The sequence below is a fragment of the Phoxinus phoxinus genome, assembly GCF_949152265.1.
Source record: "Phoxinus phoxinus genome assembly, chromosome: 4".
Lineage (NCBI taxonomy): Eukaryota > Metazoa > Chordata > Actinopteri > Cypriniformes > Leuciscidae > Phoxinus > Phoxinus phoxinus.
The window spans coordinates 21,761,122-21,822,074 of NC_136879.1; the positions used below are offsets into that span (position 1 = coordinate 21,761,122).

Genomic DNA, 60,953 nt, shown 5'->3' on the forward strand with positions numbered 1-60,953 from the left:
GATGTCAACTGGACTATATAAGAATATAATATATGGATAACTGTGTGTGTCCATGCAAAGAATGTAAGATATGTGACCCAATTTATGGAGGTGCCTAAACAAGTTGTTTGTGGATCAGTAACTCTTGAACTCCTCAATACTCTGTGGTATTCCAGGGAGGTATGTAGAGTCAGGACCCTCAGTGGGGTTGTAGCTCTTAACTCCAGTGTAGAGCAAACAAGATGGAGGAAAGGAAACCCTCAGGCAAACTGTATCAAACACACTCAGTACACACAGACACATCTTTAAACACTGTGCGCTTAGCACATATTGTAAACCTGTAAACAGGGAAGTTGCAGTAATGGACAGTGAAGAGCTTGTTTCCCACGAGTCTCTCCAACAACCCCAACAGGAAGACACTGTTGTTCAGTAGAACAACACAATCTTTTACATTTGTAAATGGAGAGTAAATGAAGACTTTTGCAGCCTTCCTCAAATATTTCAAGACCAAATGGTCTGAGATCTTCTGACCAAATACATTTTCTAGCTTTGTACTGTTTGTCAACAATTGTCTCGTATGTGTCTATTTTCATTTCTTCTAAGCAATTTGAGGAGAAAAATCTGAAACAATGTTGAGACTTAAATCAATGAATACTAGTTGATATTTAATATATCGGTAGCACTTCAGTTTAGGGTCCAATTCTTTATAGTTGCTTATTAGCATGCATATTACTAGAATATTGGCTGTTTATTAGTACTTATAAAGCACATTAATGCCTTTTTCTGCATTGAACATATTCCACATCCCTTAATCCTACCCATACCTAAACTTAACAACTACCTTAATAACTGTTAATAAGCAGCAATTGGGAGTTATTTATTGAGGCAAAAGTCATAGTTAATAGTTAACAGTAGTCTCTGTTCTATTAAAGAGCGATTCAATTGTCCTCTAATATCTAAATAAATACCTCTAAGGCACAGGTGTGTGTTTATAATGTTCATACATTTGATGAAAACATAGTTAGGCACTTTTTTTATTTTCAAATTATTATGAATAATATTCACACTGCTCTGCCTATAAAACATCAGCAGCTGTCAAAATGATCAAAGAACACTATAAAAGTACCATAAAAATAGTCTACGCACATCTTTTATGATACATTTGTAGTGACTGTTCCTTAGTTTGACAGCTCCTGGTCACTATTCACTTTTATTATAAAGAACAGCTTGAACATTATCGAACATCTAATTTTTTTGTTCCACGGAAGACAGTAAGTCCTACAGGTTTGGAACAACATGAGGGTACACTACTCCTTTAACTTTCTTATTCGATGAATAGTATTCCCCGCTTTCTCTCTCTCAGAACTGAGATGTGACCAGTGGCCTTTAAACACAGCAAATCAGTCCAACAGGAAAGGGCAGACGAGCTACAGCGTGTCCTGGGCCACAGTTGAAAGAGAGCACTGTAAAAAGATTCTTCCACATGCACATATACACAGTCTCAGAGTCAAGTGAGCTTAATGGGTTTACCAGTCCAACATGGAAAAGACATTTTTCATCACAGTCATTTCACCGTCGTACTGTTTAGCCATCAGCCTTCTGTGTTACGGACATGCAGAAGAAAACTTTAATTTTAGAAACTCTGAGAAAGCATTTTAGGAGCACAAACCTCCATCTCAGCACAAAACCGCAGCAGGAAAGCTGATCACACACACACATCACTGACTAAACTTAAATCTTTACTGTTAAGACACAAAAGACACAAACACGAAATCTCATTCACATACTACTGTGTGTGAGGCTTCTTCAATGCTCAAAGGCATATTTACTCTGCTGATTTCAATTGAAGTCAAACTCTTTGCTGTTAAACACCAGATCTGGTAAACCATGTTTACCACCAGAACCCATACACTCTCATTCGACACCTCACAGTGTGAAAAACTCACATGTGCTGTCAAAACAAACCATGAGAGGCAGAAACAAGTGAGAATCTAACAAACCACAGTGACGTTTGCCTGAGAAAACTCACTTTAGTGCACACACAGGTGGTGGAAACAGAGAGAGTGGGGGGAGAAACACCAGGGAAACAAGCTTCAAAGACACCAGTTGACCTCGACTTAGAAACATAAAACACTCTAATGTACAGATGCATCAGCACAAACTCATTATGCATAAACGCAAACCGCTTGACCCATGCAGCAGACCTAAAACAGATCAATGAAAATATGACCACAGAACCTATTCTTGAACATTCAAAAGATAAATAAGCCACTATTCATGCGCTGAAACTTCAACCCCTTCAAAAGTCATGAAAGACTCACCGTATTGGCAGCGCGTTCCCTCAAAGCCTTCTGGACACTGACATAGCTCATCACTGGTCTCAGAGCACATCCCACCGTTAAAGCAGGTACCAGAAGAACACACTCCTGTAGATAACACACACTGTTCAGATACTCTGTATCCATAACACACACACACACACACATACAGTGTTATGATACTCACTATGAAGACAGCCTCTCTCTTCCCCTCTCTGCATCCATCCTGGGCAGCACCTGTAGACTGTTTGCATCTCCATACTATACACCTGCCTATACACTGTATAATAGCCTGTCCTGAGATACACATACAGAGGGAGAAATAGATGCAGAAATAGAGTTAACGGGTTCATTATGTGTAGAGGCTGATATAGGCCTAATGCGGCATAGTATAATAAATAAATTGTTTGACGATGACAAATGAGACATAGGCCTATAACATTGCTAAAATAAAAGGGGATTTTTTTTAACATTTCCAAAATATTTATTGTTCATTCTGTTCTCCGGACATAACGCAATAACAGGAAGAGCCATCAAATTATACAGCTGCTACTCTAAAACGCATTGTGTACTCTAAAACCGATTTGTGAACGAGTCGTTGGTTTGAATCGAGTCTTTTCAATTCATCTTTTTTTGAGCCAGTTCACAAGACCCTTCTAAACGATTCACAGTGCGAGCGGTTCTCTAGTCCAGTGGTTTTAAATCTTTTAGATGCAAAATATGATCATTCTCGTGACCCCCGGCTCTAGAGCTGACGAAGAGTGTGAAAAGATTAGGTCTGCTTTCAGAGGAGCAATTATGACTCCTATTAAATCACCATGTGCAAATCACTTAACATCAGATTTACAGAAGAGCTTTCATATCAGTGTACTTAAGTCAATGGAAAGCATCTGCTATGGTAATTGGCAAATTTGGTTCTACTGAAAGCAAATGTCTTATAGTCACTATTATAGTCTTATAGACTTAAAGGGATACATCAGCATTTAGCATTAAGCTTTGTATCAGTATAAAACCTGTAGTATTTTCAAATTACCGTGCTTCCCTCCCTCATATCCCCCTGAGATGAGAGACATATGCCGTCGGTGTATGAATAGGTGAATGTGAGGCAAAATGTAAAGCGCTTTGGTGGCCATTGGGTCTGTGAAAGCGCTATAAATGCAATCCATTTACCATTTTACCATTTATGTATTTTTTGTCTGTAAAAAATCCTCCGATGACGCAAAAATCTTAATTTTCCCGGACATGTCCGGCCGTCGAGATTGTCCAAAATGTCCGTGTAAATGAAGTCGCCATTCATTTACACGCACACCTTTTGTTTCAATTTAACTGAATTCATTTCGATTGGTGAATCTGAATGTAGTGTTTACATGAACGCTAAACAAGTGATCGGTTAATGTGCATTTTAACATTGCTAAGAAAATTCCCGCTCCTCCGTGAGAGATACGAGATCAGTAATCACGCCACCGGCCTCGCGTCGTTCTCCCGCGGCCCTCAGTCTCCTCCTGCTCGCCACAGTAAACATAATGAATGGCGACTGTAGAATGCAAAAGCCGAATCCCGGACATTTTGGGCGGTCTCGAAATCCCGGGCAGACTCGTCACGGAGACTCACTAGTAGCCTAGCCTTGTTGTTTAACTGCGCTCTCTTACCGTTAGGCGTGGCCTCGTAGGGCAGTGAAGCAAGTGCATTCTGGGAGTTGTTGTCTTTCATCCACATGAGCCACAAATACATTTTCTGGCTTCTCTCAGTCTAAGACTCCAAATTAAAAAATATTTATACTATATAAATGACCCATTTTAAATACACATTCATCTTTACAGAGGTGAAGTTTCCCTTTAAGACATTATTTTCTGGGGAAATATAATAAGAGGAAATGATTTAAAGGATGATGATTGAGAGATGTGGGAAAATGTAAATAGTTGTTGTTGGAGTGTGTCTCACCTCCTCTCGTAGCCCATGCACCAGTGCTGAGAGGAACAGCCCTGCCGCCACACCTTCACCATACGGGTAAACGCCTGAACACACGGTTGCCTCACTCCCAGCATAGACATCTCCTGCTCCTCACACACATTCGGCCTGAGAAACAGTGAAAACGTTTATCAACTATACTTCAATACATATTTATACTTTTATCTAACCCTATAAAACCCTATAAATGAACCTCAGCGTGTTACATTATGCGTAACACTAGAACTAATCTCATTGGTTCTTGCTGAAGCTCAAACGTGATGCATAACAACACGAGAATGAACTCATTGTTAACTATTTTCTTGTATTATTACAGTACATTACAGACAGCATGGTTCCCAGCAAGTTACTGTACTTTGATTTATAATTGTACTGTAATTGAATTTAGCACTGTAAACTACTTTTATTGTATTTTATTGTGGTCATTTGGTCTGCTTCTGTTATCATTTATTATTTGGTGTTGTACTGTAATATATTGGTACATTACTGCTAAATATTACTTTCATTTTCATAATATTTACTATTAATGATAATATAATTATAATTTATTTATTTTCATTTTATGTTAACCCTGTGTAGTTATTGTTTTCTAATATTAGTTGTTTGCTGCAGCATGATCTTTTTGCAATCTCATTGCAATGACAATAAAGCTCTATTCTATTTTATTATATTCTAATTATATAATAAAAGTATATACAGTATATAGATCTATAGGTAGTAATATTATAATCTTACTGTACTTCAGAATAACATTGCAAATCAAAAGACAATCCAAACTATGTTATTGGATGACTTTGAGGGACACAGGTACTGCAACCTGGAGAAGATCGGACTCTTCACTGAAAAAAGACATGACACACAAAAAACCTTAGCCTGAAAGATGAGCAGACGTCTGCATTGATGAATGTTTATATGTGAATAATTGCCAACATCTGTTCAGCATATACAGTGATTTAGTCCCTTCAGAAAGTTTGGACTAAACCGCTTAATTCATATGGATTAGTTTTTATGATCTCTTTATGAACTTTTTGAAGCACCAAAGTGAGAGTTGCGTGGACTGTCAATGGAGGGATAGAAATCTCTCAGATTTCATTAAAAATAACGAAAGTCTTCAACGACATAAGGGTGTGTAAATTATGACATTTTTTTCATTTTTGTGTGAACTATTCCTTTAGAGTGAATCAATTGCATATAGGGGGCACTTATGAGCCACAAATCCACAATAAGTGTCTCATTTTGGACTTTCAACATCAAAGCCCTTCTTTTAGTGGTGTCATAATTAGCAATTTCATCATAAATGCTCACAGAAGAACATATATGTGGGTTAGCATGTGTGCACCATAGTGCTGACAGTAAACAGCATGCGGATACCAATATTTACGTGTTCCTCACTAAATACTGGGATAACCACATATTCAGGACGGTGGACCACATGGTATAGTTTTGTCTGTAAAAAAAACCTGTATATTGGGTGAGGGGTGGTTTAATTGCTTTAAACAAAGGAAAATGTGGCTTGCTCTTATAATTTATAAATGTATTATTTGATCACAAGGCTGTACAAAATCTATAATGTATCTATACATAATCTATAATTAAGCTCTGTTAACGCTGACACTATGATCCATTGAGGAAATTGATCCAATAAATTTGCTTATAGATCTTGTAGAAAAAGCTCATTTTGGGATGTTGACACAACCCAAACTAAAACCATAAAAAAATAAAATCATTAGGCCTACTTGAAATAACATAAAATAAAATAAAATAAAATCATTAGACCTACTTGAAATAACATAAAAATAAAATAAAATAAAATAAAATGACAAAAACAAACAACAAAATTACTCAAACTTAAACTTAAATTAAAGCGAAAACAGAAAACATGAATATAAAATCTAATTCAAAATATGAACATATTTCCAATATACTAAAATAACATGGGTGGTTATTGTTAGTAAAACTAAAACTAATAAAATTGGTTTTCTTTAACTGAAATAAAGCTTAAATAAAATAAAATATAAATGAAAATGAATTATATAAACTTAAAAAAAATATATATATTTTTTTAGAAATTGTTGCCTTGGCAACTAACTGAAATAAAATAAGTTGAAGTTTAAGTTCTAAAATAACAACAAAAACAAAAAAGTTGGAAAAATAAGAAAATTTTTAATATTTTTGAAAACTAATACATAACAAAATTACTCGAATTTTTTGAATAAAAAAGAATATAGGCTACTTTTATTTATGAACAGATTTTTCAATTGAGTGAGTGCACCTAAATATTTCCAAGGGGAGGATTTGTCAGATTTAGACCATTTTTAGGGATAATTTTGGCACTAAACTACAGCTAAGAACATACACACAAACTCAGCTTTCATTCACTTCTCCTTATACTGTCAGAAGCTGTTCGTTGATTTATATATCTCACTGTTGTCCAAAGGTTAGAGCCCCTCATCCACAGCTCAGAATATGGAATATCGCTGAGAATGCATTTCAACTTCATAAATACATCAGGACTATTGATTTGTTTGAATCCGTCTGTGACAGTCTGGCTCTTAAATTCTTTATTTTAGTTTCACAGAGCGAGTGTGGTGAGTCTGGGCTCTGCCTCAGAGGGTCATGTTCCCTTCAGGTTGTTTCCTATGACCATCTGGGCCTAATAAAGCACATCCTGGGTCAATTATGGGGCTCTCAGATAAACTGCACAGTCACACGCCGGATCTGCCCTGGAGTCAGTGTGTCAGTCAAACACTCACTGGCCTCAGTCACGCTTTACATATTTCCTCCAAATTTCAAATTTGAGTCAAGTCTATTTGTAACTGTTTCAAAGCAAGTTGTTTAGGTGAATGTATACATTGAAAATATGGTAATCAAGTCTTTACAGAATAAATTAAATAATTTAATGATGTTTGGATAACATTTCTAATTTTAAATGGAATCTGGCGCTTTTGGCGACATCTAAAGGTCATCAGAAATAACACATTAATTACCAGTGTCACGTCCCAAATTATTGAGCTATTAAAACAAATAGCTTGCGGTAAGAAACCAAACTGATTACCGTAATTATTATTATTGTTAATAGTAATTTAAGGCATTACCAATGCGACACCTAAGCGACAAAAAGAGATCAGGACACTGAGATAAACTTTTTTCATAAGCGATTCAATTTTCTTAAAAACACAGGTGAACCATTTACCTGTTGAGCCATGATGATAGGTCGCATTCAAGTAGCACTTTATATATTAATCACAAAATATAGGCTATTTTTAAACGTTTTTAAGTATTTTTAAGTGCATATTCTAGGCTAAATTAACATTTAAAATGTCAAGACTGTTTAATAGGCTATGAATGTAGGTATACAATAATGAAAGGTAAAATGCAATGTTTGTTATTCGTATTAATGTTATTAAAGTTGAATGGTAATGTTGAAGACAAATGTTTTCTTTTAATAGCCTATTCTGAGACAAAACGTTTGTTTTAACATAGCATATGTTCGGGTTTAGTTTTAGATAATAATTTTCCGTTTTCAAATGCGAAAAAAAAAAAAAAAAACTTGATGTGACATAATAGGCTGTGTGTGTTCAACAATATAAGGTGACTCACATGTCGGGCTGCAGGTCCAGTGATGCTGCGCCGTTCAGAGACACGAGCACACCGCAGCAGAGCAGAGCCACGGAGATGCACATCGTTTACTACAGCATATCCACATGCAGCACACACTCTTCAGGTTCCAGGGTCCCGCCGTCCACTTTAAAGGGTCCGATCACTTCATTATACACGAGGAGGCTAGAGCTGATATCTTTGTGAAAGCGCTAAACGTTTTCTCCTTGCAAACTGAAATAACCGAGCATCCTAGAGTCCTGAGCTGGTGTCCTCAACCGGGAGCACACTGAGACAGACTGGACAATCGCTCAGCGCTCTTCCCACCACACACACACACACACGCGCGCGTAACCGTTAGGGGCCATGGAAATACATGCACCGCTCAAAACATATTTAGCGGTTGTTTCTCAAGTTCCGTGTGATGTGTGTAGGGTAAGTTAGGCTACACTACAAAAATAATTAGGATAGGCTACTAGTTAGGTTACTAATTAGGCTACATCTTTAAAAATTAGATTAATATAGGCTACTCTCTAAAAAATTAGGCTATACTTGGCTACTTATTCAGTGTTGGGGAAAGTTAAAAGTAATGCTCCTTAAAAAAGGAACTTATACTTTTAATGGAAAGTAGGCTAATTACGTTATACTTTTGCGTTAGGATATTTTTCTCACATGGGCTTGCTGGTTTGATTTTTAATAACAAATAAACAAAAGGTGTTTTTTGCCAATGTAAGGCTCTTTCGCACCAAAAGTTAAATGAATGAACTTTCTGCGGGATTGCAGAAGAATAGGACGCAGGAGAAGAAAGTACCACAATCTTATTTTAATGTTTTTCTTATTTCAATCTTAGATGTTGATTGTTTGCCTATCTTTTTTTGCTTATGCTCAAGGTCAAAAGCAAAGACATTGGTTAATAAAGTGAGATTACATTATGTAAGTGTGTGTAATTTAACATAGGCTATTTAATTATTGCAGATTTGTGTAATATCTTAGTTTGCATTTCATGGTTTTAGGTGAATAGCCTACTGAATGTTTCTGTGCAAATGTGATGAGTAAATGCTTATATTTAATCTAATAACCATAACAACGCCTCTGCACTTCTCTCAACTTCAACTTCAATTTCTCTCAACATGGGGATAGGAGAGCTGTCAGTCAATGGGGAAACAAAGTTACTCAGATAGCCTATTTGTTGTAAATTTTAAAATAAATGCGTTACTTTACAAGTTACTTGAAAAAGTAATTGATTACGTTACTTGCGTCACTTGTAATGCATCACTGCTTATTACTACTTCCAAATCCTCTATTTCCAAACCCCTTGACCAGTTAAACAGTTCAAGGATAGGCATGCAACTGCTCTTTTCTTCTTTCAAATAAATAAAATAAAATTGCATAAATTATTATTGAACTGACCAAAGTATTTAAAGGGCAAAGGTTACATTAAAAACATACATTTTATCATTAAAAGTTAACTTTTATGTTAAATCCACTATTGTTTAATATAAAATTGTTCTGTAGGCCTACTATTTAATGAAATTACATCAGAATAGGCTAAAATTGTATTAAATTGTAAAAAATAAATCAGAGTAATCCCTTACTTTAGGCGACATTTTCAAGGAAAAAGTAATTAAACATTAATTTCCATTAATGAGTAGCTACAATTTAGCATTTGTAATATTTAACAGAATACAAATTAGGTTTTATTATTCTGCTAAATGTTAACAACATTTTGTGTGTAGTATTTTCTAATATAATACAAATATAATGTTATTTAAAAGTGAACTGACAGACTATGACAATGAACAATGTTTACCCCGAAGATAAGCTAAACCCCGTGACTTTTAAAAGAAGTCCCAACAGAGGGACTCTTAATTTGAAAAGCGCGTCTACGCTCTCTCCTCAGTACTTCCGCTTCACGCAGCGGCTGTGCGGGTCTGGTCTGGGCTGAGCTGGTCTGTGCTGTACTAGTGCGGGATGATTATCTTTTTCTAAAAACCCTCAGAATAAGCTGATTTTACGATAGCATTCTACTTTTACGTGTCTAATCCGTCGGTGGATCTGATCTCGGTGAAGGTATGAGTCTAAATGAGTTGTGATGTGATTTCTGATCATGCTTAACGTTAGCCCTTTATCAGCTGTCATTGATGTACGTTAACTACTTTAGGGCCCTGATGTACTCATCATTTATTGATTACACTAACAGTTTTTTTTCTTGGCCCAAATGTGACACAATAAAGTATTTAACCTTGTTATTATGTATTTTCTGTTTGGTTTGATCGGATCCACCCAAACATTCAAAACAAAATATTACAGCAGGTGTTTTTACTGTAGTAACGTGACAGCTGCTCTCAAATGAAATGAAACCAAAAACGTCCATATTGACGTTGTTTTTGTTTGGATAATTTTCTGAAACATAATCTATTTAAATTCATTCAGTAGGTATGCTTACTAAGAGGTTAAAGTGTGGAGCAATGTGTGTTCATTGGCATTTCTCTTCCTGAAATAGTTGATCTCGTGATCAAACCACAACACACTGATGATGACAGTACTTTACTTTCTGTGCTTCAGTTCAGCCTGAGGGTCTGGGGATGATAGTGGCTGGATTGTTTATTTATCTGTATTAAATAAATGAAGTAATATTATATTTAGTTGCATTATAAGCAAACTTGCAGTCTCATGAGCTCTCTTTGTATTAGAGGTAAAGGTCACAGAGGCCAGGTTGGTTGGACAACCTGTGATTCCGGTTTTGTTGTATGATATTTGGATGCATGATTTTCAGGATGCTTTGAATGTATTTTTTCTCATAAAAATACAAAAAATGTAAAAACAATACTGAACCATGAAAATGTACTGTAATTTTTTAAAGATAAATATGAATTATACCTTAATCATTCGTGTTAATTCATAGTGCATTCACTAATGTTAAGAGATACATCTTTAAAATGTAAAAGTGTTTTAGTAAATGTTCAAATTTACAATAAACAATACTTTTATTAACCTTAGTTAACGTTACAAATGGACTCTTATTGTAAAGTGTTACCATTTCATATAAATCCAAAACCAATTGTTCTGGCAATCTTTGTTTTATTTATCTATATTTACAATTTCGTTTTTTATGTATACCTCCAGTAAGATCATATTTGATTCTTACAGGATTCCAATAGGAGTTCTGTTCACATTCCTTTGGAATCTTGTTTGACTCTGTGATTGACATGCTGTGTAATTTCCTCACTGTATGTCATCAGAGCTGACCTGGTATTTTCTCTTCACACCCATCCTCCTCTCTCCCTGTAGATGAGTGGAGCGGCGTTCCCCTCTCCCACAGCCGAGATGGCGGAGATGAACCGGATCCACTATGAGCTGGAATACACAGAGGGCATCAGTCAGAGAATGCGCATTCCTGAGCAGCTCAAAGTGGCTCCGTTTAGCTCAGAAGAGCACGAACTCCCAGAGCGGGACACGCGCCGCACGGCAATGATGCACGTTCCCGAGAGAATCGTAGTGGCAGGTACGAGATGGAAAGCACAAAATATCTTCTTTTGTGTTTCGCTGTCTTACAGATTTGGCACGAAATGAGGGTGAATTTCTCTTTTAGGCCGTTTGTTTCACATGAATTATCCACACACACACACCAATTTTCAGAGTGGACGAATATCTGATCGGTCGCTCATCTTTCTATGTAGGAGACAGTGATGACATGCAATATCCCAGAGACCTGGACATCATCCAGTCCACCCCGTTGGAGTCAACACTGTCCCTCAGGACGCCGCCTCGGGTCCTCACGCTCAACGAACGGCCCTTCGACTTCCACGAAATGGAGCAGGCAATCTCTGCAAGTCAGCCTAGCGAAGAAGTAAGTGGGACAGACTTAATTTAGCAAGATGTGGGCTGTGTAGATGCGAGTATTAATGAACGCCACTAAAAAAAGGACGGCTTGGGTTTAGTAAAATGAGGAGGAACACCTGTCCACTTCCTCTTCTTCACACAGGTGCGCACGCAAACCAAGGCGCGTAGAGAGCGCACGGTCAGCGAGAACATAGGTGTGCAACACAATGGCCAGCTCGCCAGAAACGACTCCACGTGAGTGCAAAGCCACGAATACACACACACACACACACACATATGTACTTTCGTTTCACCTCTGCCCTGTCAACATGGCCCTCTCACTCCATTATATGTGTTTTCCTCCTCCCTGGTGTCTCTCTTTCTCCCTTCATGATGCTGACTCAAAGGGGGTGAGTTAGAACCATGCATGTATATTGTTTAGTTTCAAGCCTTTTTAGTTTGGCTTTTGTGCTTTTTTTTGCAGGTCAGAGCATGTTATTGCATGTGCAGGTGTGGCCCGATCACACCTGTCGGTCATGGTTAAAACCAATTTGATCGCAATATAAAACAGCTTGTGATGCGGTATTGGTCAACGGTCAGTGTAGTTTGAGTTGCTTTGTCAGTCAGTTTTCCTCATGCCATGACTGCCTGACAGCTCTATTCTACTCTATTGTACTCTAATGAATGGCCACTCCTTGCATTGTGGAGCTGTTCACACTGAGGGTTTGTACTTAAAAAAACTAACAGATCAGTCATTCTCCTTCAACCAAACAATTGTTGGCTTGTTTTGACATGATGTTTTCTGATTGGCTGATCTGTCAATAAAAGTACTCAAACCCACAAATGACCAGCACCTCTTTTTCTTTTTTTCTCTAGACCCCAATAAAATGAAGACAAGTATGGCTTCCGCTACTAATCTAAATGTGTCATGCCCATCAGCCAAACTGTCTTTTATCAAACTTTACTCTAAATTTAGACTAAAAAGGACATTTTAACATAATCATAATATAATATTTGTTTGTATTTAAATGTACACTTCCATTTAAAAGTTTAGGGTCAGTATGATTATTTTTTTTATTGCTATTTAGCAGGAATGGATTAAATTGATCAGAAGTGACAGTGAATGCATTTATAATGTTGAAAGATTTCTGTTTTAAAAAATGCTGTTCTTTTGAACCTACTATTCATGAAGAGTCCTGAAACCAACGCATCACGGTTCCCACCAAAAATAATAAGCACCACAACTGTTTTTTTTTTTACAACATTGATAATAATAATAATAAGAAATGTTCTTCTTCAAATCAGCATCTTAGAATGATTTCTGAAGGATCGTGTGACACTGAAGACTGGAGTAATGATGATGAAAATTCAGCTTTGCCATCACAGAAATAAAACATTTTAATATATATAGAAAACAGTTATTATAAATTGTAATACTATTTTACTGAATTTTTGATCAAATAAATGAATGCAGCCTTGGTGAGCACAAGAGACTTCTAAAATCTTACTGACCCCAAACTTTTAAACGCTAGTGTATTTCAATATTTAATAATATTGACTAATAACAAGTGGCAATACACAAAATCAGCAATAAACGTAATAACCCTGTTACATCAGTAATCACACGAAATCTATCAAGACCATGTCCAGTTCTTATTTCACCTTAAAATCAAAAGAAGGATATAAGAAATTATATTAAGCTTTAAAAAACAAAGAAACTTTATAAAATATATTTTAATATAAAAGAATACGGTACAATACAATAATAAAATGTATATTATATATATTTATTAAATGAAACTGTATTTTAATATAACCCTTATTCTATAAGGATTATAACATAACTATATATATATATTATATATATATATATATATATATATATATATAAATGCATACATTATAACATATGTACAAATGCGCTTAAAGGGTTAGTTCACCCCAAAATGAAAATTGTCATTAATTACTGACCCTCATGTCGTTCCAAACCCGTAAGTCCTTCGTTCATCTTCAGAACACAAATTAAGTTATTTTTGATGAAATCCGTAAAGGTTTCTGAACCACCTATAGGCAGCAACGCCATTGCAACTTTCAAAGCCCAGAAAGGTAGTAAAGACAAACATAGTTAAAATAGTCCATGAGACTACAGTGGTTTAATCTTATAATGTTATGAAGCGACGAGAATACTTTTTGTGTGCAAAAAACAACAACAAAATAACGACTTTATTCAACAATTTCTTCTCTTGTTCACGTTGTAAACACAGTGCAACACTTCCGGGTTCTACTCAGTATTGGCCGGCACCTGTGTCAGCACCACACGCATAACGCTACAGTCTATGCGGGGTTAGAAAGCTCTCGAATTTCATCAAAAATATCTTCATCTGTGTTCCGAAGATGAACGAAGGTCTTACGGGTTTGGAATGAGTAATTAATGACAGAATTTTTAATTTTTGGGAGAACTATCCCTTCAGCAATAACAACAATAAAACATTTTGATCCCTCCATAGCCATTGCTTTATAAAAAATGGGGCCAGTGTCCTGGACATTTTTTCATAAGATTCACCTATCAAATACCTGCGCTATACGTTTGATGTGCACTATTTTTAAGGCAGACTGCTGTTAGGATCTCCGAGGTGAAGTTGTGTCTGTTCGGATCAGTGTCGATGGATTCTATCATCGTTAGCCTGATGTATATCTGCGCTCGAGGCTTGTGGTTGTGATGCTCGGACACCGCTTTGTGTGTTGGTGTTGTTCAAACGAAGAGAGTTTGCTTGTTTCAGCTTGTTGAAGTGTTTGTATTGGGGTTGTAGGTTTATTTTTATATGGTGAGGCTGTTGCCCATCTATTGTGACATCTCTCCATTTCTCCCGGGCCAATGAAATGTAGTCTTTGTTTTCATTATCCGACTTCTGTTTCTTTCTACTTTTATTTCCTTGTTTGACATTCACTCACTCTCTCTCTCTCTCTCTTCTATCTTCTACTTTTCCTCTCTTGTTCTTTCGTTCCGTCTCTCTCTCTCTCTGTGGTGCGGTCAGTATGACTCCCTCCCCCTCTGCTGCATTGCGCACTATGGCTCCCCTCGGTGGTGCCGAGGATGGGTTTAACCTCTTCAGCGCCCACGGTGTCCTTTCCTTCATCCAGTCAACCACACGCCGGGCCTACCAGCAGGTCCTGGAGGTCCTGGACGAGAACCAGCGCAGGTGACCTTTGACATCAGACCCCTGAATCTTCCCTGAACGGCTCATTTAGATGTTGTTTCTAAACAAGTGTGTTAGATTAAGCCAGGAACAAAGTCCTCTACGACTTTTAGACATTCTTCTGTCATTCTGATGACAAATTGATTAGGTGAGGAAATGCACTAAGCGTATTTGCACTGGCAGTCAAACACTCCTCCTTAAAATGTAATGCTTTCAACCACAAACCACAGAACCCCACATATTTTAGTTTTAGGAGGTAGTTTGTTAGATGACAGCTTTGTCGCTGTATTGTTTGCTGTTGGATGTGGACACGCTGCTTCCCTCTTCCTTTGCCTCTTTGTTTGGCGTTTTATTTCTTGCTCTTTTCTTTGAATCCTTTCCTTTTTCCTGAGCTTTAAGATTTCAGTTAAATTTACACATAAGTTTGTGGCATTGGTGTATAGTTTTTAAAGAAATGTTCGGGTCCATTTAAAGTGAAGTTCTTTTGAAAGCATTTGTGGCATAATTATCACAGAAATGTATATATATTTTTCAGTCTTCAGTGTCAGAAATCCTTCAGAAATCATTCTATTCTATTATGATGATTTGATGCTCAAGAAAACAGTTGTGCTGCTTAATATTTTAGTTTTTCAGGATTATTTGATTAATTACATGTTTTAAAAAACAACATTTATTTGAAATATATATATTTTTATTATTATAAATACTGTCACTTTTTTGATTAATTTAATTTGTCCTTGCTGAATAGGTATTCATTCATTTCAAAAACTGACCCAAATATGTATTAATTCTGTTTTTATTATTAATATTATTATTATTTATTTTATTTTATTTTACTTGGGAACAGGTCCAAGAAAATGTCTCTGGTAATTGAAATTATGCCACAAACCCTGTGAAATGATACAGCCTAACTTATATTGAATCCGGAACATTCCTTTTTTGATTTTGATTTCCATGGATACCTGCACAGGTGTGGTATCTGTGAGCTCATTTCCTGTGCTTGGCTTCTGATTTAGAATGGCACTAACTTCAACTCCACTGAACTAAACTCAACTGTAGGTTTATGTAAAACCAGCATAACAGAAGTCACTGCTCTGTTTTCCTTCAGAAAATTAAAAGAAAAAAAGGATTTCTGTGTTTACATCTGTGCAGTTGGCTGCTTTATCATGAAATCATGATTTCTTTTGCAAGGTTTATTTGATTATAAAGTGAAATGTTGACAGGGTCTGTGACACAAAGACCCCCTGCAACATGTACATATAAAACATTAGCGAAAGCGCATCTGCGTGTTATTAAAGTTGTCTGTCTGTCTTCTTTCGTCCTTTCCCTCTTTCACTTTCTCCGTATCCGCTTCTCAGCAAGCCATCTCTCAGAGGGGGTTCAACCATCTCTAACCCCCAGCATGACAACAGGTATCTCTTTTCTCTTCCTCTCTTTTCTTCCCTGTCATCTGGTTTATTCTCTGGCTTTGCTTTTCTCTCTATCCTCTCAATACAATCTCAATGTCTCATGAAATGAATACTGTGTCTGACAGGTATGCGCTGGCCACGCTGGACTCTACTCTAGAGGGAGGAGCAGATGACATGGCCGTTGTCGACGCCACCTCTCTACGCAGACAGGTATTATTCTGCTGTTAAAACAACTCTATGTGCTTGATAGTGTGCAGTTCCTAAGAAAAAAATTTGGTAACACTTTACAATAAGGTTCATTTATTAAACATTAGTTAATGTATTAACTAACATGAACTAACAATGAGCAATACATTTTTTACAGTATTTATTCATCTTTGTTAATGTTAGTTATTATAAATAAAGCTGTTCATTGTTTGTTCATGTTAGTTCACAGTGCATTAACTCATGTTAACAAGATTTTAATAAAGTATTAGTAAATGTTGAAATTAACATTAACAAAGATGAATAAATGCTGTATAAGTGCAGTTCATTATTAGTTAATGTTAACTAATGTAGTTAACTAATATTAACTAATGAACCTTATTGTAAAGTATTAGCAAAAAATTTTATGCACTACCGTTAAAAAAAAATCTCTTGCACTCACCAAGACTGCATTTAATACAGGAAATTTGTAGTATTGTGAAATATTATTACAAATTTAAATAGCTTTCTATTTTAAAATATTTTTATATGTAATTTATTCCTGTGATCAAAGCTGTATTTTCAGCATCATTACTCCAGTCTTCAGTGTCACATGATCTTTCAGAAATCACTCTAATATGATGATTTGCTGCTCAAGAAACATTTACTATTATTATTATTATCATGGTTGAAAACAGTTGTGCTGCTTGATATTTTTGTGGAAACCATGATGCATTTTTTTCAGGATTGTTTTATGACCAGAAATTTCAAAAGAACATAATTTATTTGAATTCTAGAAATGTCTTTTACGGTCACTTTGGATTTTCAATATACAGTATTGTGTACTCTCCAGAATAAATTAATTCTTAAATTAATTATTTTTTTAAATTCTCTGTCAAATTTGAAATTGGAATACATAAAAACAAGTTGACTGGTTTCAAGGAGTTTTCGTGGTTGTAATTAAAATAGTAACAAAACCTTTCCTCGTGGGTCAATTAAACCCCCATAGGAATGAATGGGAAATGGGAGAAATGTTTTTTTTTATTTTTTTTTAATAAATCTAGCACAATCCAGAATACACACACACACACACACACACACACAAATTCCCATTAAAATTAATGGGGGCATATAATGGGCCCCATTAGTTTTTTTTATCCAAATAAAAATCAATCAGTGACAATGCAGACAGATTACGTGTCATTTTAATGCTTCGGGTCATTTTGACCCGCGATGGAAGGATATGTAATTCATACGCGATGAGAAAATAATACATCTTACTGCCCCCAAACTTTTAAACAGTGGTGTGTGTAATTGACCAATACTTAACCTCAAAGATGGGAGGGGTTAAATAATTTCTTTGATTTTGTGTCATTCCAGATTGTCAAGTTGAATCGGCGTTTGCAGCTCATAGAGGAGGAGAACAAAGAGAGAGCCAAGCGAGAAATGATCATGTATTCCATTACTGTAGCGTTCTGGCTCATCAACAGCTGGGTTTGGTTCCGCCGCTAAAGCAGCATGGACTCCACAATGTGGGACGGGCAAAACAAAAACCCTGCCCTGCTTCAATGTGTCAAAATTCAGCCAAATTTTTTAATGGCTAAAATGTTTTATTTTCTTCACGGCAAAAGTGGTAAAGTCAAGGATGGCTTTTTGTGTTTTAGTTTGTCAGTCTATTTTTATTTTATTATTATAAATATGTATTTATACACTTTTTTTTTTTTTTTTTTTTTTTTTTTTTTACAATGGCTTTTTCTTTGTTTTGTATGTTTTTAATTCCTTTTTTTGTTGTTGTTTTGTTTTTTTGCATAGCCAAGCTTGAAATAGATGTATATATATATTACTTCACGTGTCTTTGAGCTTTGGCAGTAATTATATTTTCCATAGGTTTACTATATAGGACTGCATTTACCAAAAGCATCGCAAGCCTAAGTTCATTGTAGAGCAATTGCCACCAATGGTCTCTACGATGAATTTACGCTTACGATGCTTTTGGGAAACACAGCCCAGATGAGTACAATATTATGTAAACTTTTACAAAGACCAATGGAATCGAACACGCTGATAAATCATAGACAAGAGAAATGCATCAAAATAAATAGTATTAATTATGGACTGTTGTGATCTAGGTACATATGTATGTTACCGTGCATCAACATAGAAACCATACTTGTGAGTGTGAGTTAAGTCCTTGTCATTATTTATGTAAAACTGCCCATATGCTACTGATGGCATTTCTGCTACAACCTTTTCTGCAGGATATTACTGAATGATACAGATTCAGTTTCCCTCTCACAGAGCCATAAACATTGAATTACAAATGCTTTTATTTGAATAAATGACAACAGTAGTGAACTACACTCTGCCCTGCCTGATTTTAATCTACTGGATTTGTTTCTGTTTCATTTCTTAAGATAAAGTATAAGCACATGTCGGTCTTAAGCATGACCGGTTAAAGTAAAAAGGTTTTCCAAACAAAGCTGTAAATATGAATTTATCAGTTATTTTTGTATTTATTTTTATACCATTATAGTATTTATTAATTCTTTGAATATGCTTTTATTTTTATATTTTATTTTTCATTTTAAATTAAGTTTATTTTATTTGTTTTATTCATTTTAAATTAAGTGCATTTATCATTTATTTTTATTCTATAAAGCTTTAATACATGTTTATTTTAGTTTTTGTCTCATATTTATATTTTATATTATTTCAGCTTCAGTTCAATAATTAAACCCAAATTTTAATAGTAATAGTTTTGGTTAACATTAACAACACTGGAACTTAGAAAGTGCTGTGGTTATTCATGCCTTTAAATACCATGGTACTGCCACAGTACTTTTTAACCAAGACAATTGGCGTATTGATGATTATAAAAAGGTAAATAATGATTTAAAAAAATAAGTATAATAAACTGCATTCAGAAAAGAGAAAAGCACTTGAATTACAATCTTCTCTACTCTACTTTTGTCCTAAGAATTTTGCACTTACCTGTGAAAGTGAGAAAAAAAACTTTAGTACACAACTTTTCCAAAAGAAATCACCCGGATTCATTTTAATCACTCTCTTGGCTTGTTCATTTATGGAGGTCACTTAGCCTAAGTAAAACACAACCCCGGTGCTCTCTCCGGGCAGGTAGGGGCGCTGTGGACAGTTTCCCTCCCGCTTTCCGTCGCTCTTTCGCGGACAGCGGAGTGTCATCAGGTCGCGGCTGTCATGGCGGCGTGCAGGGCGCTCGTGAGTCGCGCTGTATTACCTCTTCATTATCATCATGTGTCCAGAGGAGTGATGCTAACACACGTCAGGGAGAAAAAGAGATGGATGAAGGCTTACACATTCATTATGGAGAGGAAGAGAAAAATGGAGGGACCTCCACCTCCAAAGCCGCGGTCAGTAGAACATCTCAAGGCCACTTGTGATACTCTGGCTGTGGGTGACTCAAATCATACTCCGCTCCTGCCTAGGCTGTATAGTTAGGCGCTTTAGGACGTATCTGTGATGTCCAAAAGACAGTGATAGGCAGACAGCGAAGTAGGTTGTAAGACACAGCCAGTTATTTAACTATAAATATCAAGATAAGCACATGTATTAATGAGTATAGAAGAGGGATATTGTTAATGATATTTAGTATCTTGTCTTCTCATTTTATTGGTTTCCATTGTGACCATTGGACTGCAGATGAATTCTCCGTGCAGTTATTTTATCTTTTTTGGGGCTGACAGCACATTTTGCATGATTTCCCATCAATTAAACAAAGGATTTCTGAATGTCTTAATGTAGTAGACTGCAGTCATGACAATACATTACTGATAGTTATATAATTTATTTTTACATTTTAATATTAGAGACCTAGAGTATGTTTTTTTTTTGTTGAAAAAATAAAATTGATGCCAGACTGTACATTGGCATTGATAAATCTTCTTAAAGGGACGCTGTTTCTTCTCTGAAACCTAAAAGTATATATTTTGAAGAATATTGGTAGCCAGTTTCACTTCCCAATGGGAACCAAAACTATTTGGTTTCTGACATTCTTCAAAATATCTTATTTTGTGTTTGTACCACAGATATGGCCTAAACTGTTTTTGGGTGGACTATCCTTTTAAGTGATTTACAGCACATCTCTCTTACAACCGAAACATATCTCAGAGCTACAAAAATGAGCACCAAGTAAAACAAGAGTGTTTATTCAGTATAGTCATTAACATATGTTTATCATTGAACAAAGACTTTGAACGTGATTGGATAAACAAATGAACAGATTATCATAAGGTCTCCTACTTCATTTTATCTTATATATACACTTTCCGGTTTATCTTCATCCACATGGTTCTTCCTCAACGTCACATAATAAACTTTTTGGTTGGGAACATTTTATCTGACTCCCTAGACTCTTTCCAGGCCTGCTGACTTTGACTTCAGAAAGAATCATAGTTCTTTCTCAAAGCATTTGCAGATTAAACTTGACAGATTCTTCTGCCGAGATTGTGATGGAGAGAGGGGACTTGTGCTCAGTAGTTATCTGAGGCCTTGCATTGAGTGCCTCTGATAACTTACAACATCTCCATGCTTATCAGTCAAAATCTATATATATCTTGTATATTAAATATTGCTTCCTCTTCCCATCAGCTCCCAGCAGCCGAACTTTGATTACCATGCTGAAGTGGAGGCTTTCAGTGTCCGCCTGCAGGAGAGTTTCTCTCTGGATCTTCTGAAGACTGCGTTTGTGAGCTCGTGTTACCTGCGATCTGAGGAGGAGAGGAGGCGAGCACTGGGCCTTGACTCGGAGATGACCGCCCTCAACCTGAAAGACAACGGCGAGCTGTCTGTGCACGGTCAACAGTTCACTAAGGTGAGAACTTTGATGAGTTTTATACTGGAAAAAATGGTATGAAGGTGATATTACCTTTCAGTTGTTATATACAGGGCTTCCTTGGTGACTGGTGCAGGGGCAGCTTTCAAAGCTTGCCTGAGGAGGGTGTGGCAGCTGTTGTAGGCCACCTGACGGGGTCAGAGGTCATGTGTCATGTCGCGCGGAAGCTCGCCGTGGAGGAATTGACGATGAGTGCAGAGTTTCCTGTTCCAGATGACACCCTGCAGGGAACGTTCTTCGCTGTGATTGGGGCTCTGGAGCAGAGCAGCGGGCCTGTGTCAGCCGGGCTTTTCATTAGGGTAAGACAAGTGTCCCATTACAGTTTACTTTTTATGTTCTCTTTTCTTATTTGTTGTTGTCGATTTGTATCCTATATATATATATATATATATATATATATATATATATATATATATATATATATATATATATATATATAATATGTGTGTGTGTGAGAGAGGGTGTATTTTATATTAGGTATATTTTGTTAATATGTTATGTTAAAATAATTTAAAAAACATTTACATTTATTAAATTACTAATTATATATTTTATTTGATTATATATATATATATATGAATGTTTGATAATTACTAATAATATTAATTATATTAAATATATCTTTATATATATATATATATATATATATATGAAAGTTACTAATTTTACTTGACTACATTTTTCTAATTAAATTTCTAATTATGTAATTTATATATATATATATATATATATATATATATATATATATATAAAAAATCTAATAAAATGTATATATATATATATGTTTAATTATTAATCAAATTAATCAGATTTATCATATTACATAATAGTATGTAAATATTCCTTAATCTTAGTTTGTGCACTAAAGTTTGATTCCTCGGTTTGTTGGGTGTTGTTTTTGCAGGATTTCCTGGTGACTCAGCTGATTGGGAAAGATCTGTTTGACATGTGGAGGGTGGTTGATCCCATGGGGCTGCTGGTTAAAGAACTGACCCGTAAAAGTTTAGCGTTACCCGAGCCCCGCCTCATCCGGTCTGCTGGCGCCAGTACTGTCCTCCCGCTCTATTTTGTTGGGCTTTACAGGTAAGGCACAATTACTGGAACTAGGGGTGGGCAATATACCAGTAGACACGATTAACCGGTAGAAATTTTGGGCTATCGTCTCTATCGCGGTTACGCTCATGTGACGTTGTTGTGCAAGTGATTTTTAAACCAGTGAAGCACAATAAGCAGCGAGAGAGAACTAATTTCTGTACGCTGCTGCATATGTGAGTAATTAACTCAGTCAGTTCATTTCACATACTTATGTCAAAATGCCCAACTTAAAAGCAAGTATCCTTGTAAACACAGTCATTTATGTCTTAAAGGACAAGTTCGGTATTTTACACTTAAAGCCCTGTTTACAGATCGTATCTGATGAAATAGAACGGTTAAGATTAAAATTTGGACACATGCTCCTGTCCCGAGAATTTTAGGTTTATTTAGCTTCCCCCCCCCCACCCCCACCCCCACAATGGTTGTCTATGTGCACTGGCAGATTCCTTCCTAAAACACATTAAACTTTCGTTTACAAAGACGTGAAACTCACCGAGTGGTCAGGGGTGTTCACTGATATGATCCCAAAAAAAATCGCTGAAAAAGATGCATTCCAACAGGTTTTATCGTAGTGTTTGTCCACCTCCATTGACTTGTATTGAATGTGCTGTGTGAGGTACGTTATTCCTCCGCCGCTTCTTCTTCTGCTTCTTCTGTGTATTCAATGAAATGCCAGCGGTTTGCTTGCAATTGGCAATGGTGCATTATCGCCACCAACTGGTGTCTATTATTCAAGCTCTCAACGGAAGAATCTGGGTGTGACGCGTTCGGCAAAATAGGTCCACAAACGCTAAATAAAACTAAAATTCTCGGGACAGGAGCATGTGTCCAAATTTTAATCTTAACCGTTATATTTCATCAGATAAGATCTGTAAACAGGGCTTTAAGTGTAAAATACCGAACTTGTCCTTTAAGTGAAGGTAAACGGAAATAAAGCGCATGTGTATCAGTATATTGGATCTGTGCTTGCTGTTTTAAAGAGACAGCAGCCTAATAAACCTGCTGCTGCTCTGTCATTTAATGATAATCAAACAACAAAAGATAAATTCACTCACTGCTTTTGACTGCATCAAATTTGTAACTTTAATAAGAATACATCCAGATTTAATGTCCACAGTGAAGACTATGCTGTGTTTTTATACATTGGATTACTTTATACATTTAATGTAGTATTTCTGGTGCTTTTTTTTATTTATTTTTTTACTTAGACTTATAGTAATAGTTTTTTGTCATTTCGAAAATGAAGAATTCTGAAATTTCAATGGTATCAAAAATGTTGATATCATAACCTTATTGAAAGCAAAAGTAAAGCAAAAGCCCCTAAACCTAAAGGGACATATGGTGGTGGATAAAATATGAGATGGGAAGAAAAATAACAAATCAATGCTTTTGCGTTCTTTTGAGCATGGTTTACTGTTGAGGGAGCGCAATTTCTCAGGGGAGCGCAAAAGCCTTGACTTATTATTTTTCCTCCCATCTCATATTTTTTTCCCATCTCATATTATTAGTTATTGAGAAATAAGATTGTGTATACAATTTTGGCCATATCCTGGCTAGAACAATAAATTGCAGTTGGTCCCTTTGTGGCACATTTCACTGTATAAATTTCCAATGTTAGAACAGAAAAGTTACATTTATAAACCATGGTGTAATAGTCACTAGTCTGCTAAATATATAAACCCTGATCTATTAACTCTACAGTCTGTAAATTAAGTTCTAGTTGATTAATCTGGACAATCTGATGTGTCATTTCAGGGTCGAGTCAGATTTATTCTGGTCTCTTTTGATTTATTTTTAAAAAACAAATCTCTTATTTTGTGCCAGTGACCGTAAGCTGCTGGCTCAGGGTCCGGGTGAGACCGTCCTGGCAGCCGAAGAGGAGGCCGCGCGCGTGGCTCTGAGGAAACTCTATGGCTTCACTGAGGACCGCAGACCATGGGACTTCACTGCCCATACCGGGCAGCTTCAGAAGCCCAGCACACAGGCTCTCGCCAGTGGATAAATGATGAGCAGATTCCAGTGGGACACTTTTTGAAGAACCAAAATGTTCACATTCATCATCATCTGCTTGATCACAACTATTATGTAGGGTGAAACTTCTGCTGAAATGTGGCCATGGTGACACTGGAGGCCAACTTATTATGCCTGAGAGACTCAGGTGTACCACAGACTAAGACAAAACTGCCCACTTAATGAAAAAGATCATATACATGTAACTTAAGAGCATTAATCTGCTCTGAAGGTGCACATTCTTTAGATCTTCTGTTGGTTCATATAAATTGATGTATATAAATGTTAAACTTTGGTTGCTAAAAATAAAAGTTCTGAACAAAATAGTGTTCTGTCTGTATAGAATGCAAAAATAACTTTTGTGTTGGCTCTAAGTTGGTCACCAAATAAAGATGTTGGACTAATCAGACAGATTCTTCTTGGTCACCAGCCGTACAGGGTGATTATTAGAAATGCAGATAAGTGCTCTTCTGAGAGTTAAAATGCCTTTAAAATTATGTTTGAGGGTTACATATATTTACATAGTAAACTATTTAATCTGCCATTTTATACATATCGCCACATATCGAACCCTATTGAGCAAACCACAAGGGTATAACTCTCTTCATGTGCATAATGTTTAAAATGCCAGCCAAACTTAATAAAATAAACTTGTAATATATACAAGAAACCAATCTTGGAATGTAAAGTTGTTGCCTTTAAAAGAAGGTTAGAGCAGGGATTATGGTTTAGGTTTTCTTTCAGTTAACGCATCTTTCTTCCACTGATTAATTTAGCACATTGAAATATTGGCCTTCCATGCACTCATAGAGAATATTTTTGTGAATAATTTGGTGGTTCCTAATTGTTTTAAATAATATCTAAATTTTGATTTGTGGCATTTCACCCTATATAATTTGAAAATATGCAGCCCTGCTATTCTCACGTAATGTCGGAGTGTGCTCAATTTCCTGGCCATAGCTTTATATTTGTAGCCAAGACGTTAAGGTGCAAAATATGACAACTAGTCCCAGTCTCCACCATACACAGCATTAGCTCAATGCAACATATAGCAGTGCTTCGTTTGATTAACACAGCGCCATTCATTCCTTCATACTACATATTCATAGCCATCTTAAAAACAAAAGGTGATTAAGAAAGTCGATTCATGTCCTCGGCCAGCCAAATCCTCTGAATTAGGTCACTGACTCTTGCAGAGAATTGCTGTTAATGTGTTGCGTCCTCTAGAGGGCACTGCGGATTAATAAGAACATTTAAATAAGCTCGAGAACCGTGCACTCGAGAAGTATTATGGGCGGGGCTCGATTGGGGTCACGTGAGCCTATGTGGCGCCTGTGATTGGTCACTCGTTTTCCCTGTCCAGAGTTTTCGCCTCTGTGCTAGCGGGTTTGGCAAATGATTGACACTGTTACACAAAAACAACATATTTATTCTAACTTATAAACACATATATTGAGCAAAACTATAGTTAAACGTATCTTTATTATATTTCCTTACAGATTTACACAGCATAGGAAGTCTTACGGGTAGTTTTAGCACTCAGCCCTTTGGTTTCTCATCCGTTGAGTACTTACTATTGGTCCTCGCCCCCTGTTGGCCGTTGTGTTAAACTGCACGGATCAATCAATAGAAATGAATGCAGAGTGGGAGGGCTGGTCGTCGGCAGTGAAAGTAGAGTGGGCAGGCTGGCTGTTAAAGAAAGAGCTGCGCTTCAGGACCCTCCTCTCTTCATCACTACGGCGCTTTTCGCCCGTTGTTCGTGAAACGTGAGGCCCTTCTGCAGAACTCCGGCTCGCCTAACGTTACCTTTCCTCGTGATCTGTTTTTATAGAAGTGCCGGACTTATTTCTCCGGACCCTTACACGTATTGGATTTTTATTACGCTCTTTTTTTAACTCACCAACGGTATATTAACGGCTCCGGCCATGGCAGCGAGCGCGAAGCGAAAGCAGGAGGAAAAACACCTGAAGATGCTGCGGGAAATGACGAGTTTGGCGCTCAACCGAAAGTGCTTCGACTGCGACCAGCGCGGCCCGACCTACGCCAACATGACCGTGGGCTCGTTCGTCTGCACGTCCTGCTCAGGCATCCTGTGAGCCACCCTCCCGTGTCTGTCTGTCTGTCTGCGAGCCTCTTTATTTCGCACCCGTCTGTGTCTCAAAACCGAGTGCGCTGCCTACCTAGACATCATAACCTGTGAAGCCACAAAACATGTCTAGTTAGGCAGCTCACTAGGTTTTGATACCGATTATTTCAACCCAGCTGTTGAACTATTAACATAGATGTTTTTCTTTAGGGGGTTTTAATATGTAAATAAGGGTGGGTTGTTGTCTTTTTGGGGGTTGGTTATCTGTCAGCTAACCAGGCTTGATGGGTGGGTGAATTGTAGTTTGGGTGGTTGTCTGGTTGGGATTATGCAGTAGTAAAATCATGAGTGTCTATTGTCTTGATACTCCAGCTAACTTGGGCAGCGTAACCTGTAGGCATATCACTGGACTTTTCATATGTCCTCCTGCATTGTCTTATCTAGCTGTAAGGAGAGGCCCTTGTAGGTCAGATAAACCTCTAGACAGCATGTGGAAGAGATAGTCAGAGACACTCGGTGACTGTGTGACATGTGGCAAAGGGTGTGTGTGCGCGCACTCCTCTCCTGATAGCGAGGGCTGGGCTTGACACTCACAATCCCTAAATGAAGCTGAATTTATACTCTTGTATATGAAGATCAAGAGTGCTAGGGAGGGTCTGTGGAAAAGTTTGAGAAAACATTAAAAATAATAATCTAAAATAAATTTGTTGTTAATTTTGTTTTAATAATACTTCTATCGGCACAGTACTATATTGAGTACCGGTACTATAAGAAAAATGTAATGATACATTAATAGATAGATGGTTAGATGTAAAATAATTAAAAAACAAATAAATAATTTTGAATGAAAACCGGTAGGCTATATAAAATTGATTTAAAATAGATGAAAAATTATTAACATTAATTAATTAACAGTATTATAATAGTGCAATATTAAATAGAACACTGTAATCGTTTATTTAATGCATTTAAGTATGCATATTTATAATATTAATATTTCACAGAATAGGCTATAATTAGTATTTATACATGTAAATAAATAAAGACCAGGATTATCATATTTGGGGGTAGGCTATGTGGTGGTGGTGTAGATAACATGATTGCTCAGTTTGCGGCATGCTTTTTGATATCTGAAGTTGACATCTTGCGTAGTCTTTACACGGAAGAAGTCCTTTTCCATGTAACGATCCTTCCCCATTAGCTGATGGGGTCAAATTGGCACAGGAATGAATGCTGATATGTGCCATTAAATTAGCAGAATCTTCATTGAAAGATGCATTTAAAAGTGACTGTGTGTTAGATAGATAGATAGATAGATAGATAGATAGATAGATAGATAGATAGATAGATAGATGAATAAATACCTCTTATGTCCTGTATCAGCATTTCATCCTTGTTGTGTAACAGTCGTCTATGCTGGGGATTTTGGATTAGAGTTGGAAATGCTTCCTAAAATAATGCCTTTTTAATTCAAATTGCTAGAGTGATCCTGCATGTAAGTAATGCAGATTTGCTTAAATTTTTAAGTAAATATTGGAAATAAGCAGACTACCTTCCTTCATGGGTGTGGTCTCTAGAGGTTTTCGCATCTATGAAGCTGACAGTCATGGTTTACTGAATTAATATCACCCTTTTGCATCTCAAGTGGTCCAAAGTTGCTTTACCTTTTACAATTTTTGAACAACTTGAGATGAAATTACCCACATATTTTTTGCTCTATACACCTATTTTATGTCTATATGCTATTGAACTTATGATGATGGCAGTCAGTCAGAGTATTTATATGGTCTTAATTTGTTTATAGAATTAATTATTATTATTATAAAATGTATTCAGTTGCTTTTTCATGGACACAGTGGTGCAGTAATCTGTTGGGCTCAATATTGGGTGTGAATAAATGTGTTTATTCCTGCTGTGTAACTCAATCCCAATTTTATTCTTGGTTTGGAATATGATGAAAACTGACCCACTTTTTCCCATTTTTGAACATATTCGCCTTGATCGCTGAATTTGAAATGGATTGTCGGAATGGATTAGTCTATTTTAAAGCATTTATACTTCTAATGTGCTTGTTCATTAGCTAAATGTCTTCATGAAGAATCTGAATAATTGGTTGTTAGTCCTTCACATCTCTTGTTTCTGATGATGAATTATCTCATACATTCTTGACTCATAAACTTGCCTGAACCAGTCATGTCTGAAACATGAGGAAGGTCTCACGGGTTTGCGTAAAAATGGGTTTATTTTCCCAGGAAGTGGACGAGGAGTCTAGTAAGAGGAGACCGTTCTTACTAGACTTTTCACGCCTTTGCATTTTTAGAAGAGTCTTGCAATAGTCAGCTCCTAACAGTTACATTTGAGCTACTCCCCCAAAAGGTGGAAAGATGTTTGAGAATGATCTCTCGTCGACTCCCATGAGAACATCTGCCTTCCATTTAAGCACTTCAGAGAGGAATGCAACAAACAGTCTGACAGATTGGCACTGTTCCTGAGAAAAGCTATTGATAAATGCTCTTGCTGTAGTGTGGTTTGATGTTGTCCTGTTGTCCAGATACTAGATCTCTGGAATACACTACTCCTCTTCTGAGTGACCTGTCTGCAGAATCACAAAGAAACGGTCAATAATTCTCCCAAAGGCAGAGGAGAGGATGAGATGAGTGCGATCGATTGAGCAAATAAAAGAAATCCGAAAGCAAGTTTGTTGGTCTACTCTAGCTGAACTCTTCTGGAGTCCTGGAGTGAGGAGAGGGCCGAGGATCATGTTAGTTCACTTGGAAGTGCGATCAGGATCAGGTGTATTTGAACAAGCCTGTGCACAGCTGTGAGGACTGTTGGTTATGCTGGGTGGATCAGGCTGATAGTCAGTAATAAAAACTAAACTTACTAAACCAACAACAGAGTACTGCAAGGATTATGTATGTTTGTAGGCCAGCCTAGAAATAAGCATCACACTGGTTCCCTCGACAAAAAGCCAATAAGAATTTTCCATTGGCTTTAGGATTATTGCAGGAAATAAGCTCTGTGTGACCAACAAATGATTTGCCACCTACACAGAGATTCCAGAAAATACACTGATAATGTGTCCCGGGATCTTTTCATTTTGGTTTATTCACACTGACTGGCTACGTTTACATGATGCAACCAAATAATCCATTAGTAATTGGATTGATGGCTCAATCGGACTGAAAAGTCTTCACGTAAACTTCTTAATCGATCCGATTGAGCTCGATCTGAATGAAGATTCAGCGTCATCACTACGGCACAGCCCTTCTTTTTCACACAGGGCTCGTTCCGGGACTGGTCCCCATCCCGGGATTGATGCCGGACTCAATCCTGGGACGTGTTTGCGTTCACACAAGGCAGTGGGCACTCTGGCAATTTTATGGCAATTTTCCAGGATCAATTCTCAGTGTGAAAGGGGCTTTTCTTACACATTTTGTTTATCAAGATAATCGGCACAAATGAACACAACTTTTTGAAGCATAAATACAATTGCCAGAAGTAAAAAGTTACAAAGTAAAGGTGTAAAGAACTAGGCTACACCAAAGTCGCATGCATGACTTCAATGTTATTACCGCTAAGCTTTCGAAAACTCTTTCAAGCTTTATTTAAAAAAAAATTCCCTGAAGGTTTGAGTTAGAATAGTTTCAAGAGAGCGATTATAAACGCAGTGAGGCGATGAAAGGGGACTAGTGAGTTTACATGTTCAGCGTGAAGATGTTTTATGTCTCCAACAACCTCTGTAGTCTCATTTAGCCACTTGTTTGAAGACGGTGCGGAAAGTAAAAGCCTGTATTACCAATTTGTCTGCGTCCATTCCAAATGGCGCCATTTTTGCTTCCTTTTTCGGTCTAAGCTTCAGTGCGCCTACCAAGTGTATAGTGTAAATGCAGATATCGGATATGGGTCACTTTTAAAAGATGTAAACCTGGTCATCAAAAAAATTGGATGGTCAACTAATCGGAACTGGGCATCAAGACCTGCAGTGTAAATGCGGCCTTATTGTCTTGTATTGTTCCTCCATTGCATGTGTGTGAAGGAACGGTGACTCTCCTAGTAAACTCCATCAGAGGAGATAATTGGGTTGTTTTCTGAGCACCAGCTTTTAAATGACTTCAACTTCACCGGAGAGACGTCTGCTCCCTCACTGGAGCTTGCACACCAGATGTCAGACCGCCAAAGCATGGGAGTCTTCTTACAAGCAATCTGCGATCTTTGGCAACATTTCTACGACTGACAGTGCAACAGTAAACATCCCTGTTAAGGCTCAGTCACACCAAAAACAATAACTATATTAGCATCCACACCATGGCACGTTAATGGTCGGTTAATTAAAAGCGCGCACAGCAGTTATGTCGTCTGATGCTTTAAATGCTCAAGATCTTTTTTTGTCAGGTCGATTCTGATTGGGTGTAAATGTTTTTTTTTTTTTGTTTTTTTTTTTGCTTATCAGCTGGAAAAATAATTGTTCTGAAAGTGATTCGAATGATGTAGTTCCTCTGTCGTTTTCGTTATTGTTGTAGTGTGGAGTTGTGGTTGTAGTGAGGACTTCCCTGTTCTTATAGAATTAGAGAAGTTTTTTTATATGGATTATATGGAAATGGAAGTATATGGATTATTCTTTAGATTATGTCAGTTTTAGTTTTATTTCAAATTAATTTGTTAATGCCATCTTTTCATTTAGCAATTTACATAGTGCACCTTATATTTAAGCTGATTGTCAAAAGTAAAAAATATGCACAATTTCCCCTGTGTGGGTTGTAGAAAAGTGAATGATTAACATGCTATTAATGTATGAGCTATTAGGTGTTGGATTTTAATTAGGGCATTTGCATGGGGAGATGATCCTCCGGCCTTGCCCGGATTCACAACTGTGCCAGCGATTCCCAGTTTTAATCCTGAATCACTGATTTTGCCATGCTGCTCGTACATAGTGGGTCTCATTCACTAACCGTACATGAAATCTGCGTACAAACGGTTTCACGTTTGTACGAACAAATCAATGAAAAAATGTAGAAACAGCTGAAACCACGTGAAGACATAAATCACATACTCTTGGTGGCCTTATGTTAAGATGAACTTTATACATGAATATAGATCTTAAATATATTCCATCATATATGATCTTGCTAATCAGTCTGTAATCTGGGTCTGTATAAAAGGTGTTTATTGTGTTTGAGGATGGTACACACTTGTCATTGCTCGAGGATCTTGCTGTGTGTGCGTCATGTTTGCTGAGAGTGACAAATGGAAAGGGTGTGTGGAAAAGCCCTTTTATGGACATTGTTTGGATGTATTTTATGCAAATTACTAACAAGCTGTCGCTCCTTTAAAATACTCCAAATTCATTCATGTTAAAACGAGGTTAAGAACAAATTCACTTTGCCATTTTTTGAGAAGTTCTCCTGTGCGTACCCGTACCGTACACCTACAAAATAATCCACCACGCAATTATTATTGAATGAAATCGCCGGGTGTTTTTCAAATCTCTTTAGTAATGGGCTGAACTTTAGGCTATTTGAGTTACGGTAATCAGAATGAGGATTTTGACTGCATTCTGTTTGGAATTATAGGGATGCATTATATTTTGGTGTCGCATTGTAATGTATCAATCGATATGGGATATTAAATATGCATGCAAATTTATGCCTATTTTTACATTTAACACACGTATCTAACACTCACTTAAGATACTCTTTAAAACACTTAATTTAATAATATTGTTAAATATAATTAAAGTGATTGATTTTGTTTTTATTGCGACACAATTTAATAAAATATTTTTATATTGACCATTCATAGGTTATTTGCCATAATAATATGAAAACAATCTATATCCTAACCCTAAAGTACTTCAGCACATTGTGTACCGCCTGTGTTTATGATTGATAATATCATGTAGAGATTTTGCTGCATTTCCTCTCACCTGATCTGAACTTTAATCGCACTCTCTAATCTGTGCATTTATAATCACTCTGGTCATTATCTGGCTTGTACATGTGACTGTATGAGTGAACATGTATGTTTCTTAAACAGGAAGTGTATGTCAAGTATTCGCTGCGTCAGCAGCACATGGTCTGCATGTGCACAGGAAGTGGAAACATTAGGACAGGAAGCACACATTGTCCTCTCGCTTCAGAGCCTGTCAGTGGTTGTGTGTAAGAAGGCCAGTGCTCCACTCACCCTTTTCAGATATTCACTTAATTTGATGGTACATTCGAATCACAGTAGGATAGAAATCTTTGATATAGGCTAGATTTTATTGTGGTTTGTTCTCTTCTCATCATTACATTATTTAACGTAGGGGGAATTCCAGTAAATTAAATACAAAAACTATATATACCAGAATTCACCCTATAGCCTACTGTATATTATCAGTGTAATGTGTAGATCACCCTTCTCTCAAGATATCCGGAGGGACCAGCATCATTGAGAAAAGTCATATATCAGCTGACCGCTTGATTGAACTGTGATTTTGTTCTATAAATCTAAGGAGTGTTACCTGAGTAGAGACTGGATGATGTCAAGGCAAGCTACCAGCAAACATTTCCCTGTCAGTTTTATGACGGGGTCAGTTACTGGGTTAGCCCATTCCAGCACAGGGTGGATCTCTCTCTCTCTCTCTCTCTCTCTCTCTCTCTCTCTCTCTCTCTCTCTCTCTCTCTCTCTCTCTCTCTCTCTCTCTCTCTCTCTCTCTCTCTCTCTCTCTCAGTTCCTCTGTCTTCCTCAAGTTATCTCTCACCCACATACTCCTTTATACTATTGTTTAGGCATGTGACATTTCCTTTAACTTTAGCTTTTTACCATTGCTTCATAAAAAAAAATTATGAAAGCTTTTCTTTCTTTTCATTTTTTTTACGTTTTTTTTTTTATATGATAAGCTTTTGAAAACTTTTTTTATGTTAAGCAGTAATTGTTTCATAAAAACACTCAAGGGCATTCTGTATTATGTCATGGCTAAAGATTTTTCTTTTTAAGTATGACGCAAAGTATGTGTAAAGATTAATACGAAGTGAGTTGTGCAATGTTGCGGTCTGATGAGTAGTTTGTGCTTTTCATACGTTTGGGGGTCGGTAAGATTTTTTAAAACCGTAAAAACTGTATTTTAAAAATACACTCAAATAGAAAAGTAATTTTGAATTGTCATAATATTTTACAATTATATTTTCAGTGTAACAAATCAAAATAACAGCATTTATTTGAAATATAAATTGTGTGTGTGTGTTTGTGGGTTTGTTGATGACTTCCATTGATGTATGTGTTCAGAGGAAGTTTCAGCACTTTATCTGGCAGTGATTTCTTAAGAGGAACTGAATTATTGTGCAAACACCCACACACTCACAGACCTCACAAACGTACATGTTTCTCTTTCTCTCTTTCTGCCATACATTATCACTGTGAGGAGACTGGCCTCTCACCCAGTTTTTGACCCATTTTCCCTGAGCCCATCATCCACCTGCTCAGAGCATCATCACACACACACACACAACCACAATACAACCACCAATCGCACAAGCGCATCTCACACTCTCATTACTGAAACCAGATGCGGCATCTGCAGGCTCACCCGGTGTGTGAAGTTGAAGCCAGAGCTTCTCACCACCGTCTGAAATTACTTTCTCACACGCTACTCTTAAAGGTTAAGTGTTGGCCTTAGGCACTGTTTGCTAACTTTCCATCTCAAACATTAAAACAAAAACATTGGCTCTCTTTTGAATGCTGCTTTTGTGTGGCAGCACTTTAGTCAAATAAAAACCCTCTGAACAAATGCAGTAACCCAGTACACGTGGGATCAGGCCTGTGTTTCTCTGGGTATGTGTGTCAGGGTCACTCATTAGGCAATGCTGCCCCACACACAGTAGGTGTAAATCCATCTAGTGGTGTCCTGAATCCTGATCCAAATAATGTTCAGTTGTCCTGTTGATTTGGTGGAAATCTGTTTGTGTAATTTCTCAAAGACCGGCTGTGATTCATGTGTTATCGGATAGCTGTCTCTGCAAGCACTGCCCCTAAGATGACATCATAATGATGCTCTTGTGTTTGGCCAGTCTCTGATGCCTCTTGTCTATGTCAAGGGTGAAGTGTGTCATCCTTTTGCCTGATGAAATGAGGACCTCCTTTTTATATAATGCAGGCTGAATGACAAGAGACTGTTCGCCCACTTCGGGGTTGATCCCATTTGAGGGCAACAAGTTCAAGGGATGTTACTCTGTCGTAATTGAATCAAAATCACTTCTCTCTCTTGCACCCACTTCTCTTCTCTGATGACGTGTTTACTGGCGCGAGGGTGACGTGTTTTTCCTGTCACTCAGCACTGCAGTAGCACACCAGAATGATCCAATCAATTCGCGATGGACAAAATCAAGTCCGGCCTCTACATTTGTTCTTGTTCGTGAAGCGGTTTCACTCGGATATATCTCACAATAGGGAGAAAAAACTACCGTTTCTTAAAGACTTCTTTTTCATGCCAACTTTAACAATGGTGTGAATGTGGATTTTAAATATAAGGCATATGTTTTGGTTCTCTGTTTGTATTCTGTGTGTACTGGCCAATTTTAGCTTGTGACCATGACCAGCAAAGCATCAATCAAAAAATTACAATTCTGTCATCATTTAATCTCCATCATGTCAAGTTACCAAATCCTATATGCCTTTCTTTCTTCTATAGAACACAAAATGGACTGAGTTTACCCTTGTTTTGAGAGCTACACAATCAGGGGGCCCAGGGCCCATTAGGGCAGTGGTTCTCTCAAGTGGTTTGGCCATGGGACCCACATTTTCCTATGGTCATCAAGCCGCGACCCACTTTTGTAGTATATATTTATAGCCTAATATATAGGCTAGCCTATATATTACAATACATTTGTTTGAAAAAACAAAACAAAGCTAAACAAAACAATTGTTGACACACACGTTCCACCTCTTCTTTTACTTAACATACACATAAATTGTACGAATACGACTAATAATCTGATGATAAACAGTAGGCCTATAGGGTAAGGCTAGTAATTAAATAGCAGTCCCAAACAATTTTTTGTTAATACAATTAAGTCGGTATGAGCCACCACAGTCATTTAAAAATATACAAAATAACACAAAGTTGGCTGCAAGTTGGCTTATATTACTAAAAATAAAACTGGGTTTAAAAATAAGCCAAAACAGCCAAGCATCAAGATGTAAGCTAAAATCATACTTCATATTTTAATTTAATTTAAGTTAGACGTTCGGCTTGAGGAAGTTTGTTGAAGCCGAATGGTTCTTGGTGGACACGGTTACAGAATCCCAACCCCGTGCCAATGGCCCGCAGCAGATCGTGTGAATAATTCAGCACCCGGTCTAATCTTACCAAGGCCTTTCTGTTCATGCCCTTCAGAATTTATCACTATATGCCTCATGTCGCCATAAGAGGATACACACAATAATAGAGGAAGTTACGGGTGACGTCCCCAGAATTGGGAATTTACCAGCGCACTTGCATTACCACATGCAAACAAGCGGCGATTGTTAGAGCAGAAGTGCTGTGCTGGCGTGTTTGGATTTGCCTTTTGGGGGTTTCGAGGGGGTGCGTTTGTGTGAATGTTGTTTTGAACATCTGTTGCAGCTCAGGTGTCAGATGAACTGTCACCCGTTTCAGCACAGAGGGACGGCAGAGTAGCTTTAAATGTCTTTTCCATACTTACACGTACTAAACGCTCCCTCCCATTCCACTGGCATAGAAACAGGTGCATGTGAGTGTTGCTTAAAGAAGTAGTCAACCCGAAAATGAGTGTGTTTCACGAAAGAGAGGAAATCATTCATTTTCAGTATTGGGTGAACCGTTTCATTTAACTACCAAAATGAACTTCCTGTTAGTTATTATCTGCAAATGTCATCGTTAGATGAAAGAGAAAGGAAGAGATCAGGGGGTGGAAATAACAAAACGGATGCGTAAGAGAATCAGAGGCAGCATGTCCTCCAGTAGACACACACTGATCCCTAGAGAGCAAATCTGAGAACGATAACAGGGTAAATACAGGAAGGAAACAGGCTTTCTAATGGGCAGCCCTTACACATGTTTACATTGCTCTTGGGCATTCAGAGATCAAGTGTTCAAAGATCATCATGACGCTGACTGATTCAAAGACGCATTGAACCATCAGATGGTCATTCTGTTGTCTTCAGTTCCTCATTATGTGAACTTCTTTATGTGGAAAGAAAATTGACATTTGAAATTGATCAACTTAACCAAACGCATCCTAAATGAGAAACATTGGGCATATATATATATATATATATATATATATATATATATATATATATATATATATATATATATATATATATATATATATATATATATATATAAGCCTAAATGACAGATTTGTGCTGCACATTGCAATTAACTGTATTTTCCTTTTGGACGTGATTCCAATTATATTTCAAGCAATTCAAAACCATCATGGCATCTGAAGTTTCTCAGCTGAAGGATATTATCAAATATTTATCGGCTTTAATATATCAGCCTAATTGTCTTATCGGGCCGATAATGATAACATTAAAAATGAATATATAATTTGATACCAATATCCTACCGATATATCATGCATCCCTAGTTTTTACAAAAATATAAAGCAACAACAACTGTTGTTGTTTTCAACATTGATAATAAGAACATTGATGGCTTGATCAGCAAATCAGTCGTTTATATTAGAACAAATTCTGAAGGATCATGTGACAGACACTTAAGACTGGAGGAATGATGCTGAAAATACTTATTTTAAGTTATTTTAAGTTGTACAAATATGTCATACTGTTTTAACTGTATTTTGATCAAACAAATGCAGCCATGGTGAGCAGAAGAGACTTTCAGAAAAAGTACAAATAAAACAAATAAAAAATTCTTACCAACCCCAAGCCTTTGAAGAGTATTCTACATTACTGTTTTCTCTCTTTTAAATATTGCTGGCAAAAAAGAACAGGAAGCTTTTTTTTAGCCGTTACAATAAAATGAAAAGCTAAAGATGACTTTATGGATGTTTTTCACCAATAAAGGAGCTTAACTAATTTCATAATTCATTTGTAAACCATCCTTCTATTCTAGTTAATGCATTCATTACAATGGGACTGTTTACAAAAGGAAGATTTTATGAAATATTGACACAAATTTGGGTTTCATTAACAAGGCCTTGGGTGTGTAATTAATGATTTATGTATTTTATCATTCTAGTTCTGCTACAAAGTATGACGGGAAAGCCTTCGACTCATTAAATGACTAAATGTGCATTGTAGTAGTAGCCGACACAAAATACTTGCAAACAAAATAACAATAAAAACGTAGTTATAGGCTAACCCATGTCGATTAGTTTCTGTCTTTTTATTTTATTTTATTTTTTAATTAACATTCCGCCAACTCAAAGTAAAAAATTCAAAGATAACGGAGTTTCCTACAGTGCGTTACAACATCCCAGTGCCGTTTATGTCCGCTCGCTCATCCCGATGTGATTTGAAGGCAGCATTATTAGCTCACCACTCTCTCTACACTATCAGTCTCTTCCACCCCCTCATACACCCGTGCGCTCTCGTTCTCTCCGCACACAGACCTGGCGAGGTGCCGAGCAGTCTGAGTTTGTCCTTGTCCTAGATCTGTGTGTAATATGCAGGTTTGTAATGAAGAGTTACAGTGAAAGGGAGCAGAAAATCTAACTCGCACTACAGGAGATTTGCAACACTTTCCTTTTATTTAATTAATCTGTCACCCTCTTTCCCTCTCCCCTTTAGACGAGGCCTGAATCCCCCCCACAGAGTGAAGTCCATTTCCATGACGACTTTCACGCTACAGGAAATTGAATTTCTACAGAAGCACGGAAATGAGGTAATTGATGATGGCATAGTCAAAGTGCAGTGATGTTTTTATTGACACGGTGTGTGTGTCGTCATCTCTGTGGACTGTTTGTGCTGATATCTGGACGCCACTGAGTCAATGATTTACGAGGAGGTCACAGTCGTATGTTTGTGATACGATAAATGACGGGAATTTCTGGAATGTCTTTTCTTCTTGAAAACGCCCTTATATCAATACAATTATGAGACAGTTATTCTAAAAATAGAGTAGTCCTATAAATATGTAGATGTATGTGTGTGTGTATATAAGTCTGTGTTTCTCTGAACCACAAAGATTGGACCACTTTTCATCTCCCCCTTCCTTTTCTCAACATTCCTGGGATTTTTCCCAGGTCTCCTGAGGCCTGATTAACGAGGATGAGCTGGAAATGAAGTTGCGTGCCGAGGAGACTCTTATTTGAGCGCTCTGTGTCTCGTTACGCACACGCTTTAATCTCCCATTTAAACCATGATGAACTTCAGGATGATTTGTGCATGCGTGTGCACACTTTTTGTTTTATGAAGTTGTTTTTTGTGGGTCCAATTCGAACCAGTCTGATCAGACAGTGGGTTTGCTGTATTAAAGTCTCACCGCATCTGTCAGCCTGAACTTCTGATTTGGTTTTCGATGGTGAGGGCATGTCACGCAAACTGTTGAAGTTGGCAGATCTTCAGTAATTTGTCTGGCTTACTAAGTGACAGATGCATTTGAGTGCACACGCTGCCTTTTTGCACAAACGCAAGAAATTCTACCATTCAAAATGTTGGGGTCAGTAAGAAATAGGCTGCAGCAATAGCAATATATTCTATTTACACTATAAAAAAGTAGCAGTTCTTTGCAATAAGTGCAATTAGATGCTATGTATGTATACTTATAAGTAGTGGCATATACTATTTTCACCCCAGTATTGTTTTACTTTAACAGGATGCAATAATAACATGGAGTAAATGATTATATTTATTACAATTATTAAATTGATGCCACCTTATTGGAACAGTATGCCCTTCCTGCCCCTATCCAATAAACACTTTATTATTAAACGCACGTTATACACTTTATTTCCACTTTTCAAATATTTTCTTAATTTTTATTGAAAATAAATGCCTTTCCAATCTGATAAGTGATGGCAAAAGGAAGAAGAGCGAGTTTGGCAAAAGGCAGATCGCGTCAAAGTTTACACTTAGTGTAAATGGACACTTTGGTACGAAATATTGTGTTTTTTTTAAATCTCATGTTTGTATCTCATGATCACCAAGGTTGCATTTATTTGAACAAAAAATAATAGTTATATTGTGAAATATTACAATTTAAATACCTTTTTTCTATTTTAATATATTTTAAAATGTAATTTATATTATTTTCATGTAATTTTCAGCATCATCACTCCAGTCAATATATATATATAATATATGTGTGCGTGTGTACCTTGTTTATCGGCTGATATTGCATTTTTGTTCTTTTGTAATATATCATATTGGATATTTAATGTTGCACATGTTCTTCTATTTTTACGTTTAGATTACCTTTTCTGTCATCTAACACTGACTTAAAGGTATTTAAAAACACTTATAATTTAATAACAATTGTTAAATGTAATCTTCAGTCAATCTCAAAATTAATATTCATTATTCATATTGTATATTACAATTGTGATGCCTAAATTCACTTATAGCATTTTTCTGTGCATAAAAAAAAAACTTTATTTATTTACTTTTTGTTTTGTCAGAAGTTTGACCATTTATTGATTATTGGCAAAAACATGAAAGTAATTGTCAGTTTATTGATCCCTAATATTACAATAAAAAGCTTTTCACAAAAATGCTATTTTTGATAGTATTCAGTACATAGTGTGTACTTCGCAGTGGTCAGTTTAGTTAGTATGCCTTTCTGAAGCGTTAAAGGCAGATGCACTGATTCCTGGGTCAGTTTTAGCTTTAATCTCATGGATGAACCTAACCCGGCCTCTCTTGGACCAGCACAACGAGTTCATACAAACTACATACATTTTTGAGGGTCATAGAAAACTTCAGTGTCTGTAGGGCTTCTCATCAGACTCAAGTGATAATGTGTCTTCACTCTGCTGTTGCTATACATAATTAATAAGCTGCAACCACTGTTTTTTAAGGGTGTGTGTGTGTGTGTGTGTGTGTGTTTACAAATGTGTGTCTGCATTGATTATATCTAAATGGATGCTGTGTCTTCACTTCTGTGAAAGGCTTTACACACACACACACACACACACACACACACACACAGCATTTCCGGCCTTATGCTTTGCCTATTAATTTATCAGTTGCGATATCTAAGTATGTGTGCATTTGACTCCCAAGAGTTTATTTAAATGTTTTTTTTCAAATGTCACTTAAGATATTTGTTTCTTTCTTGAGAATGTGTGTGAGTGAGTGCATGTATTCAAAGCAAGACTTTCCTTAGTATGAATGCCTGCATTGTTGTTCACACATGTGAGGCAGTGAGAAAGAGATACTGAAGAATCTTTCTGTTTGTCTGTCTTCTCCCTAATAAACGGAGAATTAATGGGACCGAGTCTTTTTCATGTTTTTTGACATGGATGAATCTCTGTTTTACATGTTTATGGTATATTTGTCACTTGAATGACTGATGATCTTTTTCTCTCTTCATGTGTGTATGCATATGCAGGCATGTAAACCGATATGGCTCGGCCTTTATGACGACAGAAACGTGGCCATCCCAGACTTCAGAGAACCTCAGAAAGTCAAAGAGTTTCTTCAGGACAAATACGAAAAGAAGCGATGGTGAGGAAGAGCACAGACTGAAATGTTTGATATTATGTTTGATATTTAATTGAGGTATCATGTACAGTCAGTCATCATTACTGCAAAATATATTATCCCACTTATATGACTGCATAGTGCATACCAAATACATTAAGTCATCTTAAACTTTCCCAGTGTTTTTAAGATTGTATTTGCATAGGCCAATATTTTTCTTGGTGTCATAAAGCTAAAATAAACACATCATGGTGTATGTGTGCTCTGCTCATTTAAATGTCTTCCTCTCAGGTATGTTCCTCCAGAGCAGGCTAAGACTGTGGCGTCGGTTCATGCGTCTATCTCTGGTTCGTCTGCCAGCAGCACCAGCAGCACTCCAGAGGTCCGACCTCTCAAAACATTACTGGAGGAATCAGTACCCAGTTTACACTTCAGCAAAAACACACCCAGCCAGGTAACACAATGCGTTTGGTGCACATCTATTTGTATAATGCACATCATTGTATAATGTAAGCGCTGTTTTCCGTACTCGGATGCGGAAAACTCAAACCTACCCAAGTCCGCATGAAAAGGGTGGTCTGGAGTTCGGTTCGTGTGAACTCCGGTACGGCTCACTGCTGACATGAATGCAGTCGTACTAAATTGCGCAAGTGAACCTCTTGATGACGTATGATTCGATAAATCTGTGTGTTTGTGTGTGTTCTCACTCACTTCCCTGATAAGCGTGACTGATGCACTGCAAGCAGAGAGAATACTGTCCAGAGAATACATGTCTCATTTCTGCTCGCCTTCAGCAAAAATGGACTCCTGCATTCTTTTGAACATTTGCAGTATTTTCGCAGTAGAAAGATGCAAGTGCCATTTGAAATCAAAACCAAATGGTTCAAAAAACAAAATGTAAAAGCGAGGTGAGGTGAGCAACTCTATGCATTGTTCCGCCTTCTCTTGCGTCGCTGTTAAAGGGTAAACGAGCAACGAGGCTAAACAGCTGCTGTTTCACAATGCAAACGCACCGCGGTTCGGATCTAAAATTGATGATTACAAAAGATTTATAATTTAAATAAATGCTATTCTTTTGAACTTTCGATTCAACAAAGAAACCTGACAGAAAGTATCACGGTTTCCACAAACAATATTCAGCAGCAAACAGTTTTCATCATTGATGATAATAATAAATCTGAATATTAGAATGATTTCTGAAGGATCATGTGACACTGAAGACTGGAGTAATGACGCTGAAAATTCAACTTTGCAGCACAGGAATAAATAAAATGTACAAATATATTAAAGTAGAAAACAATTATATAAATTGTTTATAGTACTTCACAATATTACTGTTTTACTGTATTTTCGATCAAATAAATGCAGCTTTAGTGAGCATAAGAAACTTATTTAAAAACCTTACCGACCCCAAATTGTATTTGATCATTACTTTCTTAATATGAGTTTCTGGTCTTATTTCCCCCTCTCAGTCTCCGGTTGTGTCACGCGCTCAGCTGGCCCAGCAACAGTATCAGGACAGGAAGTTCGATCTGCTTAGCGAACTGGGTGGCGACATTTTTGCAGGTCCGCATTCGCAGTCCACAGGCAACGCAAACTTTGCCAACTTTGCACATTTCAACAGTCATTCAGGTAAGAACAAACTCACGCTACAACAAACCATCCATTAAAAAAGCTGTACTTTAAGGTTCAAGACAACTCTTAGAGGGATGTGGTCTGGTTTCCCATCATGCTGTACTAGACTTATTGACAGTGTTGCCACGGCCACAAAAACCATAAAACCACTAATCCTTACTGGCGTCTCTTGAGAGTACTGGTCTTAAGTTTTATCAGTTAATGCCAGTAACCAGGTCCAGAGGTCTGTATGGCTGGATTTTGAGCCAGTGCTTCTGGGTAGAGGTTTTCTGTTCATTTCATGTAATTTCTTTATGTCATGTGTTAGTGGGTTTGTTTTAGCAAGTTTGTGTGATTCAACATTGTATCATTCCACTTTACATCAGTGTGTTTAATGTCTTCATATGCAACCACCAGTGTTTAAGTCAGTCAAATTTACAAGATTATATTTTAACTGAAAATGTGAAAATGAATAGATTTTTTGAGATTCCCTGACTGACAAAGAAACTTAATTGACCTAAACACTGGACACGTTCATCCCATAGTTTCATTCCTGTTTCTCTGTTATTCCTCATCCCATTTTCTGTTTGTGTGTGTTTGTTTGTTTGTGGTGGACCCCAACAGCGCAGAATGCGAATGCTAATGCTAATGCAGACTTTGCCAATTTTGATGCGTTCAAATGTTCTGCTGCTCCAACCACAGCAGCGTTTCCATCAGCGCCACAGGACTCATTTCAGCCCACACAACCAGGTATAACACAAGCTCACAGCCAGGCATATGAACATGCTTTCACCGCAAGCCTGCCTCTAACAAATGACTCCTCGCCCAAGTTGTGCTGTTAACTTAGAACGACTTTCAAAATCACATTTCTGTTTCTTTCTTTTTTTTTCATTGCTGATTACATTGTCGCTTCTCAACCATTCCTTCTTTTTATCAGTGTTGTTTTAATTATACATTTAATTCTCTCTAATAAATTTTTTTTTAATTATTATTATTATTATTCTGTCATTTCAGTTCCTCACTTTCAGCTTGGCTTATTTTTCTTCTGTTTTTAAGTTCTGTTTTGTTCAGCAGGAAAGCATTAAATTGATCAAAATATGACAGTAAAGACATTTGTAATGTCACATAAGATTTATATTTCAAATAAATGCTGTTCTTTTGAACTTTCTGTTCATCAAATGATCAAAAGTAAGATTTTGGGCATCAAATCAGCATATTAGAATGATTTCTGATGGATCATGTGACACTGAAGCTCTGCCATCACTTTAAAATATATTATAATACAAAAGTTATTTTAAATGGCAAAAAATGTCATAATATTACTGTATTTGATCAAATAAATGCAGCCCGTGTCAGCATTAGTCTCCTTTCAACATTAAAATGTACCCAAACTTTTAATAATTTCTATTACTTTTACTTTTTTCTTTCCTGCTTTTCATACCTATGCTGTCATTCACTCATTTCCTGTGCGTACGTCAGTGTACAACAGTCTCCCATTTAGTCGCAGTGTGGGCGAGTTTACCTCATCGCTGCCTCCACTGGCCATGCACAGTAAGTCACAGCTTGTGTGTGTGTGTGTCTTGTACACACACTCTGTTGTTGAAGTGGTTTTCCTGACACTATCATGCAGTGGTGTGAATGAAATCCGATTTTCCTTATATAGCTCCTCAGGAATTCTCCTCTTAGTCAATGTTTCCTCTAAGCTGTGTTTCTGTTGTTGCTCCTGTGTAGACGGAATAGCGCGGATAAAGCTGACCCGTGTAGCGAAAATGTCTTGAATTTGAAAGTTTTGGGTCACATTCAGCTCATACAAAACAGTTGAGATTTGAGACAAAAGACAAAACAAGTCTTTATATTTTGTTATGATTTTAATATTAAAATAAACATCATATTTATATTTTTTAAATTAATGTAATATAAATTGAATTAAAGAATATAAACTAAGCAAGCCAGAGTCGACAGTTGCAAGGAACCCAAACTCCATCAGGTGACAGATTGGAGAAAAAAGGGCCAACGAACAAACATGGTGTGGTTTAATTCCAGGCTGCATCACAAATAAACTGAATTACATAATATGAAAAATATAAAAATTATGTTAATAATTCAATAGAATATTTTTTAGAGCAAATTTTATAATTATTTATGTAATTATGATTATTAGGGGCCAAGCACCGAAGGTAGGCAGCTTATTGTCTCCGTGAGTGTTCTTATTATTCTTCCGTTTCTTCTTCTTCCACTCTTGAGCCCAAGACAGTCTGAACTGTCACCATGGCAAATTTGGAGTCTTGAACTCAATCCCTCTAGTCTAGCGCCACCAACTGTCCAAATTTTCACTCACATTACATTTATGCTAATAACTTTTGAACCGTAAGGGCTAGAAACAAAATAATTTTTTCATCCGAACTAGACCCTAGGCCGTTACTTCGATATTCATGAAAATTGGAACAGATCATCTTCTATGCCGACAAAAGGTATGGAATTCAAGTTGATTCGTCAAACCGTTCTCGAATAACTTGCAAACGATTTCAGAAGAGAACGCCAAAATGAACGTGAGGCTATATTTCCGCAACGCTTTAGCGAATTCTGACCACACATAATGTGTGTTATGGCAACCATGACCTGAGGCCAACTGCACCATTTCGACACAGTGCCACCTATGGGTCAGGAGATATGAAAAATTTATCTTTTTGTTTATAACTTCTGAACAGTTTGTCCAAAAGTCACAAAACGGTGCAGTATTTCGAGTATCACATATTGGCCATTTTGTATTTTGTCATAAAATGCTATATTTTATGAACACATTGGTGTATCGTTGCAAAAATCGGTGTGTGTCTTCGGCACCATGCCCTGACAGTACTCAGAAAGTTTCGGGGCAGCACCTCCTTTTGGTCAAAAATTATAACGAAATTTCCAAAAATGCTAATAACTTTTGAATAAATTAGCCTATTATAATGACCTGGTCTTAGATATAGATTCCTTGGGACATACCAATTTTGCTATAGTAGGCTGAACTTCATGTCTGCCATTTTGATTTTCTTTCAAAACCTACTTTTTTTTAAAGTCCTCCTAGACCGTGCCCAATTTTCACCAAATTCTAGTCAGATTGTCTTCAGACTGTGCTGACAAAAAGTTATAGTTTTTGTATACTGCAGCAACAAAGTTGAGGCATGAAGCCAAAATGACTCTGAGGCTGTATCTCTGCAACGCTTTGCCATGTTGACACCAAAAATGTGTCAATGTGTCTTTGTCGCCTTACTCTGACCACACAACATCAAACTGGTCACAGTGCCACCTATTGGTCGAAAGTAATAAACCATCAAATCAAAAATCTAGTGACTGTATTTATGATTTTTCAGGCATTTTGCCTAAAATCATCTTAAAATGTCTTTAATTGCTCATTGTTGTAGTTGGTCTGACACTCCCAGCCATGGTGGCATGACTTATCGTGTTATTTGAGCTTGGCCCCGATAATTGCTGCTTGCAGCTATATTTATATATTATTATTCATACTTAAATTATTATTGTGTAAATAATTAATACATTTTTGGGGGTTCCGTGTTTTTAGCTGAGTTTCCTGTTCTGTAAAAATAAAAACAGGGTCTGCCCAAAACAAAACGTGTGAAATGGACTTTTCTACTGCGTTGTTGCTCCACAACAACAAAACTTAGAGGAATCATTGTCCTTTAATCTTTTCTCTCGCTCTGTTGCTCATCTTTTCTTTTCCTTCCTCATCAGGTAGCTCATCAGGACTAGCTAATCCCAACTTTGCCAACTTCGATAACTTCCCCAAATCGTGCAGTGCTGATTTTGCCTCGTTTAGCTCCACCCAGAGTAACTCTGTGGAAGCAGTCAGTGTCCCTGCGGACCGATACGCAGCCCTGGCCAACCTTGACAACGTGTTCGGCACCAAACCTGAACAAGGTGCATTTTCACACACTCTTTACAGCTCATCTCTATCTAGGCTTGATATTAAATTTTTTTGAGCATTACTCATTTCTCTAAATATTTGAAATGCACAACTTTCCAGATAATGTATTAGAGTCCTGTGCTGGGGTTTAAAAATAACAATTTCTGTCTCCCTCCACAGGTACGAGCTCGGCCCCTCCATCGGCAGGTGTGGGTCCGCCCCCTCCACAGGCTGCTCTGTTTGGCGGCGACCGCTACGCTGCTCTAGCTGAACTGAACACGGTCTTTGGCACCTCAGCGCCAAACGTGAGCGGCTACAACACTGCCACCACAGCGCAAGGGTGAGACTATAAAGAGACGTCTCTTTTCCTCTCATCGTCTTTTTCTCGGTCGTGCTGAACACTTTCTCTCATTCAGGTCTATGTTTGGATCCTCTACAGCTGTTGCTCCGGCTCAAGCACAACAGGGTTTACCCAGCATGCTTCAGGGTTTTGCAGGTAAACGTCTTTCAGATCTATCGGAGATTTCCATTCTGCCGCCTCCATCGCATCTCCTACATCTCGACTGCGTTTTCTAACAGGGCCTTCGACGAATCCATTCGTCGCTCCCGGGGCTCCGCAGGCCACTAACCCATTTCAGACCAATGGGAGAGGAGCAGCACCAGGAGTGGGCGTAGCCACAGCAGGTATAGGCGTAGCTTACATGTACCTGAGTTTAAATAAGTCGATCGGTCAAACCCCGGCGTTTATTCGCAGGAAATCTTCTATGAATTCACAGCAGGCTTTGTCCTCGGTTTCGAAGAGTTAAAGACACGAGAAGCGGCTCTTGTTTTGTGTCTCATTATTTATTTAACACACCAGAGGGCTTTGTGAAGATTTTTAAGTGGGTCAGATACGCCCAGTCTCCATGCTAGGAGCTAACAGCTTGAGATCGCTCTCACACGCGAGATACAAAGGCACCGCAGAAGAGCTGCAGAGATTTCTATATCCCTGCGGCGGATAAATGTTGAGTGTGTGTGTGTGTGTTCGTGTGTGTGTGTTCGTGTTCCAGAGAGAGAAAGAAAAAAAGGCAGAAAGGAAAGGCTTCATTTAAATGTGAATAAGGAGGAGAGTTTTTTTATATAGGCCAAAAATGAGAAAACAAAAAAGCAAGTGCGCTGCGACTGATGGTTTTGTTTGGCTGTGTTCTCGACATGCTGTTCAGACATGATAGGACCCCTGCAGGGTCAGGCTTACCCTGCGGCTCACTTTGGTATGTCCATCTCTCTCTTTCTCTCCCTTATTTCTCTTCCTTTTCTGGGGCTTAGCCTTGACATAGACTAGCAGGATAATATAAACATCACTGACCACAATTCTGTGGTCATCCTGACCTTCTGACCCCATTAAAGAAAGGTGTGCTTGTGTTGTCTGAGGTGGATGAACCCCAGATAATGTATTGTCTTATTATCCTTTGCATTGATATCCCATGTCTTCAGCTGTCACAGAAAATGAACCAAATGCATATACAAAAATGTTTTTTATTAATATTTCATTAGATACAAAATATCAAACCAAGTGGCATCTGAAAACAAACGATGCCAGAGCTGTCATGTTTTACAGTGTCCAGGCTTCAGTGTCACATGATCCTGTCACTTTTGATCAATTTCAACTTTGTATATGTTGATATATTATAAACGGTTGGTTGTTCTTCTCTGAGGGCTGTGTGTTGTTTCTTTCCTTCTTCTGCTGTAGTGCTTTAGTCATGTTTTGTCATCTGCTCTACCGATTTAGCGCCACAGATTTCTGTACTCAGGACAAAAATAGTCAACATGACCCTATTCACTGTCCTTATTTTGTATGATTCATCATGTCACTTGAGATTGCTCTTCTAAATTTAAAATTAAATCTGCCTCTTAAACATTTCACTTTTCGGAGTGGAGAGTTGTAAAAAAACATTAAGCTCTGTGTCTTAATTTAGTTTGTATGTTTTTTCCATTTCAAATCCACTGGTAAATAATATTAGGTTAATTTACAGTTTAGCTGTTATTTAAAGATTTTTTTTCCAGTGAAGTTGAACTGCAAACATGATGTCAGTGCATCTCACAGATTGGCTAAAATTGAAAGTCACATGTGTGTATGCAAGTCAAACTGAGACTCTTTGTGTCCCGTAGCCTCTTTCGGTCCGCCGTCCATGAGCATGCCCACTGGTTTCGGAAACGCTGCTGCATACAACCTTCCCACCAGCTTCAGTGGAAACTTCCAGCAAGCGTTTCCTGGACAGCCGTACACCCAGCCGCACGCGTATCCCCAACAACACAACGGTAGGGGCTTTACAGTTCAGTCCATCATCATGCTGCTTTTTGTAGAATGTCTCAGCCGTACTTCAGTTATAAAGATTTTCACATGTTCACATTTTTTTGTAGTCACATATTTGTTTTGTTAGGTTTTGCTGCGTTTGGTCAGGGTAAGGTCGCTCCATTTGGACAGAACATGACGGCACCTGGAGTAACCAACAATCCCTTCCTGGTGAGTTAAAGAACAATTTTTTGCAAGATTGCAATGTTTTATTTCTTTTCTTTTTTCTATCAATAATGTATTATAATTATATTTTTTATAAAGTCTACATTTCATTCCAAATGTTAATAATACATTTTAATACAATATTGTTAATAATACAATATTGTTGAGTCTATTTATTTTACAAATTTTACATTTAAAATGTAAATTTTGAAGCTAAGTATTTTATTTAGAATTTATTCATAATTATCATAATTATTACTATTGTAATTAATAATTTAGACATTTTAAATCTACATTTCATTCCAAATGGTCATTTGTCTCAAATTTTTCTTTTCTTTTTGCTTATTTATTTTCGTTTAAATCTAAAAACGAGTCTCGTTATTCATTTATTTTACAAAATATTTTTTATTTTGAAGCTAATATCTCTTATTTAGAATGAATTAATAATGAATTAAAATATATAATTATAATATATAAATTATTAATTATAAGTGTACATTTAATCTTAATCTTTTAAAAAAAAATTTTTTAAATTAAACATATTTTACATTACATTTAATCTTTTAATATTTTTATGTGTTTATTTATTTTATAATATATAATATTTTATTAAATCTACATTTAATTCCTAATGTTTATTTGAGTCTTTAATTATTTCTTTATTTTACCAAAAAAAAACATTATTTTGAAGTTACATTTATTAATTTATAATTGTTATACATTTATAATTAATTAATTGTTATACATTGTAATTAATCATTTTAAGTCTACACTTGATTCCAAATGTTATTTTAAGTCTCTAATTTTTGTCCATTCTGTATTCTTTTACAAAAGAATGTTACTTTGAAGTAAACTCAAAGCTTGGTTTTTGTTGATGTGTTGTCTTCCAGGCAGGGGCGCCAGCAGCACAGTTTCCTGCCGGAGGCTCATCCACAAACCCCTTCTTATAGCACTCTTGTCCTCCAGCGGGCGACCTGCGACTCGTTCGCACCTCTTGCACTGTTTTGTTCTGCAAGTAGCTTTAAAAAAACATCAATTTCTTAACAAATTTTTTATTGAATTTTAAGTTTGAAAAAAAAAAAAAAAACAGCAAAACAATAAATACATGATCCTGTCTATGGCAAAACATTATGCAGCGTTGTCTGGAGATAAGGAGCTTTTTTTACTGTGCTCCTCTTGTCATTCCTGTTAACTGGCCTGGAAATCATCTGCACGACGTGGCGGATAACTAAGTTATTGCAAACCTCCTGTTCATGTTAATGCTGCAATTCTGTACATAATTCTTTCATAGAAATTGCTACATTTTAGATCTTTGTGCATATCAGTATTTGTATCTTTAACACATACACACATGTACACACACATATGCTGCATATATACGGCGTTGACGTCCGCCATGCTGTGAATAACATTAAGCAAGAATGTGGAATCCCTTTTTGACATCGCCTTTTTGTGCTTTTTGGAGTTTCTGAGGCAAAAAAGATTGTTTTTTCCATTATGAGGAGTAATGAGAACTCCTGAGACTCTGAATCAAGACCACTTATGTTACAGAAATCTAAGTTAATGTGTGTATATGTATATATATATAAATAAATATATATACAATATATATTAAAATGAATTTTACCTAAAAAAAAAAAAAAAAAGTATATTTTTATGCTTTCCTTCAGTTTGTTCATAATGAATCAAGTGTGATGGCTTAAACCTCTTGTACTTCCTGTTCCTTGTGTTCAGAATTTTGTCCCAGTGATGATTTGAGCATCATCTTCTGCCTTAAAAGTTTCTTCTGGAGTCTCTCTCTGTGTTTCCATCTCAGGTTTTCGGCACACTGTAGTATACAAACCCCTCAAGAAGAAAACGATTGCAATAACCGAAAAATATCCCCCGTAGATGGTAAACTGTAAGACAAGTAACACGACAACAGTTTGAATGCAATCACTGTTTTGTCACGGTTTCGTTTTGTAGTTTCACATTCATTATTTACCCGGGGTTACCAATTAATTACAGGTATTTATATCACACTGTTCGTTCATAAACACTGGGTTTATGTTCTTATTTGCATATCTGCGTTATCAGGGTCATTGATTGGACGAATGCCACATGCGTCCTGTTTAAGTTAAAAAAAAAATTATGTAGGCTACATATATACTCTAGCATTGCGCATCCTCATATTACACATTGCCGACTGTACTCTTTTTTTTTTTTTTTTTTTTTTTTCTGAATGGACTTCTCAAAGTCAAGAATGAAACCGTATCTTCTATACTCCATTTGACAGAGTTTGATGCTTTTCCTATCAAATGCTAAATCGGCTGTTGATATACATATCGTGTTTTCGTGACTGTCCAAAGCACATGAAGCTGGTGATTGGTTGTTTAAATTAGGATACGTTTACACGACAACGATGTACTGAAAACAGAAACGTTTTTACTTTGTATTTTTCGCATACAGGCGACAACACACGGATCCACGAAAATGACTAAAAACTATGTATTCTGCTGCCAGGCCAGTAGGTGGCGATGTCACTTTTTAAAGGAACACTAAGCACCTATAGACTGAACACATAATACACATGCGCATGACATCACCGTTTTCACAAATACGCGTTTTTGTTTCTCCGTTTACAGGGAGACAATAACGGTATCGTAAGACTTGCAGGCCCCCACAACACAGTTGTCGTGTAAATAAATGGCCAAAACGCATAAAAAGTTTTCAGTTTTAAGCTGAAAACGATGTCGTGTAAACGGACCCCTTAGTTCACTTTTAAAAAAACTTGTTTCTAGACCTTGACGCTTTTTTTATTCTTTCTTTTTTTCCGCTGACCTCCGTTTCAAGTGTGAATGGCTCCTTACAACGCAACCTTTCACGCTGCACAACAGCTTCTGAATTACAAATGTGAAACGTTCCTTAAGCCGGGGTTAAGCGCAGTGTGAAAAGCCCTAGTGTTTTGTATCAAAAAGAAATGTAACATCTGTGTCATCCTGTTGTTTACCATTTAAAATAATTTTGATTTAACCTCACCTGTGTGACAATATCCACACCAAGCCCACTGCTATCCACCACCACAGAGGTGATGATTGTCTGGAGGACCAGAGCACAGAAGGTGTTGGCTCCGAACACAAGGGCGTAGCGCTCCATGTTCAACCCCGCTGCTATCTGGAACCTATGACACAGAGCACATGGACATGATTGTGCATTCAGCGAGATGAGAGCGGATTTTAGTGTAGATGTGTTATCTTTTCTTCCTGCTGTTTCCGGGCCTGTAAGATTTAATGTGATATTTAATTCAAATATCTGTAGTATATCCTTGGCTAAAGTTGTTTAGTGCGAGTGCAATCTGTATAAATCCTTATCCTATAATGAGAGACAGGAAAAATAATGGATATGTATTAGGGAACCCTGTGATGAGTAACATTCTGAGTTTTTGAAATTTACTGAGTTGTCACCGCCAATGAAAACGAAATATTAGGGAATTTTATAATTGTAATTTCCAGACCTGGGAAATTCTTGAAAGTTAAGACCATATTTTAATTGTCTATACATTTCCCTTTATGAGTGAAATCTCTAATATTTTTTTTCATTATTTGAGAAATTGTGGAAATTTATACTATATTAAACATCTGAATCTACCATTACCAGGCATTTTTCTGCCATCTTAACCTTTTGAAATATGTACTTTTTTATGGCATCTAGCCTACTGTATATAAGGTATACTACTGTGTAAATAAAACATGGAAATGTGACTATCAGCATTACAGGTCCAAAATCTTTACCATTGCTCTAATTAAGGTGAAACGGCAAGTGGTCAGATAAGATAATGTACACATTTCTGACTGTTTATCATATAATTATGCTATAAGTTTGAAGCAGGGATAGATTATATTCAGCAAAATTTAGTTCATGATAACATTTAACTTACTAAGAAATAAACATAATCTGAGCTGGGTATGTAAGCAGGTGCTTATAATAGGCCTAAGTCACATATTTTGCACAGGACTTGCATGGCAATGGTGATGAGCAGCATGTACAGGCTCTTAAAGAGGATGTAGCCACAGTAGCAGACCCAGATGTTGGCGCTGAAGACCATAGCGAAGAGAGCACCGGCCTCCAGGGCAGAGAGCGCTCCCAGAGCCATCTCACCCCAGCGAGACCAGTCTGCAGATGAGAACCCGATCCCGTACGCCGCCGCGGCCCCTGTGGTGCAGAGCAGACAGGGATGAGGATGGACATGGACAGTAAAGCACTGGTGTTGTGCCGAATTTCGACCCCCTGCCAAATTATTACCCCCCTCGTTGAAATCAGTACCTGATTGCCTAATCCTAACCCCTCCCCCACAACTAATCATAAACCTACCAATACTGGGTAATAATTTGGTGGAGGTCAGAATTCGGCACAACACCGGTGCCACGCGATCGGGAGTTTTGCGTGGGGGCGAAAACGTTTTGCAGATTTTGGTTGTGTTCAAGATGGTCAGGCGAATCTGTCACGCTGTCCAACAGAAAACAGTTTGTTTTGAAACTGACTAAATGTGAGCGTCGCTTTACAGTATATATGCTGTTATTTTGCCGAAAATGTGACCCCACTTTGTTTTTTTCACATGTTTAAAAATAATATCAAATAAATCTTATCAGAATAAAATATATCGGAATGGTATGAAACTTGGTAAAGGTTTTGGCACTTACTGAACACACAAAAAAAATCATGGACATGATTCGAACAGGTTAAATGGTCCCGAAAAAATTTGTCGCAAATAATAAAATACACTTTTTGAAATATCAGGCTCAAATTTTGAACACAACTTGTTTAGATTCATAGCTTTGATTTTCTCACAGAGCAGAACATGTTTTTGAAAATATATATTTCATATAAAAATTGAAAATAGTATTTTTGCACTTTTTTCAGAACAATAAACGTACATTTCTGTAACTTTTTTAATGTCCACTTTTTAAAACTTTTTTCACTTCAGCAATAATCTGCCAAGTGTCATCTTTGAAAACAGATCAAACTTAAGTCTCTAAAGCATTCAATATTTACTACAGTTTAAGTTGGAAATTACATTTTCAGGTCTATGCTCAAAAAGTGAATAAATGGATTATAAATACAGCCATAAAATCCCCTAAAAATATTAAATAAAAAACTTGCACCTTTGTATTTTTGTCCGTTTTTCAAAGACTTTTTGCTTCAAATCAAAATTTGTAGTGTTATAATTCACCTCATAGCTGGTTGGCCCTTTTGTAGAAATTAATGGAAAAAATACTTCCGGAACCAGCGCAACTAAAAAAGGGCACTCCCTCCCCTACAGTTTTTTCTTGTTTGAGAAGCAGTTTCACTCAGATATACGTCACATTAGGGAAGAAAAATCTATCACAATAAAGTTCAACTTTATCTAAGTTCATATATAACAAGTATAGGTATAAATGTCCCTTGTACTCACCAAAAAGGTTTGAGAGGGCCTCCACTCCTCCATTGTAGACTGTGAAGTTACTAGACGGCTCCACGTGCTCCCACAGTGACTGGACGTAGTTCACCGTCTGGTTGTAGCCGCAGGTAGACAGTGCCCACCACGCTGACCAGATGATCAGCGTACGGGAGGAGAAACACTGCAGGAAATCCCTCCACAACCGGAGCAGAACATCACCACAGCCACCTGGGATATTATCAGGACAATCACAACTCCACTAAGATCATGTGGATTCATTTAACTGTTTAATATGCATTTGTTTAGTTTAGTCATTTTATGGAATCAGCTTCCAATGCAAGACAGTTTATTGTCTTTTATAGAGATGTGCAGTTTGCAGTCCTTAAAATCATGAAATAAAAATTCACCCTTTCTATTTTCTAAATGCATCTTGATCTTATTGTGAATGATTCATACATGCATGTTTCGGCTTTGCGTTACATAAAAATAAGTACACTTCAAGGTCATTTTATTAAAGGATAATTCCGGTATTTAATACATTGAGTCTATATTGTAGTTTGTTTTGGATGAACAAGAGTGGTGGACAACATTTTTTTGACAATGGTTCCTCTCTCGAGTTTTTGACTATAAAAGAATTGGCCATGGACCCATTTAACATTGGAGTCAATGGGCATGTCCGAAAATGTCATTAAAACAGCCAATAATGTTCGTTTACAAAACTGTTAAACTCACCGAGTGGTTAGTGGTGTTAGTTGATGTTCCAGAAACAAAAAGTGTTGCGAAATACAGTTTCTGTCGTGTTTTATTCGTCATTTTGTAAAATCCCATTGATTTCTGTTGAAGGACTGAGTGCTCGTTAATATAAATGCGCTACCGGAAACGGAAAGGGGGCTGTTTACATTTGGTCGATGTAGTCTTTTTGCTCGCTTCCGTTTCTCATAAGGCTAGCGAGCAGAGCAACTGTGCTCCGGGAGAGTAAGCGAAATAAACAAACAAAACCTTGAAAATATTGAAAGACGTGACCCCTGACCAGTGCAATATGAAGTTGAACTCGACTGTGACAGTGAGTGTCCCGCGAGACATAAACATCGGTTATCGCCATCAAGTGGTCGGGAGTGTGCTAACGCTTCAGATTCAAAAATTGAGCGGAAGTTACACGGTTGTGAAGTGTCTGAAAAAATAGTTCCACTATAGCAAAATAAACGGATTGGAATCATATATTGCGACGATATATTGTTTATAATCATCAACGAACACCACTAACCACTCGGTGAGTTTAACAGTTTTGTAAACGAACATTATTGGCTGTTTTAATGACATTTTCGGACATGCCCATTGACTCCAATGTTAAATGGGTCCATGGCCAATTCTATTATAGTCAAAAACTCGAGAGAGGAACCATTGTCAAAAAAATGTTGTCCACCACTCTTGTTCATCCAAAACAAACTACAATATAGACTCAAGGTGTTAAATACCGGAATTATCCTTTAAGTCAGGCATTTAACCAAAAAACCCATTGACTTTGAGACCATGGATCCGAAAGTGCAAAAATGCATCTTATTTCTGGGTTTTAGGACTAATTCCTGCAGCTCTCTATTAGCTTCACTGACACATTATTAGCCATGTTGTGATATTACTAATATGGCAGATTTGAGTAGTCCTAACGTACCTGTCTTGGAACTTTTTGCACTACTATCACAATCATTGAAACCTTCCAGTATTTCCTGCTTCGGTTTGGATCCATCCACCTCAACGGCATCTTTTTGGTCATTGCTCTGAGGATCCACCTGTGTCGTGGACCCTTCCTCGGGTTCCAGATGTTTAACTGTCTCAACGTGCCCTTCACCATCAGTCTCTCTACTAGCTCTGCTCCTTTGGTGGAAGAACATGCTCGTCTTAGGCATTGGGAGAAGAATGGAGGTGATTAACGCAACGGCGTTGAGAACGAGTGTAAACACTAGAATGTATTTGTAGGACATCAGTTCAAAAGAGACTAGGACCTGGCCTAATACTGAGCCCACGGTGTAGCCCAGCAGCTGTGCGGTCCGGCAGTACGAGGTGGCTTTCAGGTAGTGCTTCAACTCCACCATGCTGTAGATGTACGAGAAGTACGCAACGTCACACGACGTCACCACTCCATATATAAACTGCATAGCCTGCATCTCTCTTACACCATTACACCACAGTATCATAGCCGTGGTGGCAAACAGGACTAAACACTGGAAGACAACCACGGGTTTGTAGCGCAGCCAATCAGTGAGGAGGAAGACAGGAACCAGCACTGTCAGGTAAGAGTACGTCCACACTGGGAATATCTGATTGGTTACCTTGAGGAGGAAAAAAACACAGCTACTTAACACTAACAACAAACAAGATTTATGGCACAAATCTTAATCAGTAATCAAATTGATTCCAGCAACAACAACAAAAAACACTTGTAGCCTATAATGAATTACTATGAATATAATACAAGACAAAATATAATGGAAATAATATTATTTTACAAATAATGATATATACAATATGTAAATAAACATAATTATAATTTTTAAATAAATATATAATGTCACAATTCTGTTACTTGAAATGCCATGTCAACTTGTCAAATATAGATTTTTTATAGAATATTATTTCTATCCGCTATTTTACAGCAGTGTACAGAATTTAGAATTTTATTTTATTCTATATTTAATTATATATTATTTCTATCCACTGCACATTTTATAACAGTATATACTCTTTTATTGTACAAATCTAACTCGGTAACTATATCAGAATCACAATAATTGACCATAAAAGGTTATGCTTTCTCTGGAATTAATTTTGCAATTAAAGGCAAAGTTGACCCAAAAATGATATTTCTGTCATTTATGTATAGCCTACCCTCATTCTAAATCTGTGACTCTCTTTCTTCTGTGGAACATGAACGAAGATATTTTGAATGTTTTTTAACTATTTTTGTCCATACAATTAAAATCAGTGGGATTCAAAACATCCATTGACTGTATGGACAAAAAACACTTATTAGACATTTTTAGGCAAGAAAGTCCTACAGGTTTTGGAACGACGTGAGAGTGAATAAATGATGAATCTCAGATTTGAATTTCTGCTGTGCACTATCCCTTTAACAACATGAGTCATGCAGTTAGATTTTGAAATCCAAAAACATTAATAATTAAACTTTGCTTTGGCTACTAGCGTACTATACCTGCTCAATGGTTAGGTTCTTGTCTGGTCCAGTGAGGAATGGAATGAGAAATGGCTCTAAAGGCTTTACTGTGCTGATGAACCCATAGATGCATAACAGAGAAGTGGGATACTTCCAGTCCCTCATCCACCGCTTCAGAGTGTCCATATTCACAATCTGTAGGGTACTATAAAACGAACACTTAATTTTACCTTTGTTTCATGCACTGTTTACCTTTGCCGGTGTGTGAGATCTGTTTTCATGGAAATACTGTTCCTCTCTTAAGATAATCACCACACACTGAGTGTGAGACTCTGCGTGTGTGTCTGTATGGCCTATGCTGTAAATGAGCAACCAGTGAGCAAAGTTCTGCTTAGATTATTCTGATTCTGAGCATTACTGTTATTAACCAGATAATGAAACATGCAATACTAGCCAAACAAACCCTCCCTATTTTAAAGGGGTGGTTGATTATGATTTCACTTTTCTAGCTTTAGTTAGTGTGTGGGCTAATGTTGCTGTTTGTTTGGCCATAAACAACATCTGCAAAATCACAATGCTCAAAGTTCAAAGCAAAGGGAGATATTTTCGTTTAAAGAAATTGCTTTTTAAGGACTACAACAAACGGGACTACACGAATTCCACCCGGGTTAGTGACATCAACAGCCCTAAAATTTACATAAACCCCGCCCCCGGGAACGCGATTTATAGAATATTATGACAGAATATTATTATAATCAGTGAAGATAACTACATATCAGCTACATAAATTCATCACTAACCATTCAGAAATGTCCTGTTGCATTCTATGTTGTCACTTCTTCTTGAGTCTCATCTTTGTCTGACTAAAAGGCTAAAAGTTTTGGAAATAATCAGTGCATGTGTGTGTGTGTGTGTGTGCGCGCGCACAAGCTGTTGTAGCTCCGCCCTCTGTGCAGGGAGCAACAGCCACTGTCTATGGCAGCAGCTCATTTTGCGTTTAGATCTTTAGATACATTCAGATTGCATACAAAAATGTTGCGTTTTTGATTTCCCTCAAAAAGTGACGATTTTAACATGCTATATAAAATGTATGTGGGATATTTTGGGCTAAAACTTCACATAAACACTCTGGGGACATAAAATACTTTTTTTTACGTCTTGTGAAAAGGACATTATAGCTTACCACCCCTTTAACTCGTACATTCATCTACATGTGTATTTTATTTTATTTGTTGTTTGTTTGTTGTTCACATACATTGTTAATTTCCTTAATTAATTTGTGTTTGTTTATAATTCCTTGCTTTGACTAACTTTAACCAGTAACCAGCATACTTCACTCATACTCACAAACTGAATTCACTTTATTTTACTTCATTTAATTAAATTTTTGTTTTGTTTTATTCTATTATTTTCGCATATTTCTTGGGACCTTTATTTTGATTTTGTACACACCTCTGATTCTGATGGACTTTTATTTTAAATTTCTTCCTGCTTCCTGCTTCAAGTTGGTTTCTCGTGACAAATCCTATGACATTTGGATTGTGGATACAAACACCAGCAGGTTAGAAAACGACACACATTTGGTTTTAAGCGCTTTTTCAATACAATTACTGTGCATAATTAATATCAAAACATACGCGTTAATCATCATAATTTAACTAAAAGCAATTTACAACAAAACGTAAATGCGTATTTGTATTAACAGGATTTATGGACATTTTTCATGGAAGTGTTATGATATTCCTTTAAGTACTTTATAAAAAAGTGTAAATGTATGTATGTAAATGGTAATCATTCAATGGCATGGTATATACATTAATAAATACCATGGTATTTAAATGTATACTGACACCACTGATAACTGTACCATGTGAAAGCTTACTGAGTTATCAACTGATTTAAACATGTATCTTCCAGGTGTGCAATCATGGCAAGCAACAAATTCCAAATCGTGGTACAGGGAGAAGCATCAGAAACTGATTCGGATGATGAAGTGTACATCACCTCTGCCCCTCCTGTCCATGCATCATCATCATCATTATCATCAGGGATGAAGGTGGCAGGAGAAGCGTCCGAGACCGACAGCGAGGATGAGGAGGAGAGAGCGCGCAGACTGGCCTCTGAAAGCCAACAGCAGATGCTCCGCAAAGATCTGCCTCCTCTCATCGTGATCAGAAACACACCTGCGACAGTGTGCGGACAGGAGGACAGATCGTCGCCCGTGTCCAGACCTGACTCGGGTCGCTTTAACTCATTACTTCAGCAGAAACTGCTGGAGAGCAATGCACGACTGTGCACTGACATCAATCAAAGCCTGAAGCAGGTGTATCAGAACGCTGCCAGGGACATAAGACAGGCCACCACTCACCTCAACAACTCTCAGACAGGCATCATCAACGCATCCCACAGCATTAGACTCATTCTAGAGGACCTGAAGTCTGTGTCTGAGAAGATCGACATCATTACGAGCTGTCATCTGCTGCCGGACATCACCATGCCAAACCCCGTATCTGGACAATCGTAATCAAATGCTTGAGAGTAAGTTGAGACCATAGGTTGAGACAGCTTTAAATGACATATGGGCCTGTTGAAGGTCCAATAAAAGCCACAACTTGGATACATTTTAATGATTTTCTTGGATGCTACATGAAGTGTGGAATCTGTCAGTAGACAGGCATTGACCAGCATGGCCATGATGATTATCAGTGGTCAGTAATAACATGGAAATTTGGGCTGAATGCACTGAGAAAGTAGAGAAAATAAATATATAAGAATATATATTAAATAAATAAGTAAAAAAAAAAAGGTTAACTTGTCTGTTGTGTAAACTAAATGTCTCTTCTTTTTTTAGCATATAGGTTGAAAAAATAGGCTACGTCCAGGGCTTAATTTGAGCCGGAACACGCCGGAACATGTTCCGGCACCTCCGACATTGGATCCGGAACCTTTTTTATTGGATCCGGCACCTCCTGGTGTCACTAAAATTAATTGCCTAAATGAAAAAAAAATATTACTGTTTGTGTAGTGTTCAATGTTTGTGACACAAGACTTGCGCGCTTGTTGTACGAGTTGAGATTGCTGTTAGCCTCGATCGTTTCACTCAGGGGGTAAATGTCAAAAAGACAGGAAAGTTTGCTTAACTTTTTCAAATACGCTGGACAGTCCGATCCCAAACAAGCAAAAATCGTTTGCGCTGATCAAAAAGG

At 37.1% G+C, this 60,953-nt stretch overlaps 6 protein-coding genes across 10 annotated transcripts in view; 4 read left to right on the top strand and 2 right to left on the bottom strand.

Annotated features, from left to right (window-relative positions):
- egfem1 (EGF-like and EMI domain containing 1) overlaps positions 1 to 8,118 on the bottom strand; it is a 55,574-nt gene extending 47,456 nt beyond the window's left edge. The window contains exons 1-4 of the mRNA XM_079611453.1: positions 7,866 to 8,118; positions 4,239 to 4,373; positions 2,485 to 2,594; positions 2,301 to 2,405 (exon numbers count right to left, since the gene is read on the bottom strand). Of these exons, the coding sequence (XP_079467579.1) occupies positions 2,301 to 2,405; positions 2,485 to 2,594; positions 4,239 to 4,373; positions 7,866 to 7,948 (433 nt within the window). The 5' untranslated portion in view covers positions 7,949 to 8,118. The remainder of the gene's footprint in view (positions 1 to 2,300; positions 2,406 to 2,484; positions 2,595 to 4,238; positions 4,374 to 7,865) is intronic.
- A 1,638-nt stretch (positions 8,119 to 9,756) lies between these two features.
- Positions 9,757 to 18,877, top strand: mffa (mitochondrial fission factor a). 2 transcript variants are annotated; one of them, XM_079610642.1, is made up of 8 exons: positions 9,757 to 9,932; positions 11,154 to 11,367; positions 11,543 to 11,712; positions 11,848 to 11,939; positions 14,720 to 14,884; positions 16,240 to 16,293; positions 16,416 to 16,500; positions 17,854 to 18,877. In XM_079610642.1, exons 2-8 carry the CDS (start codon positions 11,154 to 11,156, stop codon positions 17,983 to 17,985), a joined length of 912 nt encoding a protein of 303 aa, XP_079466768.1. In that variant the 5' UTR covers positions 9,757 to 9,932; the 3' UTR covers positions 17,986 to 18,877. The 2 variants fall into 2 exon arrangements, with proteins under 2 accessions (XP_079466768.1, XP_079466769.1); XM_079610643.1 differs by lacking the exon at positions 14,720 to 14,884 and having other exon boundaries at positions 17,854 to 18,852.
- Positions 18,878 to 19,598: 721 nt separating this feature from the next.
- On the top strand, positions 19,599 to 25,120 carry mrpl44 (mitochondrial ribosomal protein L44). Its single transcript, XM_079608840.1, has 5 exons — positions 19,599 to 19,862; positions 21,100 to 21,322; positions 21,397 to 21,642; positions 22,248 to 22,426; positions 24,263 to 25,120. Exons 1-5 carry the CDS (start codon positions 19,690 to 19,692, stop codon positions 24,438 to 24,440), a joined length of 999 nt encoding a protein of 332 aa, XP_079464966.1. The 5' UTR covers positions 19,599 to 19,689; the 3' UTR covers positions 24,441 to 25,120.
- Positions 25,121 to 26,064: 944 nt separating this feature from the next.
- Positions 26,065 to 50,738, top strand: agfg1a (ArfGAP with FG repeats 1a). Of its 4 annotated transcripts, XM_079608841.1 has the most exons (14): positions 26,065 to 26,540; positions 38,292 to 38,385; positions 41,053 to 41,168; positions 41,436 to 41,598; positions 42,617 to 42,776; positions 43,383 to 43,508; positions 44,238 to 44,309; positions 46,494 to 46,679; positions 46,846 to 47,005; positions 47,082 to 47,161; positions 47,245 to 47,349; positions 48,814 to 48,963; positions 49,086 to 49,168; positions 50,053 to 50,279. In XM_079608841.1, the coding sequence occupies exons 1-14, from the start codon at positions 26,374 to 26,376 to the stop codon at positions 50,110 to 50,112; spliced, it is 1,722 nt and encodes a 573-aa protein (XP_079464967.1). In that variant the 5' UTR covers positions 26,065 to 26,373; the 3' UTR covers positions 50,113 to 50,279. The 4 variants fall into 4 exon arrangements, with proteins under 4 accessions (XP_079464967.1, XP_079464968.1, XP_079464969.1 ...); XM_079608842.1 differs by lacking the exon at positions 44,238 to 44,309 and having other exon boundaries at positions 50,053 to 50,738; XM_079608843.1 differs by lacking the exon at positions 47,245 to 47,349.
- A 35-nt stretch (positions 50,739 to 50,773) lies between these two features.
- On the bottom strand, positions 50,774 to 58,612 carry slc19a3a (solute carrier family 19 member 3a). Its single transcript, XM_079608845.1, has 7 exons — positions 58,548 to 58,612; positions 57,787 to 57,952; positions 56,248 to 56,905; positions 54,594 to 54,806; positions 53,161 to 53,353; positions 52,181 to 52,322; positions 50,774 to 51,060 (listed from the first exon to the last, which is right to left on the bottom strand). Exons 1-7 carry the CDS (start codon positions 58,568 to 58,570, stop codon positions 50,893 to 50,895), a joined length of 1,563 nt encoding a protein of 520 aa, XP_079464971.1. The 5' UTR covers positions 58,571 to 58,612; the 3' UTR covers positions 50,774 to 50,892.
- A 635-nt stretch (positions 58,613 to 59,247) lies between these two features.
- bloc1s3 (biogenesis of lysosomal organelles complex-1, subunit 3) lies at positions 59,248 to 60,529 on the top strand. Its single transcript, XM_079610980.1, has 2 exons — positions 59,248 to 59,308; positions 59,665 to 60,529. Exon 2 carries the CDS (start codon positions 59,675 to 59,677, stop codon positions 60,269 to 60,271), a length of 597 nt encoding a protein of 198 aa, XP_079467106.1. The 5' UTR covers positions 59,248 to 59,308; positions 59,665 to 59,674; the 3' UTR covers positions 60,272 to 60,529.
- The last annotated feature ends 424 nt before the right edge of the window (positions 60,530 to 60,953 follow it).

Bases quoted from the DNA above. Each gene is read 5' to 3' on its own strand.
- mffa (XM_079610642.1), top strand. From the start codon at position 11,154: ATGAGTGGAGCGGCGTTCCCCTCTCCCACAGCCGAGATGGCGGAGATG. The intron at 14,885-16,239 runs GTGACCTTTGAC...TCCGCTTCTCAG, and splicing joins CTGGACGAGAACCAGCGCAG to CAAGCCATCTCTCAGAGGGG. The intron at 16,501-17,853 runs GTATTATTCTGC...GTGTCATTCCAG, and splicing joins CCACCTCTCTACGCAGACAG to ATTGTCAAGTTGAATCGGCG.
- mrpl44 (XM_079608840.1), top strand. From the start codon at position 19,690: ATGGCGGCGTGCAGGGCGCTCGTGAGTCGCGCTGTATTACCTCTTCAT. The intron at 21,323-21,396 runs GTGAGAACTTTG...TGTTATATACAG, and splicing joins ACGGTCAACAGTTCACTAAG to GGCTTCCTTGGTGACTGGTG. The intron at 22,427-24,262 runs GTAAGGCACAAT...ATTTTGTGCCAG, and splicing joins TATTTTGTTGGGCTTTACAG to TGACCGTAAGCTGCTGGCTC.
- agfg1a (XM_079608841.1), top strand. From the start codon at position 26,374: ATGGCAGCGAGCGCGAAGCGAAAGCAGGAGGAAAAACACCTGAAGATG. The intron at 41,599-42,616 runs GTAACACAATGC...TCCCCCTCTCAG, and splicing joins GCAAAAACACACCCAGCCAG to TCTCCGGTTGTGTCACGCGC. The intron at 44,310-46,493 runs GTAAGTCACAGC...CTTCCTCATCAG, and splicing joins GCCTCCACTGGCCATGCACA to GTAGCTCATCAGGACTAGCT.
- slc19a3a (XM_079608845.1), bottom strand. From the start codon at position 58,570: ATGCAACAGGACATTTCTGAATG. The intron at 57,953-58,547 runs GTTAGTGATGAA...TTCGTTTTATAG, and splicing joins CAACAGGACATTTCTGAATG to TACCCTACAGATTGTGAATA. The intron at 51,061-52,180 runs GTGAGGTTAAAT...CTTGTCTTACAG, and splicing joins GTGTGGATATTGTCACACAG to TTTACCATCTACGGGGGATA.
- bloc1s3 (XM_079610980.1), top strand. From the start codon at position 59,675: ATGGCAAGCAACAAATTCCAAATCGTGGTACAGGGAGAAGCATCAGAA.